This window comes from Fulmarus glacialis, unplaced genomic scaffold (assembly GCF_000690835.1).
Source record: "Fulmarus glacialis isolate BGI_N327 unplaced genomic scaffold, ASM69083v1 scaffold28655, whole genome shotgun sequence".
Lineage (NCBI taxonomy): Eukaryota > Metazoa > Chordata > Aves > Procellariiformes > Procellariidae > Fulmarus > Fulmarus glacialis.
In genome coordinates this window covers 1-59,718 of record NW_009214149.1, presented here as the reverse complement: position 1 = coordinate 59,718, position 59,718 = coordinate 1, and the positions used below count along the sequence as shown (strand labels likewise).

The following is a 59,718-nucleotide window of genomic DNA, read 5'->3' as shown; positions in this document are numbered from 1 at the left end:
CCCTTTGTGATTTCTTGAGTGGGGTGTGCTGTAATTCATTTTTAAAGAGGCAATGTAGGTTTCTAGATGCTGTTAAAGAAATCCAAAATAATTTTTTTGCACCCTGCCACTGTTCAAAGAAAAGGACACTGAATTCATTTAAATATATTTGTGAAAGATTGATTCCCCCAATGGAATTTACACATCTACTTTCACTAATTATTCCTGAAGTTTCACCTATCAACTGACAATTTTCTACAGAAAGGAAGCAAAACAGTTTGACTTTTCCTGACAGCAAAGAGCTTTACAGAACTAGAATGAAAACTGACATCTCGCACTCCTTACCTCTAGTCTACATTACCAGAAGAAAGAGCACTAATAAGCCCTTTTTATGTGAGTATTAGAACCCAGAGTTTAGTTTAAGCAGCTGGGAAAAGAAATCAACAAAACATTTATTCTAATAATGGTTACCTTGAATTTTTTGTCATCCTTAATATTTATCTTAAATGACACACTTGTTTTCTGACTTTCAAATTGATGATAAAGTAGTGGCACTGAATATGTTTGCCCATTTTTATTGGAACTGAAATATCAGCTGTCATTTTAAAATACATACAAACTCAAACATTCCTCTCTTTCTTTTTTTTTTTTTTTTAAACCATTAGTGGTTAAAGAAAAGGTACACAGAAAGATACAGCCTGTGAAGCACACGATTTTATTGGCCTGATTTTGGAAACAGCTTCAGAAAGTTGGAGAACAAACTTAATTGCAATTACTTCCACAATGTGTATGAAGTTGAATCTAAAAGAAAATTGTTTCTGCAGCAAAATTGGGTGTTCATCAAAGAATAAAGGCTCCGTATAAAATGCAGTTAACACTTGCCAACGCATCAGTTAAATTCATTCTAATTTCCTACCTTTTTCAGGACATTGATATTACCGTGCTGCAAGGCATTTTGGTTATCATTATTATTTTACTGTATGAAAGCTTCGATGCATTTGCTGCTTAAGTAATCTGCATCTATGGCCTTGTTCTTTCTTAAGGAGAAGCAGTATAAAGATTGCAGTAATTGGTGGACCTCTTTCTTGGAGGGTTGGTTTTTTTTTTTTGGAAATACACAGGAGAATTGAACATAGATGAAGGGATTTGAAATAAGCCTGAGCAAGCTGTGGGAAAACTAAGATCTGAAATAAAGAAAGGTTAAAGGGTCATTTTATTGGAAGAGGCAGCCAGACTCTCGGGCTGGCACCCGCCAGAGTTTCAGCCCGTGGGAGAAGAGGAGGCCCTGGGAGGTCTCAGTCTGCCCTCACGACTCCTCATCCCTGGGGATGGTGGGGTTGGAGGCCAGGACCCATCTGCATTTTGTCACAGGCACAGATACAACTAGTGCTCTATTCCGTTGTTTGTGTCGTATGGGTTTTTTTACTTATTAGCCATGAAGTTATTTGGTTTCAGGAAAGGGTCCCAGTGCAATTAAATAGAGATTGGTTTTTAAATTAATGCAGAATCCAGTACATTTGGCCATAAAAAAATCCGGGAGCAGCGTAAGCAATGTACATTTGCTTCATATCAAGCAAAGATAAGCACCCCCCTCTTTTCCTCTTCCAGCCCTCTTTCTCCCTTTCCAAGAGCAGAGTGTTGCCTTTTCCACCGTGCCTGGTACCATTAACCTAATCGGGGTGGTCACCAAAACCCCTCTAATTCCTCGGTGGAGGCACACGTCCCATTGTCCACCTCACACAAGAGAGAAACACACTACTTGCGATGGCTGCTGGCCAACAGCTTTTCCCCATCCTACACAGCCTTCACCATCTTTGTGGTAGACTACAGCAAACCGGGAGATCACTAACAGCATGCAGCACACTTCGCACTCTAAGAGCTTTAGAGACTCATTTGGGAAAAGTGCTGGGAAAAAAAAATGTATTTCCTTATCGAATTGGTCAATAAGCCTGTCTTCCCAGCTGCGGAGGAGGAAAGAGTACAGGGGCTCTTCTCCAGAACAACCTATAAAAAGACTGCAAAAAGACATTTTTTCTTGAAGAACCCATAGGTAGCATTTATTCTAGCTTTTCTAGTGTGTATTTAGCCCTTGCCTATTAAAATACTCAAGCCAGAAGCTTCACCATGTGTATTCTTACCTATTTTGTCTGCTTTTCCAAAGCTAAATAAATCTCATTCTTCTCATGTAGAATGGTAACTTACTGAGCAGCATACTCTGCGTCCATTTCTTCTTGTAGGCAGCCTTGCAATATGGAACATGTGTTATCATCCAGCCAAGGCTCTTTCACGTTGTCCTTCTCCACAAACTTCATTTAAATAATCTAAGATTTCAGTCTGTAAGGAAACATCCTGGGGCGCTCACTTTGGAGTTTAAGTCTTTCTGCCAGCCTTTCATCTTGTTTTTATTTTGTTGCATCTACATTTATTTGACATCCAAGAGCATTTGACCCTTGGGCATCTCCTTCAATGTGTTCCTAACACATGTTCTTCTGGGTGAAGCATACAGCGCAGCAGTTGGACCCTTCTCCTTCCTTCTCCTCACCATACTGCTAGAGACCCCACGTCAGGGGATGCTGGGAGCCTACAGCATCCTGGACCTTCTGGTGCTGAGCATATTGTGAGATCTAACAAACAGCCGGCATGAATAGATAGATACATTTTGAAAAATGAAAGTCTCCTTTCACATCTCTCTGAAGAATGTATTTATAAGTGTTTTTGAAGAATTATGTCAACAAATTAATTCAAACAGACTTCCCATGGCTAGAGGATGAAATCTGCAGAGCCATCACTTACACCAAGGTCCATTTTACAAAAAACGTATTTTGCTCATTTCTCTTTCTGCATTCTGCTCTCTGCTCACCTACAAAACCCACCAACACAGTATGGCTGAAGACAAGCTTGCCAAGGAAGATTTAATACATCATACAAGAGAAAGTACTTAGAAAAGGGGGAAAAAGCATCCAATCCAAACACTCAAACTCTTCATAGAAGAGAGAATAAAATAAAATAAAAAGCTAGCAAAATTACAGCAAAAGCAGCCCAAAGGTTGAACAAAAATGCTGAAGAAAATTTGCCGATTCCTGTTTTAACATGCAGTTGAGAATGATGTACAGCATCCTAAAACTAGCAGATAACCAGAGCCCCTTGCTCATCCAAGCCTGTCCTATGACAGGCACTCATCACTATGCTACTCTACTCCCTGGAGTTGTCCTCTCTCCGTGCTTGGACAGTAGTGAAAAGAGCAATTGGCTCAAGAGATCTTTGTAACATGGGGTGCCTCACCTCATTTTGGGCAGTTATGATCTTCCCAGAACACTGTATTTCAATCATAGGATCATAGAATCATAGAATGGTTTGGGTTGGAAGGGACCTTAAAGATCATCTAGTTCCAACTCCCTGCCATGGGCAGAGACACCTTCCACTAGACCAGGTTGCTCAAAGCCCCATCCAACCTGGCCTTGAACACTTCCAGGGATGGGGCATCCACAACTTCTCTGGGCAACCTGTTCCAGTGCCTCACCTCCCTCACAGTGAAGAATTTCTTCCTTCTATCTAATCTAAATCTACCTTTCAGTTTAAAGCCATTACCCCTTGTCCTACCCCTACATGCCCTTGTAAAAAGTCCCTCTCCAGCTTTCTTGTAGGCCCCCTTCAGGTATTGGAAGGCTCCTATAAGGTCTCCCTGAAGCCTTCTCTTCTCCAAGCTGAACAATCCCAACTCTCTCAGCCTGTCTTTATAGGAGAGGTGCTCCAGCCCTCTGATCATCTTCGTGGCCCTCCTCTGGACTTGGTCCAACAGGTCCATGTCTTTCTTATGTTGGGGACCCAGAGCTGAACGCAGTACTCCAGGTAGGGTCTCACGAGAGTGCAGTAGAGGGGGAGAATCACCTCCTTGACCTGCTGGTCACGCTTCTTTTGGTCCAGGATACAGCTGGCTTTCTGGGCTGCAAGCGTACATTGCCGGGTCATGTTGAGCTTCTCATCAACCAACACCCCCAAGTCCTTCCCTCAGGGCTGCTCTCAGATTTCTGAATTCTGTCCCTGGGCTGTGTGTTTTAATGCAGCATCAGGGCAAAGAGACAAGAGCATGCCTCCCCACTCCCACATGGACACCAGCTACAGTAACATTATTGGAAGCTGGGTGTGCGAAAATTGGTTTTTGCCACACTCCCTTTACTAGTTAATATTTAAGTCTCATTTCAAAATCACTTCACTGTAGCACATTTCAGGAACTGCCACGACAGAAAGTCAGTTACACCATACACAGCAGAGTACATACACCCAGATATTCCTATTCCCCTTTCCTTCACGCCTAGGATCTTCTATTGAGTTAACCAACCCCTCCCATATATTGTTGGGTTAAGCTTTTTCAAATCAAACACACCTAAACACATCACTAACCAAACCTCGTCCTGTGCTGTTTCACATCATTGATTTGAAAGCCCACAGACCTTTAAAGAATTGGAAAGGAGAGACCTTTAAAGAATTGGAAGGGAGTAGGCTTTTCCGCCTCCTCCCCACCCCAGAGAAGCAGGGTAGGAACAAAAGAGCAGTTGCAGTTGTTTCACTTTGTAATGAGGTCATTGTCATCCTGCTTAACACACTCACCAGGCTTTGAATGACAAACAGCAAGAAGCTTGCTTTCAGAGATGCCAGCTAATCCTGGCTCCAGATCAGAGGGTGGGACGTGTTGGTCCAGACATTTAGTCTAAATTCAAAACTGCTCCTTGAAATCTTTTCTGCTGAAAAGCTGAAATGTGTTATGGAGATAACACTATGTCCCATCCCTGCCTGCTTAGCTTCAGCCTGTGCTAAGATGTAGAAGATAAAGAAAGAGTAGATGAGGAAAAAACCATCAGTGAAAACAAGAATTAAAAAAACCCAACCAAACAAAAAACAACAGAATTGAGCAACCTAAACTATGTATTGGAAAGGGCAGTATACAATGTCCATTTGTTGGATCCCAGTCACGTACAAAGACCACTGGAAGAAGGGGAAAAACAATCAGGCAAGAGTATAGAGTCTAGTCTGAAAAAGACACAGTCTTGAAAAGAAGTTAGTATCTGTCCTCCTTAAATGTTTGTGTGGCCTTTGGTAAGTCCAGAATAGACACCTCACCCGCAAACTCGAAGTAATGAGCAAGATCAGGACGTCAGGAGACTGTGATGAGTCTTTGCATGACCAAGTAGGTGTGTTACTCAAAGTCTTAAAAATGAAGATGTGGAAAATACAGGCTTGTATGGGTATATCATCAAAGTAATTGTCAGGTTTTATTCTCTTCTTTTCCCAGGGCCGTCTGCTAATTCAATTTTTATTTTGGCATGCTGGACTGTAAACACAGATAACAACTTGCAGGGCATGTGGCCCTCCCCCACCCAAATTTTGCAGTTTCCACCAAAGGCTAAATGGCGTAGGACTCTGAAGCTATTGCATCTATCAAGTTGGTTTATGTTTTTAAGACACTCAGAATTCTTCTCAGTCTTTGAAATCTTCCTTTACAGTAGCTGCCCTGAGGCCATAGTCAAGCAGCTGCCTCTCAGAGTGCTCTCCCAAAATGCTTCCCCTTTCACCCCCCAGCCTCTAATTTTGCTTTTCTTAGTATAATTTTTCTTCTTCTGAGAAAGGAAAACCAAAACCAAGCCATAATTTTGTTAAAAAACAAGCATTGGAAACAAGCCTGTGAAGTAGCATTTGGCTCTTGACTAACAGTGGAGTAGGGGCTGAGATCATGCCTGTGAAATCATGCCTGAGCTATAACTTACTGTCGCATTTACTTTACTTCTCATTTGTTGCTTGTCCTCAAAACTAAGATAAGGACCATCTGAATGATCATGTTCAGCATTGCACCAATGTTGTTCTCCTTTTCTCGATCAGCGGTGGCAAATATGGTATCACAAAAATTGCACCTTGTGGGCTTCAAGGCAGCTAACTGCCCGAGTCCAAAAATCAAGTGGAGATCACAGGTCATAAAATGAGGTATGTGAACTGATCCTCATGCCTCTTCCCTGTGCTAAGCCTGGTTTTGGGGGATAATTTTTTTTCTCTTTTATGATACCTACTCAGATCTCTCCTTTATTGAAGACATAAACTGCTCACATAAACTGCCCATTTCTTTCCTTGACGTTGTGCCTTGCTCAGCATCTCTCATCCTCAGTGGTCTAAACCATCTGTTCAACCTTGCTTGACCATAAGCACAACATACACTCAATATTTGAGTGGGGCGTTCAGGGTTTCTTTTTCTTTCTCCCATATATTTCATAACTGCATGCTTTTTGGGAAGTGCCCATCTGGTCTAGATTTTTTTTATACTCTCCATCCTGCCTATGCTCGCATCCAAAGCCAGTGCTTTCTATGTTGTTGCCCAGAAAACCAGAGAGCAAGATTCCTGTCTTCATGCTGGTCCCAAGCAGTTCACTGGCTGGTTTATTCTCTTTCTCTTGCACGAAGTTTATAAATCCCCCCTGTGCAAAAGCAAAAGGCCTATTCCTTGGGCCTCGGCCCATTGCAGTTCCCCCGAATGCCCTATAGCATCCAGCATACCCGTACCTGCTACCTTCAATCCACACACCAGCTGTTTACTTGTGTTTGAGGACAGAGACTGCTCCAGGCTGTGACTCGGACTACTTAAAGGACTACATCTTACAAGGGGTCTGCGTTAAGCAAGGCTATTATTGGAAGTAAACAAGTGCCTGAAAGGAAGGCACACCGAAGTAGAAACAAAGCCTGCGCTTCTTCCCTGTTTTTTTAAAGAAGTTTTTAAAAGCCTTTGCCACAGACAAAACCACACAGCTATTTTCTCACAGCTGTAATTACAGCTCACTGTCACACTGGCTGAACCAGTTCATCTCGCTGGAGGAGAAATATTAGAAGAACCTATACTATGCCTAGTACTTCTATGTTCCGTTTTTATCCTCATCCCTGAACTTCTCTGACCTGTGAGAACTACTGCTCAAACACTGCTGTATGTCTTAATGCAAGATAAGCTGGAAACCTTGATCATTTCAGAAGATGAAACTAAGCGGCAACCTATTTATACAGTTTAAACTGCATCAACCGGAGCTTCAATGATACGATTTTGTGCAACAGAAAAGGTTGCAGCAGTGCCACAGCTTCCTAAGTCTATGATTTCTACCTAACCCAAAATGAATGCATATACCCCTTCAGCAGGCGCTTTCAAGCATTTTCAGTAAATAGAGGCAATTTTGTGTTGCTAATCTGTATCATCAGCAAGTTTCATAAAAACTTCATCCTGAAACTGGTGAAAAAGGCTACAGCACCAGGTTCTGTGCTGAAGATAGTTCGGACTGTGGGTCCAGACAGGCTATTTATTGTGCCCATTCATGGGTACAGCAAGTGGATCAGAAAGACTAATAAAATGTGAGTAACGAGACTTAATGTCCTTGACCACAAATGAACTGGGATTTCACCTGCTGGGACTTAAGTCCACACACACAATTTGTAGCAAAACAAATGTCTTTCAAAACTTTTCTGAAACTTATCATGTAGAGCCTCATGTAGAGGCTTTATGGCCTCTACAAAAACCAACTCACTCTGGTTACCTCGAGAGAAAAACTCTAAAGATACTATCATCTCTGGTTTCACGTTTGCTATCGGAGTGCAAAAAGACAATAACTTTCTTCAAAATTTCAGGACTCGGCAAAATACTGTGTCGTTTCAGTTACTATTCTACAAAAGATTAGATACACAAAAAAAAGACAAAAGTTTTCCACCGTGAAATGAAAAGAGCTCACACTGGTTTGCACCTGGCAGGAAAACACATGCATATTATCACAATCTGGAGGTACTGTGTTTTGCCAGATGCCATTTTGTGCTCATTACCAAAAAGCTCCAGGGTATTCCAAGGCTTGCAGAAAGATCATGTTTTGGTTCCATGTCCAGAAGAGGGTTTTTTGCTGCTGATTTTTTTAACATAGTCTTCATTTTTTCTACTTACTTAGTGAGGATGTGAAAAATCTCTGAGCATATGGGGATTTCAAATTTATCTTCATATAATTTGTGAAGTCAGGACTATTTTCTGATCTAGAAGGGTTACAAAAGACTATTGATATCAAGCTTTTGTATCTCAGCAAGGCACAAAAACATCTGTTCTTTGTTGGCCAAGACACAGTTAATAAACATTATTATTAGGTAAGCATCCTATTGTGCCTGTCATCATACATGTCAATCTCTGCATAAATTAGGAGTCTAAACCCAACAGCAGGGAAAGAATTAATTTCTGAGAAGCGTGGGCCGAAGTAACATTTATGCCTGTCAACCACCACCAACACCTCACATAATTCTTTTACTCAAGCTTAAAGAAAAAGCATCCAGCAAGCTTAAAATAATTTAGAAACATTTCTTCTATATTGTCAGCAACTCAAATTTTGTTCAAACAGAGCTTCTAGTTAAAAAAATAATGAAGACAGGGTTTTGCTGCATAAAGTTGAAGGGAAATTTATAGGACTAAACCTCTGCATATTCTGAAAGTCTCATCCTCAGTATACACAATCTGTTACTAGCAGATTATTCAACCTCAGAAGGTAAAGACATAAGTGAATATTCACAGATAACCTTGACTATCCTGGATCTGGAGAGGTTACAAGACCTTTGACTGTTTAACAAAGGAAGAGCACTAGCAATAAACCACCACAAAGGTTCTTTTGTGAGATTAAGATCACTTAACTCAATTCAGACCTCTACGTGACACAGAAAAGTACAGCAGAAAATGAGTTACTTTTCAGTACAGAGCAGGGCACTATAAAAGCAGCTTTTACATTTATTTCAAGATCTCAGGGTTTCTTCTGACACAGCAGCAGAATGAAGCTTAACAGAGGCCCTTTATACAGTCATTTGTCAGTCCAGGTGGCCTGGCCACGCAATGATTCTGCAACATTTTTTCTCAGGCTGCCCCTTCCTTGTCCTTTAACATTTCAATTCACGTTGGAGGCTCAATGACATAGCACTTGCCTACCATTGCTTCCCCAGTTTGCTTTTTTAGACCTTCGATTTTGGAAATTGTTAACCCATTTGAAATAGCACACTCCTGCAATAGCATTTGCTTTCATGTTTCTCTAAATACTGTGTTTCTTAAGGTAGTACCTTGGGCAAGGCAAGGACATACCATAAACTACATCATTCTATTATCTGAGTGACTTCCTGAATGAAATAAATCCCAGTAACTGCTTGCACATACTGAGAATACTAAGCTTCAAGCTTCAAACTTATGCCTGTGACCATTACCCAGGAAGGCAAAGCCTATTTCAAAGCTGTTGTTTCTTGATGGCAGCATTTACCCAGGAAGCAGGAAATGTAAATTCTAGGATCTCATCAACCAGCTGGGGTCTGATCTCTCAGGACCCAGATGAAAGTTCAAAAACTGAGTCTCTTCACACCCGCTTGCTGGAGCTGGGTCACTACGAACAGGGAAGGCAGATTCTAATTAAAAAAAAAAAAAAAAAAAAAGCCTCTCTCCATCCGGGGTGCTGAGGTTTAGTAGCTCGTGTTTCAGCAAACTTCAATCTCCATGACACTGCTTTAGACACTTCCAAGGATTTAAGGTGCTTGATATGCTTGATATGGTCCTTCAGTGTTCGATCCTAAGATCTGGTTATTTAGGGAAAATTCAGATAGTTTGAACACATCCCTAAATTACTTCTGGTTACTGTTCTATAGAAAATGAACTGGAGCCCTCAAGGTGACACTCAGAGCTCCTTCCCCTAGCAACTATGGAGACTAGGACACTGGAGTCATCACTTCACAGTTTTAGAGCAAAGAATACCTTCTCACACAGAGCGATCATGTTTCTGGGAACTTGTACGCTCCTTTGGTTCCTTTTGTTATGTGACATTACATCAGTTTCATTTCATTCATTCATTCATTTCAAATTTGAATCATCTCACACTCTTCCACGGATGAAGTCTTCCATGCCTCTTCTTTGTAGTCTGACTTGATGCCCATTTGCTCTCTTCGTATTTACTGCTTGTGTTGGTCCTGCCTTCATTTCATGCCGGTGAGGAAAGCAGAGCCTGTGTACCTTGCAGGCTGTAGTCACTTGACCGAGTCTATGCTAACATTTCAGCAAGGGCAGTAGCCAGCAGAAAGATTTTGAGAAGGAGCCTTGAAACCTATGGACTTCTCCAGGGCAGGAGCTGCCGACACATTGCGATACTGGTGCTGGTGGCTTTTCACTGCCTCAGGGAGTAAAGTATTTCCTTCTTCAAGTGCCCAAGGTCAGGAATATTTCTATCCCCTCCACTGCACACTCCCTTTTATGAGCAGTACCGGTTCTCCCTCTGGAGCAAATTTTCACAGTCCCCCCCTTCTCTTTCTTCTGTCTTGCACAGGTGTAAGAAAAGGATACTGGAGCAGCATCTATCCGGGGGAACAGAGCTGCCACAATGAAAGGAAACTCTCTCTTCCTGATTTTATACTAAAAAGCTGATTCTAGTATTCTCTTTTGCCTAAGAGACCCCCAAGATATACCATTACTGGAGAATGATATTTCTGAGCTGCTTCTCTCACACCATATTCCCTCTGCATACTTTCCCCTGGCCTTGCAAGGAAGAACTTCCCACAAGTTTTTCAATCATGAGCTCTTGCAAAAGCTCATTAGGTCACCACAGTCAGCTACAGTTACAGAAATTACGTGCCTCTCAGAGTACTTGAACAACGTAGGCAGAGTTCCCATTTGCGGAACAACCACTAGCAGCTACCATACCTTCTAGTTGAGGGGGACGCTCCCACGGAGGACTCTGCAGGCAGAGCGTGCTGCGATGCCAGGATTCATACTGGCGTTCGCGCCAGTCATGCTTAACGTACAGGGGAAACCGAACACAAAGATCTTACCAAGGGTTATGAAGTACTGGTGGGGATGGACTCCACTGTCCCCAACACAGCAGCTCTCCCTGAAAGTAACTATTCATTCAGCCTAATGGCAATGCTATATTTTTGGTCAGGAGACAAAAAACCAAAAATCACTCAAAAATCAGAACTTGGCTTTTGCATTCCACAACCCTACAAGCTACTCATCTTATCTGTCAAAAAAATTAATCTAGACTTCTAGATTAATCTAATCTTCTCAACACCCGTTATGGACAACGGAGGAAGGTTCTTCCAGAGTCCAATTCATTTAATCCCAGACACATGTCTAACAGGCAGAGTGAATCAGTCTGTGGAGATGCAGCATTGTCTCCATAAAATGTGGTGACCAGACAGCTAGCTTGAGACGATACATCCGGCACTTTGACGGCCAAAGTTAGCTGAATGCCATGGCCTCACAGAGAAAGCTGGGAATGTTGCAATTCTATTGCATGCAGCTTATAATCCCCTTTCCAACGTGGCAAAAGGAAAAAAGAGCAATTTTGAGTATTAAGAACCCAGACCCAGCGAAAGTTTTCAAACCTGATTTGTTTACCTTGCTATTCATAGGTAGGAACTAACAATGGGTGACAAAAGACTTTTTTTTAGATCTGGAAGAGGTGGAGCTATGCAATACAGATGGGGGCACTGAAAAAAATTTGAGAAGTAGATTTCTCTAAACATTTCTCTGCTATTTATAGTGTTGGATGGGTAATTTTATGTGTCTGAAGTAAAGGAATAAACTCAGGGCATATAGATGCCTGGCCAAGAAGGCCAACGGCATCCTGGCCTGTATCAGAACTAGTGTGGCCAGCAGGAGTAAGGAGGTGATCGTGCCCCTGTACTCGGCCCTGGTGAGGCCGCACCTCGAATCTTGTGTTCAGTTTTGGGCCCCTCACTACAAGAAGGACACTGAGGTGCTGGAGCGTGTCCAGAGAAGGGCAACGAAGCTGGTGAAGGGTCTAGAGAACAAGTCTTCTGAGGAGCGGCTGAGGGAACTGGGGCTGTTTAGCCTGGAGAAGAGGAGGCTGAGGGGAGACCTCGTCGCGCTCTACAACTACCTGAAAGGAGGTTGTAGCGAGGTGGGGGTTGGTCTCTTCTCCCAAGTAACAAGCGATAGGATGAAGAAATGGCCTCAAGTTGTGCCAAGGGAGGTTTAGACTGGACATTAGGAAAAACTTCTTCACTGAAAGAGTGGTCAGGCCTTGGAACAGGCTGCCCAGGGAAGTGGTAGAGTCACCATCCCTGGAAGTATTTAAAAGACGTGCAGATGAGGCGCTTAGGGACATGGTTTAGCGGGCATGGTAGTGTTGGGTTAACGGTTGGACTTGATGATCTTAGAGGTCTTTTCCAACCTTAATGATTCTATGATTCTATGAGATGACATGGCGTCTTCTCAAATACTCCCTGAAACACTGAAGTGAAAAATAATACAATTTTCCTTATCCAAATATATCGGTCTTCCAGACAAGAATGACTCCTTAACAAGGACAGTAAGTGAGAGGGTATCAAAATAGGAAATAATATAAAATAATGTTTAAATAAAAGTTTAATTCACTCTTACTTACAGAATATTTAAAAGCACCTTATCATTTTACTGTCAGTTCTAAAAAAGACCAACAAGAGACTAGAATGATTTTAGCTGGTAAAATATAGAAAACCTTGAGAACAAATGGACACAAGCTAAGCGAAAGCACAGTAATATTTTGTACACCACAACTATAATCAGAATCTGGCATTGGTTTATTCAAATTTTGCTTTCTTGGAAGCAAAGCTTACATGTTCGTAAACATCAAAATAAACATTGCTTAATTTTACAATTTGCTAAACAAATACTTTTTTACCCTCAAGAGCATCTGCAAAGCCATCTATTTGTCTGGCAGTTCTCCTGTTGACCTGTGCTTCAATATTTTTTAAACAATTAATTCCCTTAAAACTTTAATGGCGCTTAAAAATTTCTTCCAATATTGTGCAAGTCATAGGCAAGGCCATTTTGATGTGTGCCCTTCCCTACATAGTTTTTTGATCAGTACTTAACTAACGCAACTGTGAAAAACTATACAGTTTCAGGAAAATGTTTTGATTTTGGTCCTGTAGTTAAAGACCTTCTATAACTGAGTTGTTTACAAGGATTTGAATCACAAGCATGTACACAACAAAACCACTATACCAATGTTTCTTGGTCTATGCATAAAAAGTATGTCTTCTACTTACACTAAAACATACAAAAAATAAACTACAAAAATTGTTTACACTTGATTTCGGCAAAAAAAGCTTTCTTCAAGAAAAATGATTCTTCTTTTTTTCAGCCATCAAAAAAGGAATGCAAGTAAACAATAAATACATGTGCTTTCTCCATATAGACATATTTACACTTGAGTCTTTGGCTTATGTTTAAGTTTCTTTATAAAGATCTTTATGTGATCCAGCCATCATTGCACATTAAAACAAAATAAGCCAGTTTTTTTTTTACTATACATAATATATATATGCAACACTTGAAACTTATAAAGAATGAACCTTACTATCAATCTGCACTGTTATTGTACTTTAACAATGTATCAAAAGAAAAAAAAAGAAAAATTAATACCATATAGGAAATATTGATACATGCAACAGATGGTCGCTCTACTGTAATTGAGAGACGGCTGCATATACAAACACTGAAAAGTCCTAATCTGCGCAAATCTCTTCTGACTCTGGTTTTCATTAAATAGTATTTATGTGGCACTAAATGTTGATACTGTATACAAGCATAGAAACAGATTGAGTTCTTTTATTAAGATACACAACTTCATAAGAAAAATACTTTGCATTTAAAATTTAAAATCCCTCCCACCCCCCTCTTCCCCTAAAATCTTTCTTCACAGGATCAAGAACTGTTGTCAAAACAGCTTATTGAGATTCATGTTATTTGGTGAACCTTGTCACATCCGTTCTGACTAAGAGGATTCCAAGTACTCCAGCGCAACATCGTAGCAGAAGCGATATTGCTCCTTTAATGGGAAAGAGGAAAAAAAAGAAAGAGAAGTTATATTAAGATTCGAAAGTATTAGCAGCAATATCTACAAACAAGAATAGTCTTTGCTAACTACTATGCAATTTTAACTTCAAGCCTGACATGCTTGGGTTTTCTTTTTTTTTTCTTTTTTCCTACTACACAAGTAGTAGCTCTGATTTAAAAACTCATCCTAACCAATGAACTGGAAAAGAAACCTGACCATGAAATGCAGTCATTTGCTTCTCTGATTTTTTCAGCTTCTGAACTGGTTTATCAAACATGAAAAGTTCTCCTATCAGTCAGAGCATTTTTGCAGTGAAAGCACCTCGACTCTGATAAACCATTTATATTTACCATTTATATTTAAGTTAGCTGATAATGAGCCATTAACTGGTGCCTGCTGCTTGGACAGCCAGGGAATGGCTAGGGAATATTGAGCTGTGACACAAAGCTGCTCTGGGCCTACAGCCCATTTGTACAGTTGTGTCGATGTAATGTCCAAGAGATCAGATGCCCATTTAAAAGAGAAGTTAAAGCTCAAAATTTCATCATGGTTAGTATTTCTCCTTAACAAGGCTGCTGTTCAGAGCTGATACTGGGGGTGAGGGAGGAGGAAAGAGAGGGGAGAGGGCAAGAAGGAGAAGAAAAACCAAAGAAATTAATTCAATCTCTATTGTCTTTGCGACCTAACAAAACAAATCTGATTTTGTGATTTATTTTTGTTTGCAAAGGAAGCCAGCGTGATCCATTAGCAGGAAGTGGTGGTGATATCTTAAAGGCTTTATTGCGCTGCTCATTTTTGTTATCTGATCATGTTGCTGAATGTAGGGCACATGACAGTGTTATATATTGGTTTTCCTGGTTTGTTTTCTAACTAACGACTCAACAGCTGCTGCTGTTCAAGAGTTCTGAATAAAAACCCACACAACAGAAACACGTAACTACAGAAACTCAGTAACTGCAGACTAAAGCTACAATGGAATTCAGGACTATTTTGAAACGAAATATAAGTTTACAGACCATTTATCAGAAACACACACAATCTGCCTTGGCCTCCCTTTACAGTGACACAAGTAATTTTCCATGTGATCTGACCTGTTTTCTTCACAGCAGTAAACTGAAATCCAGGCAGCAATTCAATATGTTGTGTCTCAGACATCTATGGCACACCAGACTGCAAAGTATTTGCAGCAAAACCAGCAATACCTAGCCCAACGTCACTGCTGCTACAGGATGCTCTACCTGTTAACATTTTAACCATCTTCTTAATTTATGTGGTGGCAAGGCATGGAAGCGATGCACAATAATTAAGCAAATCATACCACAAAAGCTACTTGATACCAAGCAAACAGTGACACCTAGAAAAAAGGGCAATATGGGAAGAAGCAGCTACAGCCATTTTGTTCAATATGCAAGTTCACAAGGTCAGAAGCAATTTTCACTACACATAAACTGCAAAACATTTTTAATTTCAACTGGCGTCCCTGATTTTTATGCTGTAGGCAGCCATCTGGCTGAAAAGTGACACTGGCTGCTGGCAGTGTGAGAGTCAAATGGCAGAAACTCCCAAACACCGTCTAACCTGCTTTCGCATTCACCTACAGGAAGGAAAAAAATCCACTCGGGAGAATTTTTCTAAGGCCCTTCCACAATGTTCAGTTTTCGTGACTGAAGCGATCACACAGACGGATATGCACTCATACCGTACGCATAAAGATTGACCAGAAGAGTGAAGGTTATTTTGAGTTCTGGCAATATACATACAAATATTTAGTCTTGTGGTTTTGCTAATTCAGGCTCATATTGTTTATATGAGTTTATGTTTATATTGTTTGTTATTTAGGTTAACTGTTGGGCTCAATGATCTTAAGGGTCTTTTCCAACCTAAATGATTCTATATATTCATTTCCAACATACTAGATACAAGTCTTTGATTTTAAAGTTCTGAGGTATAATTTTGACTACTACAAATCTAAGTAACAAACGTTATCATTATTCAATACAGCTTACAAAGCAGCAGTTGTTATTAAGAAGCAAAATATTCACATCTCCAGCTACTAATCTGGACTTTACAGCTTATTCCTACTAAGAAGAAATGCCTTGCTCCGTAAAATTTCAAGATGGTTTGTGCGAGCACAACCCACTGCAACTTCTCTTCAAATAGACCAGGTTATTTTGGGAGATTAAAGTGCATTCTGTTAACTCAGAATGTTTTCTGTGAAAAGCACGGTACCACTACAAGAAAAGTAGCGTAAAATGCTTAGCCTGGCCTCTCATGATGCTGACTTGTGTGTACACTTAAGAAATTTCCACCACAGGATGTAACGTTTCCCAACCTTACGCTCATGCCAAGAATCAGACCAGCCTCTGCTCAGTCTATACTACAAGGGGAGCGCAAGACCCAAAACCAACATCCCTTTCTTCTTGTGGCCCAACATAGGTTTGCTCTGTTTTGTGGGCACAGGACTGAGAACGCAGCTCACACAACAAGAGAGCTCTGGCTCCTCAGCTGTTTGCAATAACCCCAATGGGCTGGTGCTTACCGGAGTTTCTACCATGTTGGGCTTACTGTTGCGCAAAGTCTTCACAGCGTGGAAAACATCCACCACGTTCTGCCTTTTTACCATCTCAACCACAATGCCGATGGCACAGAACATCCCGCTCCGGCCACCGCCGTTTCTGTACGCAAGGAAAAGAGCTGGTTAAATGTCACCACGGCGTAAGAGAGAATCCAAATCACATTTCTGTTCTTTCAGTCTGTAAGCGTGAGTGATTTGTGAGTCTCACAGGGAGACCAGGCTTTAGCAATCTCCTTGCAGCCTCAGTGGGTTTGGTCTGAGACATTTGCTGTTTCTGACCTTCCTCTCAATTACTTCTTCTGAATTACAGCCCATCATGCCATCCAGCTATGCTACAGCCTAATTTACATAGGCATTAGAAATAAAAAACTAAGTTCAATGGCAAGTACAACATTCTCCGTTTAGTTCTGGAAAGAGACTCACTTAAATTATCCTATGGTATGAGGATTATCTAGCCAGAGTAACGCCAAGGCATCACTGATTTGGTATCTTGTTGACCTTTGGTGACACTTCTAAACTATTTTAATCTTCATTTCAAAGAAATTAAGGTAGGTACTTCTTCTTATTAAGTCTAAACTAGCCAGAAGGTTCCACAGATAATGAGGAGGGGTGGACAGAAAGGGGCCACAAATTAATTTTGAACATTTAAGCAGAAGCCTTTTTTTAAAAGTAAGGAGAAATGCATAATTCAATTTCTAAGTTTTAAACTTTATATTGAAATAACGTAGGAGAGAGACTGGTCATTCTCTGCTTAGGGAGAAAAAGATACCGCCTTTTCAAAACTCCCAAACCAGCTCCCATTTAAATATCAGGCTCAGATAAGCAGCCAGCGGTCATCTACCAACAACAGTTTTAGGATCACGTAATCACGTACTGTATTATAGAACTTTCCTCTGATTTCATATATCCATAGCTCTCAGTCTAAAACCCTCAAAATATAGTAGGCCTTCTGGAAAAAATGCAACATGATATGCAAGAGATACACAAAAAATAACCATTTGGCACTCAGCCAAATAAAAGACTTCCTCACTGAAACTGTACAGAAGAAATTGATCTGTACACATTTTGTACCTGAAAAACATGCTATTATGCACAGAAGGAGATGATACACTATATCACTATAGTATCACATCCAAAATACTCATTCCCATGGTACCTTGACCTGACACAGACAAATCTGAAAGTTGACCAAAGGCCAACCTACAGTACCAGTGGTTTTTGTTGGTTTTTTTTTTTTGATAAAAGAAAGAAGGGCATGTGCAAAAGAATGTAGCCATAGGAATACTGCTGGAACTTAAAACAAGAACTAATTTATAAGCATTTATTTGAATAGCAGCAATTTGACTTTCTCCCAATTACTCACAGGCAATGGATGATGGTCCGGCCCTCCCCTTCTTCACACTCCTCTTGCCATTTTTCAACCTGGAGAATTAACTTCAAGAAGGATCTCTTGGAAGCTGGTACATCTCTGTGAGAAGCCCATCCCAAATACTGGAATTGCTGCACCATCAGATAGCCTTCTTGTGGCTGAGGGAAACCAAAGAGCTTTAGGTCAATATGGCACCTTTACATCTTGGTTTAGAAAACCAAAATATAAAACTAACATGAAATCTAAGTGTTTATATTATGGACAGATTCAAACGTGTATATAGATTGCATGGTAGGGTCTCCATTAATTCGTATCACTTGAGCTCAAGGAAGATGTCAAAAAAGGAAAAAAAGGGAACTACATTGAAGACAACATCACAGTTTATCAATCCACAGTTTATCAATCACTAATGTAACCTATCCTTCTTCTAAACGGACAAATTCCCTAGATTCTACGTGTCAAGGGTTTTTATCCTTAACATCAATAATGAATTAAAAATTCTTAGACCTACGGAAGTGAAGAGACATACCTTTGGCTCCCATGCATGAACTGACCCCATTATAAACAAACAACAAGTAATATTGGTGCACAAATATGACTGTTTTCCTTGAAGTCTTCCCTTTTTGCCAGACTATGATAATCATGAGAGCCTTGCTGCCAGTCTCTGAGCCTTCCATGTGCTAGATGCTACACAGGGAGAGCTTTGAATAGAATTAAACTGCCACAAGAAAAGCCTCAATAACTGGAAGAATAAATAGTCTGTTCAGTTTCTTGGAGCTGAAGAAGACAAAAAGGAGTAAGAATGTGGATTTTAGAAAAGGAAGAACAGAGCAGAGAGATATTTAGAAGCAAGACATAAAGGCAAAAAGGCATGGGAGACAAAGAGAAGCAGAGGAGCAGAAAATCAAAACACCGTAAAAAAGAAGAAATGGAAAAAGTGAAAATAAGAAATGAACAAAAAAAAAGAGGAAGTCTCAAAATACAACAAAAAAAGCACTATGGCGTAATATTTGCCAGTGTGCCTACACCTTAGCTTCCTGTAGTTTCCAAACAAGGCATGAAGAGCTAAAAATGTTTTTCTTAGCTCTGAATATAAGCAAAATAAAGGTTTGGATAAAATACTGGCCACACGCAAACTGATCTCTGCACTTTGAAAAATGAAAATGTGACCAAAATAAAAGAAAAAAAAAAGTCTTTGTATACACAGTAATCAGTTTTCCCCACAGCTATTGTTCAACAGTAATGAAAGTTAAACGTATACTCCAAGTAGCAATTGGTAGTGTGTAAGTTCAGTATTGGATGAAAGACACAAAGTAGTAATGGTAAATAGAATAGGGATTGCTGGTTAACTGCACATACAACGGTGGCACAAGCATCTGTAACTCTTCACCTGTAGGCAACATAAATAAGCGATTTATAAAGGTGAGCTAAAGGAGGAGACACTGCATGGCAAACAGGGTTTGAGAAGATGCTGCGACAGCGCGAAACACTATGGGACAGCAAAAAGATGAGATGGTGCAAGGTGTGAAAGAGCCGACAAGAATGCAAGACTGGCACTGCTACTGAAGTTGAGAAAAAGATGATAAATGTAGGTTGAGGCACAGTGGTGCAGAACCCTTCAGAGGCAGCGGAGCTTTCAGAGTTTTTTCACACCCTGCTTTGCAGGGTGCCACAATCCTCCTTTTATGTTGTTGTTCTCACATCTTAGGCTGAGAAAGTGCTGGCTGCATAACCAGCCTCAGCGGTCCTGTTCCTGATTCACCACGGAAGATGTCTTACAGAAGCTACAAATTAAATACCTGTCACTACATGCTCATTACAGGGATATTCCTTTCACTGCACACCGAACAAACAGAATTCTTCTTATACATCTTACACTCATCAGGGAGAACGCCACAGAACAACAGTCATTCACCTTACTGCTCTCTCTGCTTAGCGTGCAGCTATAGAAAAGTACTAGAAATTAGTATTAGATATTGATGCTTGACCGACTCTTTTCTGGGTGATGTCTTAAGAATGTTAGTATTTTACTATTATTCAAAATTAAAAACCACAAGAGCCTAGACGGCGTTGAAAATGACATATTTTTACGTTACATATTATTATGACAATGCTTACTCTTGTTAGATTGCATATCCTGAAAATTCGGTTTATGACATCGCAATCCATTGAACACGACATGCATTCCACTTGGATGGGACCGTACCGCAGTATCCCTTCCTCAGGCCAGTATTGTGGGCAGCCCTGCGCCAGAGCAAAATGGGCATAATTAAATGGCAAGTTACAACTTGAGCATTGACTTACTCTACTGCAGACAACTCACCTAACCTTTACTGAGCAACTAGTGTTAATTAGTTGCTGTAAAGCAGAGAATAACTGTAAAGTCACTGCACTGCTCTACATTTTCATCATGTAGTGGATCCAGAGTGATTAAAGCATGCGACGGTATGTGGAAAACTCGAGCCCCAAACTAACCTGTGCTAAGTCGACTTCATTTAACATCACAAGAGAAGTACAGCCGTAGTCATACACTAATCTCCAGAAATCTTTCACAGTGTTTGGTAAAGGATGTTGTGTGACAATAAAAGCTGCTGGCTGCCTGTAGCTCTGTAAAGGTAAACGATTTTATTAGCACTGGTAGAGGAAGTACTGCATAACCTCCACTCAAACACTGCAACAGAAAAAACACATAAATAGAACAAAGCTGTGACATCAATTACACCAGATTTCACCAAAGCTGACGTTAAAAATACATTGTCGTCTCCAGTAAGAACAAAGAGGTTATTCTGCTCAGGTCTGCCTTCTGCTTTGTTACAGGCCAAGCCCTGTTTCAGTTCAGATATGCACGGGGCACTGAACACGCTCTTCAGGGCTCTGCTGAGCTGAAGCTCGGGCAACTCTGCTCCAGGCACAGTGTCCAGGAGACTGAGCAGGAAACCTTCTCCCCGTGTTGCACAGAAGGGTGCAGAGGCCTCAGAAGGTTGCCCCATCCACAGCAGTTTACACGTGAGCTCCGTGACTGAACTGGGGACTAAGCTCAATCCCAAATTCTGTTTCGGTGCCACAACTACAGGGTCACCCACAGAACTGACCTTCAGGATTACTGGGGCCCATTTCCAGCAGAAAGCAGAAGTTAAACAGCAAAATACTATTTCCTGTCACGATAGCGGATTCCATTTTCTGTGTGCTGCGTTGTACACAACTGCAAATAGAGATTTCCAGCCTTGCATAAGTTAGCTGAGATGCAACTAATAGCAGAGAGGCTAAGTCCCTGCAGCACATGTATGTATTATGGGCAGCAAGCAGAAGAGGAGAGATCAGAAGTTTTTTGCAGGCAATTTGCAACTATGCACGGAAGAGTTCTGCAGTGAAGGAATACAGATATGAACTGGCAAGGAAGCACCGACAGGTTAATCTGAGAAACAGAGTAAGATAGTGAATATTCTTGTAGGCGGATGGGACTGTAAGTCAGTTTGAAGATGAAGTGCTGGGACTGCTGTATGCAATGTAGAGATGACCATATTTAGCACCCATCCTGGTACCAAAAGCAGTTTGGCTGTTTTTTTACTTGAACTAAGTAGAATAAATTAACCTAGGAGAAAGACCTGCTAGGGTAGCTAAACCACTTCTGGTATGGAAGCTTGCTTGTTTGAGGATTGATATGAGGGATCTTCATGTGCAGTATATCGACATACCCGCGAAGAGCACAGCATGGGGCCCAGAAGGAAAAAATACAATTCTTTTCACCGTTCTACTTGCTGTAAATTGTGAAGATAACAAATTAATATCTTTAGCATCAGTACTTGTTTGACAACAGAATAAGGAGGCTGACAACTTTTTTATCTATGTTTGCGATCCTTTTCTAATGCAGGACGCATATTGGGGTAGTAGCGGCCTGTGTCCTATTTCCTAGATCTACCCAGGGAGCAAAGAGGAACAATCAATATCGATTCTTCCCTTCTATTTCTAAGAAATAAAACATGTACTAGATAATGTTTTCCTAGCCCTCTTCCCCATCATTTCTGGTCTTTCCCGAGATGAGAGAATGTACTGAGTCTGAAATGATCACGTTTTCAAAAAGAACAGGCAGGAGATCTGCTGTCACACTGGGAAGCAGACACCTTCTTGTGGGAACACAGGGACAAGTACATTGTGGAAAGGGGAAAGTTTCCATTTCTGTTTTGCTATTGAAAGTCCCTTTTCCTTGCCCAGCAGTGGGGTCCCCCTCTCTGAATATATCAGTCTTAATAAAAAAACAGAAGAGAAAGGGCAAGAAAAAGCTTTTATTACCCAAAGTTTTAACCCTGTACTTATAGCCTTGTTATATGCCTTCATTGTAATATATTACTTTTTTTCTGCTACTCCTTTCCTTTCATTACTACCACTTCTGTATTTTCCTTACTTGCCTCTGATTGCTCATCCCTTAATACATTGCTTGGTTCCCATCCCTGCCTTCCACACACTGTTATACACTCAGAGTCCTCCTGCCACCCAGCCGTTCAGCCTGCGTTGTCTTCCTTTCTCCCCAAACCACACTCCTCTATGCAGCTGTGTTGGTTGGTCCATAGCACATCAATTTTATCCAGGTGCTTAATGTAATTTTAACTGCAATTCTACACAATTTTGGTTGCTACCAAAATTCTGCTCCCTGCTCTAATTCATCCATTCAGCCGCAGTGACTCCCTAATAGATTGGTCTCACACATGCTACTCCTCTATTTTTCTGGCACAATAGCTAATTGTGAGATTAGGAACTGCATTTTGCTAGCAGTTCAAATGTTTCCTGCACTAGCTCAGGCAGATCTCCGGGATGAGTACCATTCAGTCCTGATGATTTCTGCTGCTATTTGCCATTTTATTCCAGCATCTCTTCTTGACACCGCAGTTTCTGACAGCACCTCATTTTTGAGGAAAGGGAGATGCTCCTGCAAATCAGGCCACTTACTTAAGTATTTACTGTAAAGGTGACTTTAGGGACCTATCTTTGGAAATACTAATGGCAGGCTCAGGCAGGTATCTGACAGCACACGTGATGAACTGCTTTATCAATCAGACACCTATAAGCAGGTTCACCTCCATTCTTCCCATTAATTCACCTTTCTCCCTGACAATACTTCTGTCACTCAAATTTCAAGGGTCTTTAAAAGAGCTGCAACTCACAATATGAACAACAAAGCCAACCCCATCCCCAAACATGATAAAGAAATATTTTTTTTCTCCCTCTGTCGCTCCTGCCTCAATATATGTAGCCTTTCTCCTAAAACAGTGATAGTAACCTCACACTCTGGTAGGTAATATTTACTTCCTGACAAACAGCAGATTTTTGAGATCCTGCTGAGATCTGAGATTCAGAGGGCTGGAGACTAGAGCCTTATATAATGCTGTTGAAAAGGGGAGATTTCCAGTGGGTCCCACAAGGATGCATAAGACTAAAGATAAAAAACCTTATGAACAAGCAACACAAGCTGGTGGGGCTTCTTACCCATTTCCCCCACTTTTCTTCATTAGGACCTTTTTACTGGGCATTACAGTAAGAAAGAATTACCCTTTCTTAAACCAGCAAGTGCTCTCTCTCATATTACATAGCTTTTCATGGCACACTACGCAGACAAAGAAGATAGTCTCTTACGTCCATAAGAGCAGCATTGATGTAGTTGCTGCTCTCTCCATCAATAGTAATTAAGAAAGGCAGACATCTGTCAGGTGGCAGCATATCCATGAAGCGGTTCTTGTCATGGTTCCTTGGCAAGCAGGCTATGCTGCAGTCCTCCGCTTGCAGACGAGGGGTCACAGAATTCAGGGTCTAAGGGAGAGAGGATGCTCGCTTTAGCATGCTGAACTAACAGACAATGGACTCGAGACTCCCCAGCTTTTAATTTAAAATATTGCAATATGGGAAAACGTGAGGCATTAGCAAGAAGACATTAGCAAATAAAAGCTCCTATCTGTTTGATGGACGAGCTGGGGCTTTTCAAGGGGAGTTAAGCTGCAGGTGTAAAAGGTGCTCCATGTACCACCGAACAGATTCCTCATGACACCATTCCCTCCAAAAGGAAAAAAACAAAGAGGATCCTTTAGAGCCCTAAAGAGCTATGCCTTAGCTGTGCAAATGCAAGCCAAAACTCTCTGTGGTTCCTAAACTGTGCTCTTTATTCCAGACAGATATTTACTGCAATTTTATTCAAAGGAGGATATTCCATATTTAAAACAACTTGCAAAGCACATAAACACGGGCGCTTTATTTTGTGGACTAAAAGTAAGGGACCAAATGCTATAAACATGATATGAAAACCCTTTCCCTTAAAATAAATGTATCTAGAGGCAAAAAAAATGGTTGTCACATGAAAAGTTAGTAGGAACTGTGAGTACCTGAAACTCATCTTTGAGATGCGAAGAGTTTGTCTGAGAGTCTATTCTAATCATATCAAAATAAGCAGCTTTGAATTCGCAGACAGGAATGGCAGTTTCTCCACACAGGCAAGCTTCTAGAATGGCATCATGAATAAAGATGTACTGCTCCTATCAAATTAGGCAAAGAAACAAAAATTACAGCCATTTAAAAAACCCAGATCTTTCCTTCTTTTAGGATAAACAGATCTCCTGCACACTATAAAACTCATTCAAGGTAGTGTCCATCAATCCATTAAATAACGCTTTAGTACAAACACAATCTTGTCCTAATTGAGATGCAGTTAACAAGGATGTTTTCTTCAGAACCAATTTAAATTCAGTAAAACTTAATGGAACAGGCATAGCAATTTATTTAATGGGAGGTTTTCAGTTTTCTTTTGATGCTTGTGGGTTTCTGCGTATATGCCAGTGACTTGCTAGCTTTACTCATTTTGTTTTTTTTTTTTTAAATAGTGTCAAGAACTACTAGTGTGATTAGCAATTATTTGGCATGTTGCATTCTCCTTATGCATGTGCAAGCTAGTACACCAATTGTCTGATAGCCGGCTCTAGGCCAGTACTAAAACTCAAGTGTGTCCCAACAGAAACAGCATTTCTTCCCCTTTTTTTTCTGACTTGCCTTGAGATATCCTGAGTCCTAGACAACTGCATTACTATTTCAGTCAGGCCTCCTGTCAATTTTTACACAACACCTATTATATTTACTTACCCCGAGAGTAACAGATGTAAATCATGTCTATACAGCGCAGTGTGAAACCTGTGCCAGCCTCACCTAGGTACTGTGGACACCGATGAGGTTATTAACAGCACAAACTTTAACATGTGTTACAAACCAGAGCACACGTCCAAGGACCATGGTCGTATTCAGGCTCTACAGCTATGGAGCTATTGCCATCACTGTTGTCTAGATGACCATCACAAGAACTTGCTGCAATTACAGCTTTATTTTGCTGTGTAAGTATGAACCTCTGAGAGGAGATGAAAGGTAAGAGGCAAAAGGGAGAGAAAGAGAAAGGAACAGCAGTAGGCGTGTTAATTCACATGCAAGAGCAGATTAAACTGAGACGGTTGAAGCAGTCACACTGAAACAGTCCACACACTTCCCAAAGGGTAATGGCCCTGTAGCAGGGGTAGTTGAAAGGGAACATTTATTTGTTCAACTGCCACAGGTTACAGCATGGAATAAAAACTGCACCAAATTACACTGATATTCCTGGCTGCCAACTGCAGAGACTTGCACATGGTCACATTCAATATTATGGGTGAAATAACTTCCCAGGTAGATGTCCACACGGAGGACAGGAGAGAGAGGTGGCAAACCACTTCAGGTAGCCTGTCTTAATATAAATCAATAACCTATGTTTCTGTGGATGCTCAGTGATACTCAGGTGGCAGAATGGGAGCTGTTATAGCTTCATCACTAAGGCAATGGTTTTACTGTGGAGTTGCTGAAGGCATGACAAAAGACAAAAAGGGTAGAAAAGGAAAAAGGCTTGGCAATGAGGTTAATACAGCAAATAAAAACAGAGGTGAAAAGGGAGAGTGAAATGGACATAAAGTTCCACAGGTAAGTCAAATCACGGATAAAGTCATTGGAGATAGTCTAAAACTGGTGGCAACCTGCTGAAATTCCAACTTTGGGTTCCTGGAATTGCTGATACCAGAGCTGGGGAGAGACGTGCCATTCAGGCCTACTGTAGGGTATTCCCTAAAAAATCCTCGTTTTCCTTTTGTTACAAAGTTAGGCGGGCACTTGTTAGTGTGAAGACTGAAAGAGCTGGAATGTTTGTTGCACCATCCTGGTTCTGGGCGCTGTTTGCCCTAAGCAATGCTCCCCAGAGGAGATAATCCCACAACAGGGACACTAGCTGCTTTTTTCAGAGTGACAGTGAAATTCTGACCTAGCACGTTTCAGAAAGCACCAGGTGCTTTGAAGGTAAACTGCCGTACCTCTGTCTGTACCATGTTGATGCGACGGGACCGTAAGGCTTTGACACAGTTGTAGATATCCACAACACCTTCTCTTTCTGCCATATCTAACATGATATCGATCACAATATAACAACCTGTTCGTCCAGCACCAGCACTAAAAAGAATCAGTAAATACTGTTAGGAATAGCCCCATGAAAACACCTATGAACTTTATAAACCCATTACTGAGAGCATTTTTATACAGTCATTCAGTTCTTTCATCACAACCACTACCTAATTTTTATCTTCTCTCCTTCTCTTCATAATGTCCTTTAAATCTTCTGATGTTCCGAAATAACCATTTTTCATCAGATTTGATCCACTAAGTAACAGCAAAAAAAAAATTGTATTCCTCCTTTTATTATCCAGATCAATATTTAAAGTAAAAAAGAAAAGTTAGTTAAACTGAAATCTGGAGGATGATTAAGCTTATGCACTTCAAAATGTGACAGATCTTGGTTTTATTTAATAAGGCTAAGCATGATTTTTAAGTGATATATTACAATAAGAAACTCAAGTGTATGTTTTACCAGCCAAGCTCTAAGCTGGTTCAGGCAGCACATTTAACAGTATCTAGAAGAATCTCTCTTGATTTATTTTGGTTTTATATAAAGCTTACGGACAGTTTTTTGCACAGTGAATTCTTAAAACCTTTAAAGGCTGAGTAACTCTATCTACAGAATGTAATTAAACATTTGACGGTGCTGAAAGAAAATTCTATTTGTCAAAAAAAGACTGTGTCCCAACAACACAAACCTTGCAAAACTTGCACAGGAAAACCAACATTCTGTATTCGTTGCTGTTAACCTCATTCCATCTTCTTTCATCTACTTGTTTACTTCTATGTAAATTAATAGTCTGTTCAGACATTGTATGTAACACCAAGCCATCAAAGCAGCTCTATCTACACCTATTCTCGAATGCTGTCACAAAATGGTTGTAGGCTACCTAAAACGATAGGCTGAAGTATCATATGATCTAGCTGGTGCAGCTCTTGCAGGAAAAAGAAAATCCCTGGCTATTCTGTTTAGAAAAAGTGTACTAGAAATCTGGTTATTTCCAAATGTTGCTGTAGACAGCCAAATCCTACTGCCGTGTGAATTAGGCAATTCAAAAAGGGAACAACAAAAACAAAGCACTTCAAAGTGATGGATGCTTTGCAAGAGACTACTGTAAATGCTCACATAGACAGTTGTGGAAAAAAATCAATCTACCAATCTACCTCTTCTGTACACACCTGCAATGGACAACAATAGGCCCTGCACTAGGAGGGTTAGATAATTTGACTCTCCGTATAAAGGAAAGCAAGCCTGTGGCATTGTAAGGAACTCCATGATCTGGCCAGCCGGTGAAATGAAACTGTTTGACTTCACGGATTTCATTGTAGCCCCTCTGTAAAAGGCAAAAAAAAAAAAGGTTATGAAATTCAAAGTATTTCATAGACTAGATATTCTCTGACTCAAATAATGATAACACACACTGATAGAATCTACATGCTGTTTTCATCGTTTCACCAATTACTTAAAGAAAAAAACATACGAACCTTAAGGTGTCATTGGGGTTTTTTCATTTTGAAGTTCGTAATTTTTACTTTTGCCATTAAGTATGCTAGTTTTGCCTCATTAGTTTTCTTTTTTATAGACTTAGATGCAATTCACATCGATTTTCAGAAGTTTTGCTAATTAAGACAACGGCCTGCTACATTTGCAGGCAAGTATAATGATTTACCAGAAGACCACAACTGTATCACACATCTCGCATTCACAGAGTTTGTTCTTTGATTAAGTGAGACTGACTCAGCAGCATTCAGGGCAGAGTGAATGGAGATGAATGACAGACATGACTCATAACTCGGTACTTGCGCTCAGCTCAGAAGTGTGGCTACAGAGAAGAGGTGACTGTCGGAGGGGGAGGGAAGAGAGAGGGGAGGGTAGCAGTCAACTTTTCTGGGGAAATTCAAAATCCCACAGTGAGACGCATGTTTGGATAGCCTGATGCAATGCATTACTCCCACGGTGAGGTAAGACTGCCTATGCTGTGGACCTGTTAACCAGACAGAGGGGTTTGGTATGGTACAGCAACACGCACAAGCATAGCCTCCTCCATACTCCTTGCTACCAGGGAACGGTATTTTGCCAAGCCCCTTCAAAATGTCCTTACCCTTCCCAGAGTGAAAGTCCTGACAACGTACTCCGCAAGGGGCTCCATCTCTACACAGGTCACTTTGAAGTCACCATAAACTTCTGTGTCGTCAGGCCAGTACTTGTAGCACTTCACCTAAATACAAAATGGGAATGCATTTTACACCAAAGGAAAATAAAAGCTTGAGGATACATTACTGCATGTACTGCATTACACCACATTTATTTCCAAAATGACCATGCGCTCTTGTGGCTTGTCATGGCTAATGGCTGTTCTGTCAAGTTAAGCACTAGCTACAAGGTGTTTCCACTGCTTTACACAGCTGTACTTAGATGCCAAATTCATGTCTAAATGAGCAGTAATATTTTTTTAGTGCTGAGCTATGGAATACTTCCACTTATGTTAAACTGGGATGCATTTCGTATCAGTAATCAAACTGTTGCAAGTAACCCCAGATATTACTCCCTGAGTGATGTGTTACTGCTAAACTGTAAGTAATTTGCTGATTTCTAGCCACTGATACAGAAGCACATTTGCTCACTAGTCCACTTACTCTGCTTATTTGAGTGACAATATACAGATCTATTTTGCTGAAATACGAATTTTGGATTCAGACAATTTTTCACTACTCATGAAGGCAACACAGCATCAGTCATCTTCAGAAGTTAGCTTTGGTTTCACACAATACTGTAACCGCAACAATGTCTAGACTCTCTCCCTTCCCCTCCTCTCAGGATGCAGGGTTGTCCTTCACAAGACTCTCCTACATTCTTCTGATAGTGTGTCTTGTCAGCAGGTTCTTCTTTAGGCTTGTAGCATTAAAAGAAAAACAAAACAAAAACTTACTCTGCCAACTTCCACTAAATTTGTGACCATCACAACGCAAGCTGATTGCTCCTGCCATATCATTCTCCAAAAGTCATACACAGTCTCATGAACTGGACCTGTAAGAAAAAATTCCAGGTAATACTCTGCAAAAAAATAACAGTCAAACCAAATGCTAAAAATAAAATCCAGTGCTTTTCAGGGCTGATACACATGAACACACTTGCTCAAAGATGAAAGCTTCGTGAAACCACATCATCATACCATCATGCCAGTTTCCAGACTATATTGTTATTTCTAACCAAAGCTGAATCTTCTCAGTTTAACTGAATTACCACATGAAAGAAATTAATAGCAGGTGTTGCACGTCGCGAAACGTCAGAAGTTGCTTGAAAACTACAAGGACGCAGCAATGTGTGACTACATCCACAGTTACACTTCTAGGTTTGTTTTACATTTGTTAAATATAATGTGTTGAGTGTGAGTTTCTTCAGATGTTCACCAAGGAGATGCCCACACCGGAGTGAAGTATCAGTCAGCAGGGCTGGTGGTACAGATCCTGTGCACTTACCATCTAGCTCCCAGCAAAGTGTGCAAGCACGAGTAGGCGCTGAGGCATAAACTTCCCACTGAAGGGTATTTAAACTAACTTAACTACTTTTCTGTGAAGCAAAGGAGAAGCACTTGTTCAATCTTTGCCTCCTGCTCTGCTGCAGAGACAACACACGTTCAGTTGAGCGACAGAGGCTTTTACCCTGTTAAAACCATTCACAAACAGCTCCCTGACCACAGTCCAGCAGTAGTATAAATATTACTGTATGTAACACACATCTGAAGACTCAGCCGTATTCCTTCATATGCTAGATTGAAGGCTGCATACTAAAGCAGTAATAAATTTTTGTGTCCTTCACACACTATTACGTACAATGATTTACATAGTAAAACAGAAATAAAATACAAATGTAGACTTAACTGCCATAGAGAGACCTGTTTAGACAGCATTTACACAAAAATAAAAAAAATGTGGCCAGAAATTTGAACATCCTGCTTTAAAACAAGCCTTTAATTTGTCTTTCCTGTGTACAGCTACAATCAACCAAGGGCACAAATAACAGGGTATTTCCAGGCAGCTATCTGATTATATTGACAGATCAAATAATGACACATCTAAATCTAATTATTTTTACTTTAATTCATAGCCTCTTATATTTCAGTGCAATCTTAGACTAATCTATTTGTTTTTCCTCATTGTGAGTAGTTTTATCAGAAATACAAAATGAATAATTTCTACAGAAATTCAATTTTTTCCTCTAACTCCCCTTTTTATTAGCAGGGTGTTATATGAGAAAGATTTCCCTCACTTCTTCCTACAAAGAGGCTTTGTCCTTCTCTGGCCTTACTTTACCCAGATTTTCTGAGATAGCATTTAATTTATCATTACTATCTTCACTGTCTCCATCCTGGACTAAATCCTAGACAGTAAAATAATACATTATAATATGGAAAGAAAAATGCCTTAAGGCAGGTTAAAACTGCTCTCTTCTCTGTCCACATGCCTCTTTTCTCTATTCATCTTCGTAATTGGAAATCATGGTAGTAGCTTCTGACTTTATCAGCTGAATTTATCACTGAAAGAGTTGCTCAATATCTAATTAACATGATAAATTAGTGCAATTTTTGCATTTATTCACATTCCACCTGAACATGCTATGTTAATTTACCATAACACAAGACGACAACTCACAATATTGGATATGCTTTATTTTCATCTCCTTCCATTTTACCAAAACACTGCTGAAACACTACAGAGAACACTTGTTCGGTTTGATTAATGCTGGCAGATTCTTACCTTGGGTTGCAATGTAGTGACTTGGCCTCTGATATCCCTAAAACAGCAATATAAGTTGGTTTGAGTACCATATTACTAACAGAGAGGGGAAAATAAAAGCATAAGGGTACTACAGAATTCTTATCTCTAGACAACATTTTCAGAACAAACCAATATTTAAGAGCAGCATGAAGCTCAAAACCTAAAAAAACGGTTAATACTGAAAAGGTTCGAATGACAACAGATAAAATGGAAATAAGAACATCTGACTTGAACAGACATCGTAGTGTATGTTTTTTTAAAGAGTATTCTAGATGGGTCCCTTAGACCTAAAAATTAGTCCTCTATTGACATTATCTCCCCAGCCAAATACATTGGGACGTTTATTTAAAATTTAGTAAAAATTGTCTTTGCCACCAGATTATCTCAATAGTTGATCTGTGTCCCCAACTCATCCAGTATGAAAAAATACACACCTTTTGTCTTCTTCCAAATAGAGGATTATTGTAAGGCACAAAGAGGTATGAACCCGAGCCATAGCTAACGGGGACAGAGCTGGACACTGTGGTGTGTGCACAGAATCAAGGTCCTACTGCAGTGGAATCTTCTGCAACATATTTTGCGCTACTGCACAAAGTGTGCACCAATTATACTGGTCGTGATATGCACAAGTATATACACATACATATATATAGTTTTTTTACACGACTAAGCCTTTCCAGTTAGCTGGGTCTATGCCAATGGTAGCGGTACTGTACAGCATTAATTGTCTGCATAAAAACTACAAGACAAAGAGATTCTGCTCTCAAGGAAATAATTCAGAATATATTTTGACCAGTCCCAGCAACAATAGCTACAAAGAGGAAGGAAACTTCAGTATTGCTAGAGAAGTCAATGCAGAATTTCACAATGTGCAAATGTTAAAGAAATAACTCCAATTATTTTCTAGGTTACAGTTTTATTAGGCCACTTGATTCAAGTATTGCATTACAGGGGAGCACAAGTCTTTGGATTTCTGGTATTCACAAGATGCTACTAAAGTGAAGGATTTCAATGTACCCAAGGAGTTTATATCCTTTTCCACAGACTACTTCATTATCCTGTCTCGAGTGAGAGCACCTTCGTCTGGGGCTTATGAAAAAAACTTCTGAGCATCTTACTCTTGGCTTTACAAAAGACCAAGATTGTATCAAATGACTAAAAAATTTCTCCTGGAGTCCTTAATATCAAGTCACAGCTTCAAATTATGAAAGTGGAACCTATGCTACACTGTTTTACACTCAATAATGCTTTTCAGAAGAAGGTAAAAGTGTCACTTTAAAATTGCAAAGTGCCAGTTTTAACTTGTAGCTTTCCTGACTGGTTATAATGAGGTTCAATTTACTCCTAAATAAGAGAAACAATGTCCTCAAGGAACTGGAATTATTACAAATCTGGGTGAGTTTTCTTGTATAAGGCCCGAGGCAAAATATCACAGACCTAACACTTCACAAAAATTGCTGTGTAAAAATATCAAAATAAAAAGTGATATACCTGGAGTTAAATCTTTATATCCTGGAAAGTCGAGAGGGTCTTAAATAATTTATCAACAGGAAAAATTAGTAAGGTGCAATTATAAAGAAAAGCAACCAAAGCCAGTATTTTAAGAACACTTGTACTAGCTACTCCAGTATCTTTCAAATTACTTTGGAATTACTTTGAATACAACTACTTGTTTATTTCTAAGGTGTTAATTGGACAAAAGTTATATTTTGTTAATCAAAACACCCGGCAGAATTTGTTCAAATTTCCTGTTTGTATCAGTTTTTTTTTTAAATTTCTAATTTAATTTGTATTTTAATCAAAGCATGGAATTTCAAACTTTAGAAGTCTTCTGCAGAAGCGAGGAAATTTCTACTATCTTAAAAAATTTTTATATATATATATGTTTGTGTATATCTTTGTAATACCTAAGTTAGCACCTTAAGACAAATGTCAGCTAATTGTTTGCCTAAATCATTGTTAAAAACATCCCCTCCATCCAAAGGCCATCATGTCTCCCTTTTTGCCAAACATACATTACGACTACTTCACAGGTACATTTTCAGACGACTACAGTACAGTATACTATACAGCTTCTCACATATAAATGGAAAGGGGAAAAGAAAAGCTAGTGGCCAAAACCATCATCATCATAAAAAAAAAAAAGTGAGCAGGAAATTCCCTTTAACAGATAGATTCACCTGAGTTATCTAACAATATCTAACAATATTCAGAACTATGTTAAAAGGCTAAATTATCTTTTCAAAACAGGTACAAAGAATATTCACACAAAAGGAAATTTTTTAAAGGAACAGATGAGACAAATTAAATGAGGCATGCATAGTTATCTAGTGATAAAAATAGAATAGGAAAGTAATTAATAACAATATCTATATTAAATATTTACAATAGGATGCCGTTATTCACATATAGTGGTACTTACATCCCTGTACAGCCAAATCTACAGCCCAAACCAAAGTCAGATGTGAAAGAAAGCACAACAATGTCAGTGAGTACTAGGACGTAGAACAAGTAAAGTGTACATTTTGTTCTTAATAAAAGAAAGCTTTCAATAAATTTGTAGTCATAACATGCAAGAGTTTCACATAGAGAAGCTGGCAAATTGAGAGGGAGAAAGCTGTGCAATCCACTCACATCTATGTAGTTGGCATTAATGTAATCTGAAGATGGATCATCTTCAACAGGTTGCAAAATCACCCTGGAGTGGTCATCTGTAAAAACCAAGCAGTTATGGTGCCTTTTTGAAGTGTGATTTTTAAGTAAGATATTATGGTAAGTCGTCTAGAAAACCAAAATCAGCTGGCATAAGCACCTCACAATTTACAACTCTTTAATAGTAAGTGTTTACACAAAATTACAAAGAACCATTTTTTCTGAGGTCTGCGATTACTTCAAAAACATTCACTAAACTTCATTAACCATAGCTGAAAGGTATCACACTGTTACACGTGGTTAAAAAGACACAAAGAAACCAGGTTACTTGCTCAAAGTCCCTTTCAAAATCAGCTCCACTGATGGTAATCTAGAAAACCAAAAATCCTGATTACTGTTTCCTTACTTCTGACCCCAGCCTGCTTAAGTTGATAGTGAGACATTAAAAAAGTACGTTAGCAATGTTTAGCAATGCACTTTGGATTTGATGAAGAAGTAACTCTACCCGTTCAGGGACTTCTCCGATAGCTTCATTCCTGCATGTTCGATCGCATTTGTAAAACAGTAACAAATTGCATTATCCCAGGGGATGAATCTAAACTATTGAAACTTTATGCCTAAAGACAAGAGACAGAACCCTTTGATTTTAGTCATGTCTTTTAATCATCAGTTTAACACAACTGCTATTCAGGTGTAACAGCTATAAATCACATAAAGCAGAAAAGTTTTGAAGCTGTCAGATTTACCTGAAATAAATTATAACTGTAGAAAACTGCCACAGAATTAACATCCACATGAGTGCTGGCTTGTCACTGTTATATGCTTACCACAGCTTGCACAACAGAGATGCAAATGCAAAATTCAGCCTGAGTTATAAAAGGAAGAAAGTTGAACTGTGACGAACAAAAAAGAATGCTGGAAAAGGCATAGTCCTCCTCCTCCGCTTGAGGTATTAAGCAGCTATGCCACCGGAGACTTGTAAAGGAAGAGAGAACATGGCACGAGTAACACACGACTACAGCTACCGCTCAAACCAAGCACACTGATACTCACATGCTATAATGTTTCCATAGCGGTTCTTTGTTCTGTTTTGATCCTTCTTAGCGACATCCCAAGAAGCTGACTGCCCCTCAAAGAAACTCTATAAATAAAAACGTTCCGAAAGAAAACATTCTGACCATTAATTTATCTCCAAAAACAACAGTTTAAAAGAACTGCCCTACCATAAAGTAAACTCAGCTTTGCTTGTCCGCTCTGGTCACCCAGACGGTACCACGCTATAGAAATATATCTAGAGAAGAAGGGAGGCTCTCTCCCTCTGACTGCTACGGGTCAATGGGTAAGTCACTGAGAGACTGCAGAGGGATTTCAAATCCTGGAATCGCTGGAAGGCTAAACTTGCTCAGACATCCTTGCTATTGAGGAACAACAGTAAGCTGCGAAAGCACAGGGAGGCTGACCACCCTTCTTACGAGACACCATAATATATAGCCTGTTTACTACAGCGTTACGTTGCTTTCCTGATGTTGCTTAGTAAAATGGCTTTTCTTCCTATAGAGCCATCAGGAAGCCTCCTCTGCCAATGTTTATTGTTCATGTTGGTTTTCCTCCTTTAGCCACTAGGGAAATTATTCTACATTTTTGAACTCTTAAGAGTCTGATCTCTCACTAGTGATAGAAACAGCTTTTATTCCTCCTTGGCTTTTTCTTCATTGCCTGTAGATATTTTACAGCTGTTGCAGGTCTATGCTATTCTTTCCTTCCAGATGTTCTCTTATCCTGACCTGGGTAAGTTACCTCCAGGAAGTACACAGTAGCCACGGAAAAAAAACTTTAATGGACACTCAGAAGCACAAGCCAGGGCAAAGATGTCATGTATGGTAACAGAAGTAGCAACAAGTAGGAAAACACCTGATGTGGCATCAGGGACCACCCTTCCCCCAGCAGTGGTTGACACTTGGGTTTAGCCCTGAAGTTAGGCAGAGCATAATGAAGCATATTAAGTAAAAGAGAGGAAAAGAGAATAATATTCTTTTAAAAACCAGACATTTATTTATTCCAGTTCTTATGTTACAGTAGAGACAGCTGCAGAAAGGAGAGAAGGTTGAAAACTGAGTCAGAAGAGATTACTTACTCAGGAAAAAACTCATTTTAAACCTACTGTATTGCATGCAACCTTGTCAGTACCTTTTCCATTTTACTGTGTGTCCTGCCTGATATTCTAATCCCAAAGAATCACAACAGATTCAGAGATCAGAAGCCAAATGAATCTGTACTCATCTTCTGCCCCCAGTGCTGGGAATTTTTTGCTTCCATTTTAACATTAAAGTTGTAAATAGACATGCTCAGCCAGGTCTAATTAGAACTTCAAGAAGTTACTACCCTCAGCACGTCTTTACTGCTTTTCAGCTGGAGTTTAGTCCCAGTATTGCCCCACTGAAATGCTATAATAAATCACGAGAGTGCTGCCGGTCAGTGCTTCTCACAAAACCAGCCAGGTTAAATCTTCACTTTAACCTAATCCAGGAGATCCGCACTGAAGATGGCTCGGAAAACTCACATAACTAGTAACAGCATTTCAACTAAGAAGCAGCGACAAAAGGGTGGCAACTTCTTACAATATGCCAAAAAGATTCAGCAGGGCATGTCTTCTTATGTCCTAGAGGATACAGACAGTGTTTTTTCCAGGCACTTTTAATGGCTCAAACCATTAGACTCCACTCACTGTTTCACTTTTGGGTTACATATATAGGAATCTTATGTCTGCTTTTCTTTATCTGTTTTTCACTTAAACCCATTACATTCAGTTGCATCCTTCTGCAATGCAATGCAAACAAAAGGCTGTCCCTTTCAAAGAGATTTTTCCTAGCAAAAACCCACCACTGAAGATCTCACCTCATATTCCTCTTTAAATCCATAGCTGTCAGAGGTCTTCATTAGGTTAATGTGCTGCAGCAGATCAGCCACCCTGATGGCAGGGTGCAGCTGCCCAGTCTGGTACGGGGATTCTGTGCCTTCGCAGAGGTAACGAGGGACATCCAGGAGCCGGCTGGACTCTGCTGTCGCACTGTGATTTTCATCTGTATTCATAAGAAATCAATGCATTAGGTACCTGCAGGGCAATAACACCTGCTGCTATACTTATCAATGTCTATTTTCAACCTCTTCCTTCAAAAACATGTCTAATTTCTGAGAACGCAAAGCACTTACTCTGCAGCACATAAATACTGTGAAGTACATAAAGGAATTTAACTGCAAACACATACAAAAGTTTGCAATCCTTCATCCCGCAATAAAGATGTCTGAAGGGCATTTTATTTGAAGCTACAAAACTTTATGACATTAATGTACTTGGAAACTCCAGGCTCTATCACCCAAAGTAACTTTTTTAATGGCTAATATGTATCAACAGCAATACTACACCTTAAACAATAAATTAGAATAACTCTGTAGTGGTATCAGTACATCATTTGTCTAAAGTCAACAAACAGTAAATTGAGATCCCAGTAAAAAAGAGAAGCAATTATGCTACCGCTTCAGAACACTACCTCCATTTGGGAAGATGAATCAGCACTTCGAAGTGGTCATTTTAACTCAGGTCTTTTAGGTAGAGAAACGAAAACTGTTGAGTGTGCTGATTTCAGCTGCAGTTTTTGCTCCATATAAACAAAGAAGTCTCCTCTAATGCCCTATGTTACACCAATTCTCTTATCAAAACCAAATGTCAAGGATGCATGAAGTGTTCACATTTAGTCAATCCCTTCTGTGAAATATTTTTTTTTAAATTAGCAATCAGCAGTTCAAATGAATTTAGAGAGGAAGAAAAATTCTAATTGAAACCTTTTTGGAAAGTAGCTATCGAAATGAGAAGTGGGTAGCCGACCCCTCCCTACACTTCTTTGAAATCAGTATACCATTTTCCTTGCAAAGGATCCAGATTAGGAAGTAAAACACTAGGAAAGTAATGAACACCCCAAGGGTTGGATTTTCTACAATTCCACCAAAATTCAAACCCCATTAATGTCTTCTGAAAATAAGATCTCCTAGTAAGAAACCCAATTCTTTGAACTGTGACAAAAGTTGCTGATTTCAGTACGTTTATGCCTCACTAAACTGCCTAATAATGTGAGTGACATGCAGCAGTCACTTTTTATTGTAGTGCTACCCATATTAAATCATACACATTTCAAACCACCTCAGGATTTGCAGTTCTCCCCATTCCTTGCAGTATACTTACCAGTAATAGGCACTTTAACCCATTGAAGCAGCAAAAAACAATGAGTGAACAGAACGTAAGAAATTTATTTCAGGACTATGTTAGAAAATGACTAAAGGAAAATGACATTAAAAAGTTGTTAAAGCTTTACAATAGGTAACAATGAAAGCCGTTTTAAAAATATAAGGGCCACATTATTATGCCATCAATGTAATGATAGGGACTTGAGAAAAGCAAAATTGTCATACTACCTTAGTGCTAATGTACACAGAATGGAGAGTAGCATTAATAACCTATACATGAAGAAAAAGAAACCTGGTACAGCTACAAGGTAATAAGAGCTTTATATAAAATAACATGTTCCATAATTTAGAGCCCATAAGATTTTGCTCATCTCTAAATAGAACAGAGGAAAACTGTTTTGTGATGCTGGGCCAAGCAAGGGCTACATGGAGATGGAGTAGGCCAAATGATCTAGTTCCAAAAGAACAAGCTTATGGGTACCCAACCCCTTCTACATAGTGTGCCCAAAAGCTTGTCTACTTCTCTCCGCTATTTCAGTCCACGCAATGAAAAATATTACCTCTTCCAACTAGCATTGCTTTGCTTATACCAGGAAAGTATCATGCCCAAAACACCATTACCAGTAGATGGAAATGCAGACAGGAACTATTAAACTGTTCTTCAATTAATCCCTTGTCCTCGCTGTTCACAGCTGCCCGTGTCTCTGTTTGCCACAATGTAGTGGCAACACAACGACCTTTGGAATATGCTTATAACCTAAATGAGCTATTAGGAACAGCTTGACAAGTACCACCAGATAGTATCTATGTAGCTTGTAAGTGCCTGAAATAAAGCTAAAAGATACAAGAAGATCTTAGAAGAATTTCAGGAAAAGACTCATTTTCTATGACTGTAAGTCCACTGATCCAATTTTAGGAAATATTCAGAATTACTGAGTCTACACCTTTGCTCTTTCAGGCAACAGTGCTATTTCACCACCCCTCATAAACTTCTCAAACCACCTGGTTAGGTTTCCTTGGGCCCAAAGTGGAAGGCTCCAGCATCTAATTGCTCCGATGGTTATAAACTTTCTAAGACACTACTGTAGTCAAGAGAATGGCATTTGCAACATTATCAAAAGGAAATGGGCAGAATATGACTTGATAAAACTCCCACACGGTGAGCATACACCAGCTTGACAAAGACCAAAGACTACTCAGAAATAGTGATTTGCTGTCAGTCTCAGAGGACACTTCACACGAATATCTGCAAAGGCTCCTCCTGGGTATACTCTCTATCAGTATTTTTACCCACAACTTGCATAATGGGATAGAAAATACCCTGATAGTATGGGCAGAGGGCACTAGCAGTAAGGTAACGCAAGCACTTCACAAGTACAGGATCAGATTTCAAAGTTATCTTGATTATTTGGGAGACAATGCAAAAATCAGCAAAGTGAATTAAACAGTGAATGCAACATACTGTGTGTAGGAAAGGGAAGTCAAATATATAACTATAAAATGGATTAATGGACTGGTTAATGATAACTGGGATTTTAGCAGGTAACTCAATACAAGTCAGCAACACGAGTGCAATAAAAAGGACAAAATGCAGTTCAGGTAACAGGAACACTACAGGTAGGGCTTGGGGGTACCTATTCCACTCAGCTCAGCACTGGAACATGCCACTGCAAAAGTAAAATTCTCTTCACTACAGATTTTTAAAACACAATAAACAATCAGTTGCCAGAAACAGTCTATACTATAGGTGTAATGTCCCATCTCAAAACGGACGAGGGATTAAATTGTCTCCAGGTCCCTTTAAGCTTTACCTCTAGAAATCTAATTTTCAACATCAGTTTATATTCCTGTCTACTTCCTGATATTTGTCTTTTATCCTAAAATAACCTCAGCAACTGACTGAAACTCAATACTGCACATTGTGTTTATCAAACCAAGAACTTGAGTACAAATTACACTTTTATCTCTGTATTTTTTTAAAAAACGCTAAAATGTGCATTGTGTTAGATGCGACATAGAAATAAGCAGCCTGGCCACTCCCAACATCTGTTCTTCTTTTTAAAGTAAGTACAAAGTTGAAAAACTTACTAGTTAAGGTCAATTGAAAACGTAATTAATATACGTATACAAGAATATTTGTATAGAACCTACAAAGTTGTTGTTTTCTCTCTGATATTTCAGAAGTTTTCCCTTTTCTATTTTTCTTTTCGTTCTTGTTACTTACTTAGAAAATCAAGCTTTGGGTACCAAATATTACTAATACGGATCTGAATTTTATTTTTACATATCTCTTAAGAGACTTCAAGTTTCACATGTCAGTTTATTGGAACTCAGTTTGAATGCTCTGGGTAGAAAAGTTATAGTATTTTCCATTTACCTGTTTCCTCATTTACTCTTCAGTTGGCACTGACTAGGAATAACTTCTTAATGAGAACATAAAATAATTTTTATTCTAAAAGCAGTTTCAGTTTAATTCTGAATTGATAAACTGAGTGTAGAGTTATTTTCTGACAACAGCATAGCCATCTTTTACATAAAACAAGCTGTTCCAATGTTCAACCATGCAAGGAGACAAAACTCATGCAGGAATGGATAATGAAGGACTAGAGTCCTCACCTAACACAGCTGTCGGCACAAGTGGATCATTGGGCACTGTAGGAAAACAAAGCTCATGAAGAAATACATTACCCTCAATTTGTGTATTTTTAAGAATAAAAACAATATACTTCAGAGTATAACCAAGCGATAACTAAACCCCATTAATTTTGTTACAACAGAAAATCAGAATGAATACACAGTTCCAGAAAGCATCCTGAATAAAAGAGGTATGAAAGGCAGTGATTTTGGACTTCAGAAATGTAATGATAAAGGCAAAGAGATTCTTACTGAAATGAAATAAAGAAGACATTACATGCAATTTAGTTTTTGAAAGGGCTTCTTTTCACTATTGTTTTTTTGCTTCACAATAAAGGTTCACTTTCATAGAACCAACTCCTTTCCTTTTAAACCCATCCTCTCATGTAATACTTGAATAGCTCATTTCAAAATAAAATGGTATTTCTTTAAAGTCTTCCAGGTAATTAAAAAAATTATATACATATTTATAGTTAATAGCTTTTTTTATGTGCAATGCCAAAGACATTGTTCTTAATGACTATAGGAAAATCACAGATACACAGATGCAGATGTTTGAATAAAATTCATAGAATTTTATCATTTGTTATCACACTAGAACCATGCAGAGACAAATGCGCTGTTTTGGACAGAAATGGCGGAATCCAGAATTTGGTTTTGTTCCAATCTGGAACAAAAACTTAAAATAACAACAGCTCTGGGACAAAATTTAGCTCCAGTTCTCAAGCAATCTGCCTAAAAGTTTGCCACACAGCAGAAAAGCCTGGAAGCTTGGATGGTTCTTTGCCTCAGCACAGACGATGGTCAGGAGAACTGAATCCTCCAACACCCAAAAAATCACATACCTAGGACGCTGGAAAACAGTGATGCCAAACTTCTTTGCCAACCAACCACGACAGCTGTGGTGGCTGGGGCTTATGGGCTCTTTGCATCACGTCAGTCCGTCTGGAAGGTTGCCCAAGTGCCTGGCAGCCCTGGCTCACTAATAGCCATGGAGGTTCCTGATGGATTTTTTGCCTGGGATCCACCATAACTTAGTCCAAATCGAACTGTCTTTGCCAACCTGCCTCCACAAATTTCAATGCCAATAAGACATCAAACTTTGGAGAATTTTCAAACAGCTCCAGCCAAAACTGTGTAGAAAAGCTCACAGGCTAATACTAAACTCCCATTTATAATTGGTTATGAGACACTTAAAATATTAGCACTCTGCAGTTTGGTAAGGTTCAATAAACTGAGCAATAAACCCTCCTCCAAAATCCATTTCCCTTACAACTTAAGAGCCTTAAGGGATGTATTTTGCTCAAGCATGGTAAGCAGTATGGGAGGCCGGAGAAGGGAGATGGAGTGCCATTCCCAAAAGATGGCAATTCAGAAGCAGCTCATGCTGCTCAGATCTGTTTAAAGCCAGGCCACAAGTCCACGTGGCCATGAGAAGGTCAGGTTCCTGCTAGCTCCATGGCAGAATTGTGTCCCTTCGGTAACTTACACACTAGCTTTGAGGTATTCAGAATTTGCCAGCGGAGTATCTTGCTTTTGTGCAAGGCATAGTGCAGATGCTAGGAGGCAGGCGTGCTGGACAGTGGTAGCTATAACCCAGACACTTAACAGTCAGAAACCCAAATGCCAAACTTTGTCAAAACCAGAGAGTTGGCAAGTCTACAAAAAAGGAATACAAATATAGAGCAAATTTGCAGATACATTAACAAGCTTGTTCCTAAACTTCACAAACAGCAAGGAAAATTGTCAATGTCTCCTTCTGTTGTAACATCCTTACTGCCAAAAGAAAGAAATTAATTTGGACCTCATATTATTATTCATTACAGACACGGTGTTACGCAGTAATATTTAACATGTTGGTATAAAATATCCTCATGAGGGAAAACTCAATTTCAGATTTTAATGGAGATATTCTAGAAGTGTAGTATTTTCCTTAGAACAAGTATATACTGAAAGTACATGTAAATATTTAAATAACTGGCCACATACCAATAAGGATACGAACATCCCTGCTCAACCTTTGGGTTTACCAGTGTTCCTAGAAAACCTGGAGCTTAAAACAATTTTCCTTAAAAAGTAGAATTGTTTTCCGTGTTTCTATATTCAACTACACTCCAGAGTATCTATAACTGTTGTACTTACATCTGGGGCTGAAGTTATGAGAGTCCATAAATGTGATTGAAAGGGGATCCTCTGCATGCAGGGTGCTTTGGTCAGCGTAACTCCTATCCATCGCATTCACCATGTGTGTCATCTCCTGGCGGGTGGTCCCCATGGCATCCTTGCGCTTCTTCGCAAGTTTGCTGCCCAGCCAAAAAAAAAAACCCAAACCACCTTAATATTTGATGAACATTGATGTCTACAGTAATCATTATCTATAATCCTGAGTGACTGAAAAGTTTGGCTGATTTTCCTGTGTATAACTTTTCCAGCGTGAAATTGATAAAACTATGCACCCTGCTATGAAAGAGTCGCGACCGTGTGTTTTCTGTACGCACACAAATGCTGTAATGGAAGTGCTAACTTCTGTACCCTGGTAATATTTTTTTTCCTGCAGAGTAATTACACTAATATAAACAAATTAGAGAATATAATTACATTTCAACTGAAATGATAAATAAGAAGCATCTGTGCATGCAGTTTTACCAACCATCTCCATTTAAATCTGTGTTTTGATTTTACAAATGGATAATTCATTCCCCTTGCTTGCCTTGTTAGGAAGAAATCATTTAACCTTCTAAATTACTTTGTTAGTCAAAAAACCTATGAAATAACAAAAGAAACATAATTATTCGATATGGATTCATATTACCTTTTATGTTAAAAGTTGTTCTTCCCATTCAGTACACAAGATACAACATGATACCACACTTTGTTCCTGACACTGAACTTTGGTTCTTTAAAAAACAAACAAAAGCCCCCTCACCACTCTACCCTTTCATGCAGTTTGGGAACATCTAAAATTTTGACATTAACAGTCTTACACTCTGAATGTATCACAGTTAAACAGCAACCTAATCTGTACAACTAAACCCCCCAAATTAACAGCCAATGCCCTAAGAGTGCACACTTCAGAAATATCTCTCTATTCTTTCCTTTTGGTGAAGAACTGGAAGTGATTTTCACTGTCTCCAGAAGTCAGATGGAAACAGACAATATATTTTAATTACCACTTAAAGCCTACTACTCTTAAACCATGTATCTCAAGTAGTAGGAAGTATACAGAGCAGCATAAAGTGCACCTTGGTTCTGCAGGAACCTGTGACATACATTAGACTGTTCTGAAATCTCCCTGTTTTCATCTGAAGCTATGATGCAACATAACAGATAGCCAACCTGCTTATTTGGATAAATCTGACACCACGTGGAAGAGACAGAATCATCACTGAAAATACTGGGTTCTTGAAAATGTATGTTTAAAAAACAGCTTAGCTTCACAAGCTTTTTCTGCATAAAATATCATCAAATATCCTGTTAACTGTTTAGAGAGTGTTTATCTTACATTTCTCTAAAAGGGCTGCTTGCTCTTCCTCTATTCTCTGATAACTTTTAATATTCTGTGCTGCACTCTAACAGTAGACAAAAAGAATATTAGTGTAAATTATCCATCAATTTACTTGTTAAGTCCTGGGAACATCCACCAGAAAGGACCTACACCAATCTCTAGGGCAGGGAGCACTTCACGTTTTTGCATATTTAAGAAAATGTTAGAGGATTGTTTCCAAGTTAATAGTCTTGGTTCACAATAAGGGGCCACAAAGTAGGACACAGATGGACAAAGCACTCCTGAGAATAACAAAGATTCTTTCACCGATTAGACTAATCTTCTTATTTTGTCACCCCCCCCACCCCGCCTTCTTTTCCCCATTTACAGATAGACTAGTTGGAAAATTGCTACTCAGTAACCCCCTTGCTACGAAAATCCCAAAGGTGGTCTCTAAACCTATCATTTTTTCATCAAACCCTTGGTGTACATGAGGGCTCTGTGTGTATCAGTTGTTCAATGAAAACTAAAAAAACAGTGACAGTTGGATGTCCCCCCTAAAATGCTTTATTTTATACATTTACTCCACACATTCCTATTTACTTAAGAAAAGTTGTTTAAATGATACTCTGGTTGAACAAATGAAGACCATCAGAACTTCCAGAAGCGAAACTGCTTGAGATTTATAACTGGTTCCCAATACTATCAAAGCTTACAAAAACTGGCATTTCTAGTTCAGACTGGCTTTTTAAGTTTCAAAGCTTTTTGGATATTCTCTATACACTGAAGATCGTCTTTTTCTAACACCACCTCAGAAATGGAACAAAAAGACTATTACATCTCATCTCACAATTATATTAAGACCTTCTTTGAAGCATCACTTTGTAACAAAACTTGCTAGCTACGCTAAATAAATCAACAGCTATTAAGGCTTTCAAGTTATTAGCTTATTACAGTAGTTACTTTCTAATTCTTATGCTCTGCTTCAGCTCCTAAAAAGGCCCATTGTGTTGCAGAACTGCAACCCAAAGCTGCTGGGAAATGGGAGAACAGCTTTATTGTTCAACAGCTCCTGGCTCCCTCGCGGTTTGACTTCTTTTTCCTTTCCCTTTTTCCTTCCATCGCTAGGCTAAAGGCACATGCAATCTATGCTTCAGGAGAGTTAAGCAAATCATTAGGTTAAAGTAGTTGAGGCTGACAGAAAGTGTAAAAGATTCTCATTATCTGCTAAAGGATCCAGTTGGGTGAGCCTGCGCAGGTGGGTGTTTCAGTGGGAGCTGGAGGGGAGAAGTGCTCCATCATAGGATGAAACTGTGCGGTTAATTATCTCGAGCTGAAGCAATTGTTATTTAACAAGGAAATTATAATTTGTCACAATAAACCAGAGAATGGCAGTTAGCTAAGCCAGCTTAGCTTTTTTTTTTTAATTTTAAGTTTGTTTAAAGAAGTCAACTAATCTGCTTAAAAACGTGGAAGAGCATCATTATCAGACACCACCAGTTCATCAAAGCGCTTGAGTGCATTCTTAGATCCCCTCTGAAGTCAAGGGCTTTATGCATTTATTTAAAATTAAGAATGTGTGTAACCGCTTTGCTTAATTACAGCCAAAACTGCTGCAGTCCTCACAAAAACTCATTTCGTCAACACGTATAAAAAAAAAGTCAATTCTGCTTCAATGAAGCAGAACTTTAGCAAACCAATGTCATAAAATAAGTTCCATACTTTAATATTTAAATATTTTTCTAAAAAAAAAAAAAAAAAAAAAGGATGGTACCACAGAGGCAGACGTGTTGCTCTGCCGTTGGTAGGGCAGAGACCTATTATAAAGGTCTGGCATCTGCCTATGATATGCATAGGAAAAGTGGTGCACAGGACCACTCCTGAACTGACATGCTAAGAAAGAACAATTTGTGATTTACAAGCGCAGTTCTCTAGCTAGGAAATGGGAAAAGAGTTTTTTTCCTTAGTGTGATGTGTCGCTGTGAATCATAATGCAAATTAAATTATGATTACAATAAACCAAAATGATAGTTATGGGAAAAACTGTAGCAAAAAGCAAAAGTCTCAATATACAGTTAGAAATACAATATCCCTTTAAAAAAAATAACAGGGTAAGAATAACAGGAACAATAATACAAGCAATTTTTCAAGCCTGAGAATAAAGAAAGGTAACTATCAATAGAACTTTAGGAAAACTATAGAGTCTGTTTTTCTTTTTTAAAAAGGGATACTGCATCTTTAAAACATGTAAAATAGTAAGTCACCCGTATTCTACTTACAGATAGTAGGAGTAAGAATAGTAGCTCCTCCTGGCAAGCAAATCACAGACAGTGGAAAAAGAGAAGCAATGGTGAATGAAAAGCGTGACTCTGTCACATTCAATAAAGCAGAGAAATGTGCGTTTAAAAAAAAAAATTGAAAAATTCATGTTTCTTTGGTTAGCATTTCAACTTGCTCATGCACAAACTAGCCTTACTTTGCCATGCAATTAAAAAAAAAAACACTAGCATATAAAAATGATTTGTTTTTTAGAAAGATCACTTGAGAAAATTACATGCTGAGATTTCATTTATTGCCAAAAAATTTAAAAATTAATGGATTGTGTATTTTCAACATGCAGTTCAGCATAATATAATGATTACCACCTAGATGTCATGACAAATGAACAGCTGTGTACAAATCTTGTGCACTAAATATGCTTTTTACTTTTCAGTTACAAAAACTAAAGATTGCATTAATAAATACATTTAATCAGAAAACAAATTTCATGTTATTCATTTTAACATCTTTAGTGGTACACAGGTGTATACATATACGTTTGTATGCGTACTATATGTAGCTATATGAGTACGCACATTTTAAAGAACACACGTTTACAACAGATATGTGTGTACTAACATATATACCACACATTTCCTGAATGCAAACATATGTTTTCTATTTTAAAATCTTACAATTGGAAATGCTGATGTAGTCATGCTAAGCATTAAAAATATGGAAGGTAAACAAATGGAAGGAAATGAAGGACATTTGGAAATAGTCAACAATGACTTAGAAAATAAAAATGGCATTGCTTGTTAAAGATGCAGTATCCCTTTTCTTAGCTGGTTTGATTACTCCAGTAAAACTCTGTAAGAGCTGTTAAGAGCTTCATTCGGGAAAACTTCAAATCAATTTGTACAAAATGATCAGGCAAAGCCTAAAACATCTCAAGCTTGTGAACAAAACTGCTTAGTACTCTGTTTTTCAATAAAACGTAATGCTGCATTTAATCAGATTGAGATAGCGATGGCTGTGCATACAACTTAATAAACCAATGAAAATGCAGAAACCATTTTTTAATTGACTTTTCTGTGTAATAAGCTGTGGTCAATTCAGGTACCAAAAGGGATACTACATAATGGATCACTGAATATGTACACTACAGAAGATGATTCAAACGGATCGGTTTTCAGTCCCACCACAACTAAGTGAAGCGTGTTTATGTACATGTGAATGTGTCAGGGTTTTTACAGCTGTTCCTGGCTTCATTATATGAATTGCCCTGATTCACTAGATGGACTCAATTAACTCAGGTATACAAAGGTTTTCTATGCTTTTTGTAAGAGACCTTGACTAAAGCTGGTATTAAAAAAAACCTGCCCACTTTCCCTAAGGGGGTGGGGGGGTGGACACCTACAACATACGTGATAGACAACCAATTAAACTATCATGATGAAAAATTGCCAAACATTAAAGATTCATTAAACAGGTTAATTTCTCACCTATTTTGAATACAAAATAGTACAGGAGTTTAGAAATGTTATGTGCTTTAGAATGATGATCAAGTATCATTCCTAAGAGGGTACTGCCTTCACAGGTTCAGAGGAGGGAAGGGGGAGAAAGGGGAAATTTTAAAATATCATTTCACGGACATAATTAACTTACTTTCATCAAACAATTCAACAGTGGAAGTATGAGTCTAAAAGGACTCTGAATGCAAGAGGTAAAAAGGATAGGAAAAATGAACACATTGAATTTTAAGCTTTTTCTTTTTGTTACCTGCAAAACTAGTCAATCCCATCTGGACGTGACTGACATTATATAGTGGTAGACAGTCTCTCTTTCACACACACACACACGTGTACACACAGAGTCTTCTATTAAATATAAGGGGACCACTGCGACACGCACTGAGAAGGTGATACTCTCCAGCACATACCTTGCAATAAAGCTATAAAATAGAGATTTCTTCCTGAAAGCGGAAAAACAACTTTTTTTTGTTTGTTTTTCAGAAGTTGTGTAAATAAAGAAAACTGGCTGACTGTATGTCTTTTTTGCATATGATGAGTTGCACCTTTTGCATATGTGTTAATTCTCAACCACAGAGGTAAACAACAGAGAAAAGTAAAAGCACTTTTGGGAAAAATCACATATGTAGCTAACTAACACAGAACACTATAAGCATACCTAATGTTTCTAATGCAGACGTTTCTTCTCCAAGTTATATATCTCCAGGGATAATTGTAAAGAGGCAATAAATTAAAAAAATCTAATGCAAACCAAGTAATTATAACATATAGAATGATCTTAGGTACAATTTTAATTTTTTTTCTTAATCTTTCAAAATAATAGCAAGCTGTATTTCAGAGGAACATTCACAACATTTACAAATATACTTTTCATTAAGACTTCTGCAAAAGGCAAGGGAATGCAATGCACACACCACTGGAAGACAAAGGTCTCGTTCTACCCAAGAGAAATCAGCTTGTGCCCTGTGAAGGTACCTGCCAGGGAGGGGGTGCACAGAAAGAGAGGAATTGGTTTTGATGCTGTAACTATGAATTTGTAGAGCCGTATTATGAACTTTTATGCCACGTTAAAAGAGTTGCAACCACTCGGAAGTTGAGACTTTTAAAAACTGACCAAGCAATAATAGGGTAGCACAATTTACTATAGGTAGGACCATTTGGATGCGGAGCTAGCGTTGTACAATGCCAGAAGATGGCGATATTGCTTACTGTCTAAGAAAGCACTAACAAAATTAAAATTACAAATTAATACACTTTTAAACAACTTCATGCACTAAGGACTCAATAGATAATTTTACAGTGATGTGGTATGACTTTTAAGAAAAAACTCCAGGTTTACAAGAGCATAAATAGAGGTATAAAGTTACATTATTTTGCAAGTTGGATAACATACAGATACAAATAACTCATTAGAGCTGCATATAGAAAATCAAATTCATTAGGTGATTACAACACGAAAAGTGCAGTAAGTTATTCTTTTTTTTGCTTTAAAAAAAAAAGGGCTCCATAAATTTCAATTCCACTCATTTTAATATTCTGTACATTACTCTAACTGCAACTTAAAACTATTTGGAAATAAGTAAGTATGAGAAAGTGTATAGCTATTGGATCCCAAATATAAAGTAATCCGCTCTTTAAATTCATCGTAAGAATCACAGCAACAACAGCAGGAAACATAAAACTCATCCAAAAGCTGATGTGAGCTACTGGTTCTGAAACTTTTTTTTTTAAATGACCTGTAAAAAATACCCATTTAGTGATTGTTGTTTGAAATGGAGGAAAAAAAAAAAAAGAGGGATCAGCACAGATCATTTTCTTACCTTTTTTTGACGATCAATACGACAACAAGGAGAAGCAGGATGAATACCAGAATTCCAGCACTTATTCCTGCTATTTTCACCACTCGATCTGTTTGTTTAGCCGGATCTGGAATCACTTCAGGTTCTTCTGTTGCTGCTGCTAAATGAATCAAAAAAGAAGTTGCTTAAACATGTAAGCACTAGAGACATGAAAATCATCATTGGTGATAATTTCCAAATATGTGTGTGTGTTAACACAGTAGCCAAAGTATAGATACACGTATCATGTGTTTATACACCCAAACATATGTATATAGATACACTTAGATCCACTATAAGTTTCAATCTATATGCCATACACATTTGCAAAACCAAGTATATGTGTGTATACAGGAACATACATACATGTAATTTCATGCGTACAGAAGAGTGCATATGTATCTGGATTTTCAAAAAAGTTACTGCATTACAAAGCAGAACTATGTTTTTAAAGAGACAATCTATCAACTAAATCATCATTACTTCCTTTGCTGCTATTTTTTTGGATATTAAGTATGGAATATTAGATTACAAAACTCTCTTTTCCAAGCTGCAACTGGCACCCTAAACACTAGTTCTTCCCCCAATTTCAGTCCACCTTTGTATTATCAATTCACCTTACAGCATCTGGCCCGAGAGCTGCATTCTACTGGGAATTTTGATTCTCTAAATAAGGCCATCCACAAAGCCAAGCCTAAAGTCAGCAGTAGTTTTATTTCTGTTTATAGGCCCTGACAAAAAAAATCACTGTTCTACACAGAGATGAAACCACTCCGTAACACAGCTGAGTGGGCTGAGGCCACAGGTTACAGCAGAGAGGAAACCAGAATATATATGAAAGCGCACAGCCATTCAGTCTGCACTCTTTGCATCACAGCCTGGCGTACAAAGGATCAGGAACATGGGGTTTTTCAGCCTGGCAAAAATATCAAAAAATATAAATAGGTTTCAGCCAGGGGTAAAATCCCATGAGGTGTCTACTTGTAAAATAAGAAATGGCTCTTCAGTTCTCTAGTTCTTAGTTTCTAAGTCTGTGGCTTAGCACTTTGCCTTTCCCCTGCTCACAGGCATGGATGGGTACATGTGCTTGCTTTCCCTCTCTCTGACCCTTCTTCTCTCACTCTCCACCCGGCATGCAGCTGATGCCACTTAACCTCTCCCCCCTCACAGCAGCTGCCCGTGGAGTAGTTACAAGCTGTTGGTATCATCATGCCTATGTCATTACTCAGAAAATGTCCTTTACTCTGAAATGAGGATGCTTCTCAACAGACCACCAAAACAAGCAGAATGAAAAACGAGGTGAAGCCACACCAGAGAAAGACTACCGCTCCCCTGAAAATCTGCTCCATAGGCCTTTCAGAAAGCCAGTGTAGTCAGTACCAGGGATAATTGGTATCTAATACTGTCTGGTTTTAACCATGTTACTCGGACTGTTTCTGTATTATCTTTTGAAGGAAGGATCATGCTGTTGTTTAAAATCACTCTTTATTACCTGTTTCTGTAACCTCCATCTCAGCAGTATCTGAACCACTTACTAACAACTTACCCTCAGAACAACCTTCTGAGTTAAGAACGTGCTCTCTTCCAGACACCCATATGAGAAGCTAGGCAGACAGTGAGAGATCTGGCAGTGCTTTAATCATAAAACTTAATCATCATCATAAGACTTCATCATCATAATCATCTCTCTCCCCTACAGCTTGAACTCTGAGAATCTGCTGAGAAATACTAAATGCTTCCTCCTTCGTGTAAATACATGCCTGCACGCACACTTGCATACATTACCTGCGTGGACTCAATACTATATATTTTGTTTGTATTATGTGTGTTGTTGAGGTGTCTAGGGGTAAGAGTCAGGATCAGGTTAGTGGTGTGTTTATATGTAGCTGCATACACACAACACATACTCACACACAAGCTACAATTAATGCCAGATATACATATGATGCTGTCTAACAGAGGAAACGAGGGGGATGACTTTTGAGGTGGAACTGGAAGAAGAAGGTGTTTGAGATTCTCAGTGCTTAAAATGAATCAATTCCCAGTCTACTATTAGCAGGGCTGGATATGACACACACAAATGAACATTTGATAAGCAGTAGAGCGAAAAGGCCAATCAGTAGAGTCAAAAGACCAATCAAAGCTAAAATATAAGTGGCTTTTTATGCCAACAGGAAAAAGCTCATGTTTGCTGTATGGGGTACGGAGAAGCAGCAAGGACGTGGGAAGGGCAGAGAGAGCAGCATGCAGGAGTGGGATAGTCACTGTGTCTGGAATGGCCATGAGTACAACGTGAACGCAGCTGGGTAGCTCTGACGTAGCAAAGGTAACTAAGTAAGAACTCTCAAGCTGCAAAATAGCTAAGGCTTGAGCAAGAGATTTACTTGTGTGGATGGAGATTTAAGGCCAGGTCTTTGAGAGATTAAAAAATATGAATCACGAGGATTGGATGTGACCTGAAGACGCGCTTCAAAATTTGAAGGCTCAAAAATACATCCAAAAGTACAGGCTTTGAGCCTTGGTCAGGACGGTGGTATTTTCACAGGAGTATTAATGAGAGATGAGAGAGTAGATGGGAAAGAATGAGAGACCTGTCTCACAGTTCCCTGGAGAAAGATAGGACCCTTGTTGCTTGATAGAGCAAGCTGCAATGTAGGTAATTCTCAGAGCCACTCACAATGTTATTTCATTCAGAAAAGTTACCTTAGAGAAACAACTATACACTTTTCAGAAAATCTGAAGGAAAGGTTACTGAGGAAGTTTACTTATTCACCTAACTTAGGCACTGGTGTTTTATTATATATTCTGTAAAAAATGATTGAGTTTGGATCATCAGTAACTATTCAAAATGCAGCTCTCTGTCCAAGTTTTTAGAACAGTGGAAAGCCAGGGTATTAACTGCTTGTCCATTTATTCTGGTTTCCTTACACTAAGGGGTTTGAAGTAAGAGACAGTAACTCATTCCATGAACTTTAATGCTGCTTATGAGATAAAGCTGGTGCCCACTAGAAATGTACCACAGAGTCCTAAATTAGTGGAGAAAAATTATATTGAATAGTCATAGACTAAGCAAGCACATAACCCATGGTTGACACTTCTATATTCAAAATGCTAAAATCTATGGGCAAAACGCTACCCCTCTCCCCAGTATCAACAGAAAAATTGCTTTTGACTTAAATGAAGCCAGGATTATTATATGTATGTTTCCAGCAACAGATGATATATGCATTCTCTAGACTAAATGTTACATTTGGGGACTACATGAAAGCAATTATAGATAAAAATCACACTGTAATCTATTATTTATGTGTATGTACATTGTATGCAATAAAGTATATTATTTTGAGGAAGCCATTGAATGTAGCATATAATCATTTAATGAAACTTATGAATTTGAAAGTATTTCATATTACTTGTGTTTTAATTTTGATAGTTCAAAGTGCATTGTAATAAGCATGTGTGAGCTTATACATACACAACCAAAGGACAAAAACATAGAAACCTTGTGTCTATGTGTTAACCAGGGTCTCCTGGTTGCTGATTGCACAAGGACTACAGCAGCAAGAGAAATTCTGCTTATTCTGAGAATTTGCTCTCTCTCTCCTCTAGACTACAAGTCTGTCAGGATTTTTCTTTCTCTGAAGTGGCTCTTTTATAGGCTGAACTGCTCGTTTTGCCAAACAAAGCAACTCAACTAACCAAGGCTTCACCAAGGGCAAATCTTGCCTAACCAACCTAGTGGCTTTCTATCATGGAGTGACTACATCAGTGGACATGGGAAGGGCTACAGATGTCATCTATCTGGACTTCTGTAAGCCTTTGACATGATCCCCCACAACATCCTTCTCTCTAAATTGGAGAGATACAGTAGTTAAAAACTGAATTATTTTGATAATTGGAGTTAACTACTGTATATTCCTAAACAAGGTAAAAATGATCTAAAATTATTTAAGTTATAAAAATACCTGCTTTACTAATTCCTAACATTCCTTTTTAATAATCTAGTCCTGCAATCCTTTCTTATATCTTGAACGGCAGACTGTATTAAAAGGTAATTTATTGATTTGAAAAAGAACCTTGCATGGTAACAGAATGATGATCATACAAAAATGGACTCTCTATTGGCTATAGACCTTCAATTAAGTGTTCATTTTTACAGTATCCTTGCGTATTACTGTATTTTTCACAGTTTGACCCTGTAAGTCCAAGAAGAGATAATCCTACAGTTTTCAACCAGTGCAAAGTCATCTTGCATAAAATTTGAAAGAAGCGTTTCTGATCTCAGAGTTAACTACATTTTTCCCCCCTGTAAGAATAGCTGCCTACACAGAAGATTTATGAGCTAGATTGGGAGGTGAACACTGGATTTAGCAACTTATCCACTTGCCTTTCTTCTGAACTAACGAACAGTAACAGCAATCATATACCACAGTCCCATTCACAAAGTTCATAAAATAACTCGATCCAGTGATTCTGGCTCTGCGCATTGCCGATAACAGTCACCATATAAGAAGTAGTTTTCCTTGTTTTCATAGACACTTAAGGACAATATTCAATCAGTTGACTTCCATGATCAATAGCATGAAGTTCAGCTGTGAACAGCACTAAATTACACTAGGATTGCTAATACTCTCAGGGACAGTAAAATTCTAAACAGTTGGTGAGGTAGAGTTCATCTTATTCTCACAATTTCCTGATGTACTTAACTCCTCTACATATTTTTATCTTGTTTTTAATCAAATACACCTAAAAAACCAACACCCACTTCTAAAACTGGGTGTATGCATAATATTCATACTTAATTCTTAAAGTATGCTGTGGCATAAGGGATCCAGTCATGGCACATATTGCTTTCCTGTCTTCTCTCCCTTCTGTGGCTCAGTATTTACACACAGACTTGCAAAATTGTCAGAGAATTTATGAGACTCAGCACAAAATCTATTCACCTACACCTTCCTAAGGAGATGGTGTTGGAATCAAGATAATGATATTCTACTCGCTCATCCAAACAAAATTATTCAAGCAGAAAATTCTGGTAAGATTTTGCAGGGCTGCTTGTATGGTACCACTCAGAGAACAGCCTGCCTTCTAAAAGACAGCTTTTAAAACAGAGGTTTTGAACAAGATTTTATATGTAACCTTCTCACTGTACCATTTGACTCTCTTAGCATTCACAGCATTTTATGCTGGGTTTCCTTTGTGTGAGCGAGGGAAGAAACTCTGGTTTATGCATGATTAAAGCTGCTATTTTATTACACTGCATTTTCTTTGAATGTTAATTTCTGTTTGTGGCAGATCTTTGAATTCTCACAAACTGGTGTTATCGCTGCATAGCTTGATATTCAAAATAGCTCTGCTCGAGATAATCTGTTCTGCACCTTTGTTATGTGGCATTCAAAAACTTTTAATTAAAACCAGGAACGACATCTGAATGAGTTCAACAAGGATATCATCAGGATAACGTCAAATGAAACTGGAGTTCCAGCCAGCTCTGGCGATATACCACCTGAGAAAAGGGCTCTTTGAGAAACTAAGCGAGATTCTCTGCTGAGTATTTTGTTTCAGATTGGTCTGTTCTGTGTTTTAATCATCTGCCCAGAAAAACCATTCTGTCTCCACCAGTTTTGTTTTACTACTGCTTTGCTAGAATGATAATCATTGTGCAATTAAGGAAATTTTTAGAAGTCTGAAAGTTAATTAATAAATTCAAGTTGAGAGAGAGAAGATCCGTAACCCCTTTTAGCTTAATTACATTAAAAAAAAAGTCTCAGATGATTCTATTTGATGAAAACACTTGAATGTACTTTTGCAGGGATGGGGGAGATGGGATGTGCAACTTGTTCCAGCACACTATGCAGACAATTCATGAGGTCTTACAGATTTCCTCATGTGAGTCAGTTTGGTACACCGTTGACCCCTCTTGAAGATTTTTCTTTTTCACGTTGAAAGCTGGAGATACATTTACTGGGAAAGGAATCCCCACAATTATCCCTTCTCCACATCTTCCAAAGAGCTTCTCTTTTGGAGTACAGCTTCTGGGAGATGAAAGCATGCCAGAAATTCGCTAGAATTTGGGTACATCTAAGCTGTTGCTTCCAGGACTCCAATTACAGCTTTGTAGGGTAGCGTTATTAAAAAGAAAAATTGTATTTGATTATGAGCCGAAAACGTAATTCCCCAAGCTGTGCTTTGAAGTGTTAGGTTCATCCCTGTCACCATGGTAACCAGGGTCCACGGCTGCCCCAAGGAAAAGATCTTAACAGGCTCTGCCGGTGAAAAGGGGGATGCCCAGCACACCAGCCTCTTCTCCACACCCATCCTGAGAGAGGAGAGTAGTGAGGTGATGCTTAGATAAAATCTGCTGCCTCACTTTGTGTTGCAACATACTGTGCCCATCTTTGGCCTTACATGTGTCCCTTGCGGGGAAAGGGGGAGGCGTTACAGAAACTACCCGTTATGCCTAACAGAGGGGGTCCTCAGGGCCCCAAAGCTTTGTGATATTATAAATTAAGCCCTCGTACAAAAAAAATTAGATACCACTGCTCTCTACATAAAAGGTCACTGCTGCAGAAACAGATAGAGACACTGTTTAACGGGCCCCTACGGCTCCTTCTGAAAGAGCTTTTTGATCCCCCTCAAAGGATGGCTTACAAGCAAAAATGAAATAAATACAGCTTCAGGCTAACCTCTAGTCAGATTTGGGATAGTATAAGATGCTGTAGAAGGTAAGTACAGAAAGTCTGTACACAGGTGGCTCTGCATGCAAATATGGTGCCAGGTAAACAGGTGACCACCTGCTTACACATCCTGCTTCCAGATAATGCAGAAAAATATCCTGAGCTTATGTTAATAGATGCTTTTTAAATGATGAACATGCAGCTTATAAATATTTATATGCATTTGAATTAATTAAACAAACTAGCACAGCATATCTCCCCATATAGTAATGAGAATGCTACCTGGAAATTCCAATATATTATATACATTTGTATACAAAAGACCGGTTCCTGACTGGTATTGTTAAGCCCTCACAAGTGTAGATATATATTGTTTTGATAAGTCATACATAATTTGAAAAAAAAAAAAAATCAATCCCATCTTTACTACTCTCCAGGACTTTCAGATCAGTCCATTGACTGGTACTACTTTGGTAGGAAACTACAAGGAAAACAGAATCAGGTGAAACAAGTGTCTGCTGCTACTAGGGACTGAAACTAAAATTAATGAGGACTTATTCTTGCAATATTCCACTGAGAAGCAATTTAAATTCACAATGACTACTCTGAAAACAGTAATGTCCATGAATTTATAACCAATTATGAAAGAGTTGACTTTAAAAGATTCAGAAGTATCAAGTGAAGAAAGTGCTGAATCCGTTTGCCTCACCAAGTGTGAAACCTTGGACATGTGCAGATGAACAGAGCCAAAGCAGGAACAATGCTGAGGAGACAATGTTCCAGCAACACTCTGCCCTGCTCTCTATAGGTCACGTTGAAAGAGCAGATTAGTACCTTCAATGCATTTCTACTATGTCTGCCACTAGGACGTACTACTTGTGCAAGTACGTTGTCGGTACTTTACTATCTTTCAAAATACTGGAAGAATAGGATTCGGTTAAAGGGAAAGAAGATATTCAGTGCATCTTATACTCTATAGGTTGTAGAGCTTTTGATTTGCAAGTTATTATCCTCATGCAAGAGACAACTGTTTATGTAGAGATAACTAAACTAGCTTTAAGCGAGCTGGCTCAGTGATGCAATTGTGTCCCCAGGACACAAAAAACTCTGGGTGAATGCAGATGGCAACTGTGACAAGGTATTTTACACAGGGGAGTAAGTTGAAGTTACACTGTCAGCTTCTAGTTCAGTTGTTTTAACTGGGACAGGCCACAAGATAAAAATGTGGGCTAAGGCTTTTGAAATGGCACCTTTCAAAGCAAAGTGCAAACTCCAAGGACAGAGGAACACGGCCCTTTCCTGTGTTGTGGCAGCACGGCCCCAGAGAGGGGAGACTCTTCCTGGCTGCAGCACATCACTAAGTCCAGGCAGAGCTGTGCTTGCCTCTGGAACCATCAACGCCAAAACACACAGAACAAATTACGTTGTTGGGTATACACAATGGAAATATATCCCATGGATAAATTAGAGTCTATTATTAGTCTGTTGGACACCTGAAAATCCATGAGACAGCCTCCCCTTCTAGCCTGCCTTACCTTCAAACCAAATGAGAACAAATCTTTAAAAGCAATCAGAAGACCATATTTTGGGGTTTTGGTACCGTGTTTTTTCGATCTTTGAAGTTCCCTCTCAGGTCATCATTGCAAAATTGTCACCAACCGCGCAAAGGCTAGAGCCTTACCATAAAAAAATCCTAATCTGTGCCAGAACTCAGGTTTTCAAAAGCTACAGGATCTCCTAATATACAAATTGTGGACAATACTAAGTGCTTGTTTCAAAATACCAGGTCTCATCCTGTAACAGCTGCATGTTTGAAATGTCGGAGAAATTAAGAGAAATACCTAATGCAATTTTCTTTTATTTTGTAATCTGGTTAATTTTCTGTCTTGGAAAAAATCAGTTTTTAGAACGAGACTTTCTTGAGCCACTTAATGCAGTTATTTCAGTAGCCAATATGGAAGTAGAGGTCTGAAGACTCATACACATTTTTTCATTGCATGAGTACTAACAGACCTTGAAAAGGATATGTAAAAAAAAGTTGTAGAAATACATAACATGCATGCTGTAAAGTATCAGACTGACACAATGAAATCTAAACCACTATTTCTCCCTGATTTTCTGGAAAGGGGTATTGGTTGAGAATGGTCCCCTAACACTCTCATCCACCTGATCACAACCATTTAGCAATGACTTGTTGGATGGACTGTTACCATTTCTTAAGGTCACAGTGATTACTTCCTGCGTACAATGGGTCTGTTGATAGACCTGTTATAGCATTTTTTCCTGAGAACATACAAAGGCAGCCCACCTTTTGGTAATGCGGTCATTTGTTAACTCCTTTTGGGGTAAAAAAAAAAAAAAGGGTTAGTGTTTGGCCACATTACAAATTTAAAAAATTTCAACAAATAGTCTGCTTTCAAAAACACGTGTTTTCAAAAATAAATTCTCACTTGATGTTAGTTATAAAATCTGAACTATGCAAAACACTGCATTAAGAAATTATCTGGTTTTAACAATGACTCCTATATGGCTTGTTAGCTCAGAATTAAACTGAAAAGAAAATTACTATAAAAGCAATGTTTGGTAACAAATATACAAAATACCTCACCTTTATGTACCTTTCCACCAGGTAACATTTAAGAAGTTTAGTAGAGGAAGCACCTTATAATGATCGTTATCATTTATATATGCACACAACATGGTTTATGGGGAAAAAATATTACTCTCAAACGTCCGAAGTTCCACTTTGCTATATTTATTGAAAATAACATTCTGTGAATAACTTCTGCTAATTTAAGCAACTACAAAATTGTAAGTGAGAATATACTGGTAGTGTAGGAGTTGCAGAGTTATTGCAGACCTGTGCAATTACACTGAAGGAAGCAAGGACAGCTTAACTCTCCTCCACCGCAAAACTGCAAACTCTCATCCCAAACTGTAGTCACTATAGCTCAAAATACAGAAATTCCCAAGATGAAAAACTATCTTGGATCAAACGCAGTGCTAATAACATTGAGGATGGAATCAAAAGACAAAGGCAATGAAGAGGAACAGAAACAGTGTTTCCTTCATCCTTTCAAAAAAAACCAAACCCACACAGATTAAAGTTTATACAGTGCTAAAACTAGTCTTTAATAGCACCCACTGATTATTAGTGTCCCAGATTCTTACTGTCGTGACTGCCAGCCTTCAGTACTCAAGAAGAGTACAGGGATCTCGTTAGGTCATGCAGAGAGGAAATTAGAAAGGCAAAAGCCCAGCTAGAACGCAATCTGGCCACTGTCGTGAAAGACAACAAAAAATGTTTTTACAAAAATAATGACAAAAAGAGAGCCAAAGAGAATCTCCATCCTTTACTGCATGCGGAGGGAAACATTGCCATCAAGGACGAGGATAAGGC

The 59,718-nt window shown here is 38.9% G+C and overlaps 1 protein-coding gene across 1 annotated transcript; it reads right to left on the bottom strand.

Annotated features, from left to right (window-relative positions):
- Positions 1-13,336: 13,336 nt before the first annotated feature.
- Positions 13,337-49,762, bottom strand: PTPRK (protein tyrosine phosphatase, receptor type, K; the record flags this gene model as incomplete). Its single annotated transcript, XM_009578462.1, has 20 exons — positions 13,337-13,832; positions 16,381-16,516; positions 17,780-17,943; positions 19,904-20,029; positions 20,261-20,392; positions 23,414-23,587; positions 24,154-24,303; positions 26,146-26,281; positions 27,404-27,558; positions 28,327-28,443; positions 29,155-29,252; positions 30,983-31,019; positions 33,426-33,443; positions 33,638-33,714; positions 34,709-34,796; positions 36,551-36,735; positions 37,893-37,904; positions 40,511-40,546; positions 42,671-42,831; positions 49,624-49,762. Coding segments are annotated over 20 exons (2,195 nt in total), but the record flags the coding sequence as incomplete, so codon positions are not given.
- Between the last annotated feature and the right edge of the window lie 9,956 nt (positions 49,763-59,718).